The sequence below is a fragment of the Porites lutea genome, chromosome 2 (assembly GCF_958299795.1).
Source record: "Porites lutea chromosome 2, jaPorLute2.1, whole genome shotgun sequence".
Taxonomy (NCBI): Eukaryota; Metazoa; Cnidaria; class Anthozoa; order Scleractinia; family Poritidae; genus Porites; species Porites lutea.
The window spans coordinates 56,558,147-56,628,570 of record NC_133202.1 but is presented as its reverse complement, the minus strand read 5'-3'; the positions used below and the strand labels follow the sequence as shown (position 1 = coordinate 56,628,570).

The 70,424-nt window shown below is 38.0% G+C and overlaps 6 protein-coding genes across 7 annotated transcripts in view; 3 read left to right on the top strand and 3 right to left on the bottom strand.

The window, feature by feature from the left end:
* Positions 1–7,925, top strand: part of LOC140929145 (ATP-dependent DNA helicase DDX31-like) — a 26,745-nt gene extending 18,820 nt beyond the window's left edge. The window contains exons 15-26 of one of the 2 annotated variants that reach the window (XM_073379018.1): positions 1–76; positions 719–838; positions 1,604–1,700; positions 2,046–2,092; positions 3,124–3,183; positions 4,122–4,172; positions 4,492–4,593; positions 5,128–5,165; positions 5,650–5,728; positions 6,006–6,108; positions 6,531–6,699; positions 7,155–7,925. The exon at positions 1–76 is cut by the window's left edge and continues 34 nt beyond it. In XM_073379018.1, the coding sequence (XP_073235119.1) occupies positions 1–76; positions 719–838; positions 1,604–1,700; positions 2,046–2,092; positions 3,124–3,183; positions 4,122–4,172; positions 4,492–4,593; positions 5,128–5,165; positions 5,650–5,728; positions 6,006–6,108; positions 6,531–6,699; positions 7,155–7,263 (1,051 nt within the window). In that variant the 3' untranslated portion in view covers positions 7,264–7,925. Of the gene's footprint in view, positions 77–718; positions 839–1,603; positions 1,701–2,030; positions 2,093–3,123; positions 3,184–4,121; positions 4,173–4,491; positions 4,594–5,127; positions 5,166–5,649; positions 5,729–6,005; positions 6,109–6,530; positions 6,700–7,154 lie in introns of both variants that reach the window. The other variant, XM_073379017.1, reaches the window with a different exon arrangement.
* Positions 7,926–11,850: 3,925 nt separating this feature from the next.
* Positions 11,851–21,903, bottom strand: LOC140929144 (protein XRP2-like). The gene is made up of 10 exons (XM_073379015.1): positions 21,696–21,903; positions 20,774–20,891; positions 20,468–20,559; positions 19,779–19,835; positions 19,448–19,563; positions 17,710–17,813; positions 15,436–15,570; positions 14,678–14,752; positions 13,735–13,834; positions 11,851–13,447 (listed from the first exon to the last, which is right to left on the bottom strand). Exons 1-10 carry the CDS (start codon positions 21,767–21,769, stop codon positions 13,275–13,277), a joined length of 1,044 nt encoding a protein of 347 aa, XP_073235116.1. The 5' UTR covers positions 21,770–21,903; the 3' UTR covers positions 11,851–13,274.
* A 2,755-nt stretch (positions 21,904–24,658) lies between these two features.
* Positions 24,659–39,274, bottom strand: LOC140929143 (uncharacterized protein KIAA2013 homolog). The gene is made up of 15 exons (XM_073379014.1): positions 39,105–39,274; positions 36,425–36,534; positions 34,709–34,831; positions 34,137–34,274; positions 31,815–31,873; positions 31,127–31,219; positions 30,802–30,875; positions 30,267–30,410; positions 29,843–29,960; positions 29,417–29,488; positions 28,989–29,182; positions 28,389–28,501; positions 27,255–27,528; positions 26,975–27,099; positions 24,659–25,030 (listed from the first exon to the last, which is right to left on the bottom strand). Exons 1-15 carry the CDS (start codon positions 39,176–39,178, stop codon positions 24,864–24,866), a joined length of 1,878 nt encoding a protein of 625 aa, XP_073235115.1. The 5' UTR covers positions 39,179–39,274; the 3' UTR covers positions 24,659–24,863.
* Positions 39,275–39,405: 131 nt separating this feature from the next.
* Positions 39,406–49,652, top strand: LOC140929142 (putative GTP-binding protein 6). Its single transcript, XM_073379013.1, has 6 exons — positions 39,406–40,168; positions 42,826–43,067; positions 45,569–45,777; positions 45,880–46,025; positions 47,477–47,653; positions 48,692–49,652. Exons 1-6 carry the CDS (start codon positions 39,468–39,470, stop codon positions 48,813–48,815), a joined length of 1,599 nt encoding a protein of 532 aa, XP_073235114.1. The 5' UTR covers positions 39,406–39,467; the 3' UTR covers positions 48,816–49,652.
* A 2,473-nt stretch (positions 49,653–52,125) lies between these two features.
* Positions 52,126–53,532, bottom strand: LOC140927244 (uncharacterized). Its single transcript, XM_073376881.1, has one exon. It carries the CDS (start codon positions 53,444–53,446, stop codon positions 52,538–52,540), a length of 909 nt encoding a protein of 302 aa, XP_073232982.1. The 5' UTR covers positions 53,447–53,532; the 3' UTR covers positions 52,126–52,537.
* Positions 53,533–61,503: 7,971 nt separating this feature from the next.
* Positions 61,504–69,299, top strand: LOC140929140 (secreted frizzled-related protein 3-like). Its single transcript, XM_073379012.1, has 4 exons — positions 61,504–62,077; positions 66,618–66,698; positions 67,013–67,369; positions 68,243–69,299. The coding sequence occupies exons 1-4, from the start codon at positions 61,618–61,620 to the stop codon at positions 68,269–68,271; spliced, it is 927 nt and encodes a 308-aa protein (XP_073235113.1). The 5' UTR covers positions 61,504–61,617; the 3' UTR covers positions 68,272–69,299.
* The last annotated feature ends 1,125 nt before the right edge of the window (positions 69,300–70,424 follow it).

The window sequence follows — 70,424 nt, the reverse complement described above, 5'->3', positions numbered from 1 at the left end:
GCCACTATTTATTGACATCACAGCAGATCAGATCCTGACAGGCGACGACTGTAAAGCACAAACGGAGCCGGTACAGGTTAGCAAGTGCGGCTGTAAAATTTATGTAATTTATTTATTTTATTTATTTAATCACTTTCACCATGATTAAAATACTAAAAAAGACTAGGAGAAAAAAATACATTCGAAGAAGACACAAAAACGAGGGACGAAGGTGCGGGACACACAACAGAGCGAGGCTCCCAATTAAGTGTGCACTTAAATTTTTTTTTTGGCTTAAGTTTACTGGTTTCTGCGGATTGATAATAAAGACTTGCTACCGGAAAGGAAGAGAAGATGGAAAAAAATTACTCTCGTCATAAATGTATAGCCGTCGGCTCAAAATTAGAGATAATTTGAAATACAAAGAAACTACTCAGACTGTCTCCTCTCTATGATATTTTGTCCAGGGCCCAATTGCTCGAAGCATGGTTAACGTTCACCAGCGTTTAATACCTTGACAACGTATTGGTTTTGATACTGCTTAACCAATGGTTAAAGCTAACCATGCTTTTAGCAACTCAGCCCAGTTCTCTTATGTTTAAATTGTTGTATAATTATTTGCACTTCCTTAGGGATTTTCCTTATTCGCATTTCTTTTAGCACTCACTGCCTCTTGTTGTGCATTGCCGCCCAAGCCATCTAAATCACTCTTCCACTTTGCTGCTGATTGCTATTCTAGGTTTCAAGGGATGTAAGTTATACCACTCCACAGCAGTTGAAACAGTTCTTTATGATTGTCCCAAGCAAGTTACGTTTGGTCACATTGGCAGCATTTTTACTTTGGAAAAACCAGCCACAGGTAGTGAAATTAGGCGAATCTTTGTTTACACTTTTTGCCTCATAATCGCTAATAAAATAAAAAGTTAAACTCTGAATATTGAAAGAGCATAACAGTTTCAGTTATCTCTGAAAATTTGAACCCAAAACACCGAATGGTTTCGGAGAAATTCTCTTCTAAAAACTCGAAATTTTACAGACAATGTGTGGTTCATTAACTTTTATGCCACCTGGCAATTTCGCAGTTTTTGATGGATGATATTTCTTTCAATATTGCTTGCAAAGAGCTGAAAATTGCACAAATTGCTCAACTTAATCAGCTCTTTCAACTTTTGCATTTAGTTCATATAACAGCCATGGCTTTTCTGAGTTAAGTCGTATGGTAATGAGGAAAAAAGTAAACAATGACGTCAAAAAAGATTCGCCTATAGCCTAGTTCCACCCCTGGTACTGCCCTAGGGAGGAAGGGAGGTATCCTTCTTGTCGTGCACACATTTAAGTTGTAGATGAAAGGATAAAACCCTTGTATGTAACCCCGCTAGCCACCGGTGTGCCGGGGTTGACAACCTCAGCGGATCGTCATTTCTTTCTTTTTTTCTTAAATAACAAGCACCAGAGTGACTTGGACTCGCTGCTAACTGAATTTACTCACCTCTTCAAACGATCTTGGTCTTAGTTTCTTGAGGTGTGTATTTGCAGTGTTGCAACACTTTATGGAGGAGGGCCCAGGTGTTATAGCAAAGTAAGTGAATACATTCTGTCTTACGCAATGTTTATCTTTCTTTAGGTTTCACCGGCCGCCAAAGTGATAGTTTTTATGTCAAGTCGCGACTCTGTTGATTTCCACTTTGACTTATTCAAAGACTGTCTTTGTTCACATTCAAGTAAGTTTTTTCTTTCTCAGTTTGATCTTATGTTAGTATGCGACGCAAGTTTTTTTTAGGATGGATGTTAAGAGTTGCTGTGTGCTCATTTTTTTATAACGTTGATCTGTCTGTGGCTGGATGATGGGTGGAGGGAACAATAAAAAAAAAAGAAGAAGAAGAAGAAAAGGAAAAGGACTGGCAAGCATTTTGTTATGCTATGAGGAGTAACGCAGTGCAACTTTTGACGTCAGGTGGTGTGGGTACTTTCACCAATTTTCAATCCTATATTCTTACCCCACCCCCACCCCAAGACACCACAGTGTTTGTTTGTTTGTTTTTTAACTGCAGCTTATTGTTTCTCAGAGACACCACTGACCTTTCTTAAGCTTCATGGAAGTATGTCTCAGATGGTAAGCATCGACCGGCACTTCATTCCATTTGGTTCAGAAAACGAAAGATAGACTACTTTAAGGTGGCTCGACTGGATTTTTTGGGGTTGATACCTCCCCAGTTTGAGCATTAACTACGTCGGCATGAGTAAAGATATGGAAAAACGGTTACCACAGCTGTATTATATAAAGATGAAAATTTCTTATGATCTGGGTTTTATTGTAATCAGAGTCGCCATGGCAACGTAATGACGCCATTACGTTTTTCATTTATCTTTGTGTTTCTCTGTACCAGGAGTTTTTTGAAGAAATCGCTTAAGGGAGTATGTACCTGCCATACTAAATGCTAAATGTGCACGTGTATATGAAACTTGAAAAAAGTGCCAGTGAATAATGAGGACGCTCACTTGTAAACACAAAATCTGCCGCGTTCCCAAAACTTATCATTTTCTTAAAATATCAGCGAATTGTGTGGCTAGCATGCTATTTCACTGTTTTTATGATTCTTAAAACTGCATTTCAAAATATTTCGAAAACGCTGTCATAGAATTTGTTCAAACTTTGCTATAATGGAGGCAATTATGGCAGGTACATACTTCCTTAAGCGATTTCTTCAAAAAACTCCTGGTACAGAGAAACACAAAGATAAATGAAAAACGTAATGGCGTCATTACGTTGCCATGGCGACTCTGATTACAATAAAACCCAGATCATAAGAAATTTTCATCTTTATATAATACAGCTGTGGTAACCGTTTTTCCATATCTTTACTCATGCCGACGTAGTTGATGCTCAAACTGGGGAGGTATCAACCCCAAAAAATCCAGTCGAGCCACCTTAAGTACATAAACTTGTGATGTAAAATCATGAGATAAAAACTTCTGTGGTCATTGTGACGAAGTAGTACTTACACTTGACAAGAGGATCGAAGTCATGAGAAATGAAGTTTTCTCTGTGTTCTCGGCATATAGTACGTGAGAGGGTCAAAACAAAGCTTACAGGAAAATGGTAATTTAAGGTGAATATACCAATAACTTTCCTTCTCCTGATAGGAAAGGACAGCCATGTTCAAGAGCTTTAGTGACGCTGAAAGTGGCATTTTATTTTGTACGGTAAGTTATTATAAGCTTTTTTGTGTCTACTTACCATTCAATATTTTCTACCCGCTTGTCTTTCTTCTGGCCCCTCAGAGTCAATACCAATCCAAGCGTGCTAGTCCATGATTCAGCGATTTATTCTGTGCCTTATATATCTTATGTGGACCTTAAAGGTCAGAAGTGCTCCTTGTGCAACATTGTAAGACCTATTGCACTTGATAATATTGCTTACATATCCTCTCTGGGCCTGAAGTTAAATACAGCATTGCGTGGAATCTCATGCAGTATCCTTTGTTCACTCCTGAAGTCGATTAATGTGTTGCGGTACGCGGCATTATACGTGGTTCACGAGAAACTGTTTAACCCTTTCTGAAACTGATCCACTTCACACAGCCTTCAGGGGCACCCAACGACTGTTTTCTGTAAAATATCTGTGAGAAGCAAATATTGCCTAGAATTTTCTTTTCCTTTATGACGGCTAAAAACTTCTACATTTTCCGAAGTTTAATTTTTCACATTTTACTACCCAGGTTACACTCTTTTTCGTAGGAAAAGGAAACTTAAAATTTTCGTTTTCTAAAATGTGATGGAGACTGAGGAATCCGGAAAATTCTCACTTTCGTATAACGGTTAATTGCACCTAAAATTTTCGGGAAAATAATACTGAAGCCCTTGTAATTTCGAAAAGACTCAAGTTCCCCTAGGATGACCGAATAGACACAAATTATGTAACGCCGCTTACATTACATTTCTGGAGAATTTAAAGTACTCTGAATAGCCTAGAAAGTGTTTGAATTTTTCTTTGTATTCGGACCGGACGTGAAAGCCTTATGACATTTCAAACATATCGCGCGAGGTTGAACACAAGAACCGGAATATTAGTCCCAGTTTATTTGTAGTTTCTTAATGGCGCCTTTTTTTTCAGTAGATTATTTTAATATTTTATATTGCAGGATGTAGCTGCAAGAGGACTGGATTTACCTCATGTTAATTGGATAATCCAGGTAAACTAATCATCATCATTATTTTTCTTTCAAAAATATTCTTCGAAGTAGAAATATCCTGTTTCGCTACCGGTAGATTAAATATTTGGAATGCAAGTTTTCTTGCGTTTTTTACCCTTACAGGAGGCATAACTGTTTACAAACATTGTTTTTGTGATTTAAATTTGTAACGAGTGAAATTAAAGAATCTTTTGTTTTGAAGAACCAATGCGCTTTTGCTTGGCACATAAACGTCAGCTTGAGTACTGCTACAGTCCAGTTTTTTTAATAAGAGTGATTTACATCAAGTTGCCTCCACATTTTTTTGTATATAATGTAGTACAACACTCCAGGAAACCCAGCCGATTATGTTCACAGAGTTGGTCGCACAGCAAGAATCGGACTGAAGGGGAATGCCTTGCTCTTTTTATCTCCTGCTGAAGTAAGTTTAAATGAATCCTGTTCTTACCAATATGTCGGTTGCGTCTATATATGATAAACCCCAAAGCCAGAGAGAGCTGATCCTGTTTATCTTGTTCGGTGTATTTTGTCGATGAATAGCCACTAATTTTTCCAAATTTTCCACTTCCAGTTATTTGCCTTTTTGTTACACTGTTATCTTTGACTTTGTTGTCAATCCATAGTGTTATTGTCCTTGTGGAAAAATGTCGTGCTTGTCTTCCTCATAAATGCAAACGTAGAAGTTTCTTTTTTGGTACTGAATTGTGGGGTTGAGCCGGTACATTTAGCTGTCGGTAAGAGATTTTCAATGTACAGTCGACTCTCTCTTAACGGACACCTCTGTAAAACGAACACTTAGAGTTGGTCCCTGCCTTTCTTTACTCCCTTTATTTGACTCTCTATAAGACGGACACCTCTCTAAGACGGAGACTTAGACAAAGGTATCCGTGTTAGAGAGAGTTGACTGTACTCATTCCCTTTATTGTTTGCTTTTTTTCTTATGATTTGTCCTCAGGTGGGGTACTTAGAAACACTAAAGAAGCATGGAATCAGGTTTGTAAATAGCCTCTAGCAAGCCCTCCTTTTATGGCGAGCGAAGCAAGCCGCGAGGGGCGGCGGAAAGAAGAACTCTCCCTTTCTTTACACGCCCAGCCTCGCACTCGCGTCTCCTTTCGTGTGCTGCTCTCGCGTGACTTCTCGCGACTCCCCCAAATGAAGAGCTTGCTCGCAGGCTAGTTTCTAAATAAACAGCGTCTTTATCCGGAAGTTCTGTCAAGGGATGTCTGTGGCAGATGAATGGGCTCTTTTGTTCACATTTTAGCCCAGCGGTTTAACTAAATGACTTTTAGACTATTTGGCGGTAGCCTTGTCAATAAAAAACGCTCCTCTTTCCCCCGCTACAGTTTTTTCGCGCCTCCAGATGGAATGAACATCTTGTTCAGTTTAGTTTCGTTGTTTGCCTCTCTTAGCCCGCATTATTTCCAATTTGTGGTTTTCAATAATCACTCAACTTTATAATAACGATGTCTCATTGCAGCCCTGACGAGTTATTTGTTAACGAAGTGCTCAAAACCCTGGTTGTGTCTCACCATGTTTCGTCAGGGAGGAAAACCAAGGTAAGTAATTCAGTGACGTGAGTAGTATTTGGCTGGTGGCCACTATACCTCTTATGTATGTATCATATTGAACTGTATGACTTTAACCTATGAAATGTTTAAAAACCAGTTCATGTATTGATGAGAAATAGAGTTGAAGGCATGTATCATAACAAGCAGTTTAACACTGATACTTACAAGAACTGTTCCTCGTCGGTTTCCCATTCGCCACGTTATAGGCACAGTATAACTGGAGGTTTTAAACCACTCACGTTAACATCATTGTCTTGTTCTGTAGAATGTTTTGGACCACAACGCGCAGGAGTCAGCCACAAATTTGCAGAATTCTTTTGAGGATTACGTTCTTTCCGAGCCGCGTCATTTGAAAGCAGCAAAGACTGGTAGGTTTTTATGCCGCTTGTTTTGAAGTAAGGCCACGTTTGCGCGAGAGTTCTTGAATTGAGAAAGTTTGTTTTTTTCTCACTTTTTTAGGCCGGTGACACATACATCTACTTGTCCCCGATCTTACAATTTCAGTTGTAATTTTTTTTAAACGTGAAGAGGATAAAGAAAGCACCAATGGTTTGGCTACTTTTGTCTTTCTTTTCAGTATTTGTCGTCACTTTGCGGGATGCCTAAGATACCAACTCTGAACATTCAACGCTTCATTTGCCGCTCATAAATTTTATTCGGCAAAATTTATTCAGTCGTGGAAATCCGGCAATGCCGCAGTGTAGGAAAAATGATTCGATAATTGGTGATCAGAATTAAACCAGAGAAATGGAAGTTCCGACCTGTTGAATATTTCTGTTGACTTTTTCAGCATATCAGTCATTTGTACGAGCCTACGCAACTTATCCCAGCAATCTGAAGCACATTTTTCATATCAAGAACTTGCACTTGGGACATGTGGCCAAAAGTTTCGCTCTGAGGGAGGCCCCGAAAGAAATGTTCCAATCAACCAAGAAGCACAAGAACCAGAAAAGGAAAAGGTTAGGTTATAATTTAACTGGGAGGACAGTGATTATGAGAAGAGAATTATGTTGGTATAAATCTGTTTAGTATAGCTCTCACTGCGTGACAACCAGGCGAGACTTTCTGATGCGATGTTTTAAGAAGGACGAAAGCATTCTTTCTGAACTTGGTTCGGTGCATAAGAATTTATTTTGTGGCCGACAAGTTGAGCGAGTCATGTTACTTTAACTCGACGCCTCAGAAAGACGTGAAAGAGTGACTGTTAGACCACATGCTTGTTATCAAATTAGGCAAGCGGGTTGATATTGGTTTAATTTTTTATTTTTCTCTATATTTTTTTATTTATTATGATTGACAACAGTTCTTACTTTGATAATCCACTCAATTTCTTCCCTTTGTCATTAAGTGCCTTTTCACAAAACTTCTTTATGCTGCCTTATATGGCGATCAACTGTTTTATTTTGTGTCTTAGGGATCGTGATAAAAAGACAAGTGACAACAAGCTGATGCTTGAGTACTCATCAGATCGCAGTGACCTACAGGGTCCTTTGCCCAAGAAACGAAAGAAGAAAACAAAATAGATAGGGCTATAGCGCATTTTTTTAAACTAACTAGTGCATTGGCCTACTACAGTGGAAGCTGGACGGACGATGGAGCATCGCCAGGGTGCTCGAACGTGAGGGGTGCACTTCCTCACGTTCTGCGCCCATCGTGCGTTTCACGCGAGTCATATGTTCTCACTCTTCCTTTTACACACCACGCAAACCACTAACACATTGATTTTTCTGTTGTACGATACATAACCGATACAAACACGAGGGCGCAATTCTTACGCGCTATGCGCCCTCTCTGCTGTTCACGCGAGTAGAATTCCCCTCCTGTTGACTATTGTAAGAGCTCCAGGTTTTGGAAGATCATGATAGATGACTATAAAATAATTTGAGGTGTGCATCTGTGTTTCTAATAATTTGGGAAAATAATATTAAACTTGTACAGTTCTTATCTTGGTCAGATAATCAAATGGGCTTCCCTTTAAGATTTCTTAACACTCAATTGCTTGACTCGAATGCGTCAAAGAAGTTGACAAAAAAGCAATAGCGAACTTCACATTTGCAAGTTCCACCGAAACGAAACACGACTACTGTATGCGACTGAGAAATATGTTCAGATAAAACGTTATTTTGAAAGTTAGTAGGTTACAATGTAAAAGCAGAAACTCCATAAACTTAAGAAATTCTTTGCAGATTTTTGCATACTGTCACTTATAGCATGCCCTGCGAGCAGTGGTTTCTCCAAGTCGGACGCAACGCTACTGCGAGCCAAACTGCGAGCAACCGTCTGCTTCTTTGACATTCTCGACCCCAGTGCTTACGGGTTTGGGAATGCACGCGTAAGCTCTGGGAAACTCTGCACCAGAGTAGCCAAAATCTGGCTATTTGGGTCTCACAGCGCATGCTCTTTTATCCAACCAAAACGTTTTGCTTCTTTTATATCTACTTCATCGCGAAAATTTTGTGCTTCTTCGGAATTAGAGCTAAAGAAATTAACGGAGCCCTTGAAGAATTTTCAGGTATCCAAGGCTCTTGTGGTAGCTGCTGAGCAAATACCGTTAAACGTTTTTCTGTTTACTTTTCTCTTGCAAGTCTGTTTTTTTCCATATCAAAGGCTGAGCACTTAACCTCCTTTTGATACAGAGGCCCGGGGGAACTCGGAAGTGGCCTATTCAGTATTTATTGGGTTTATTCATTCCTACCTGCTACTAACTTTGTCAAATGTAGGCGAACCTAACTGGAGTTTAATTCCTAGAGACGAGAGGGTTAATGTGGTAGTCAACAAATTGTGAGATGCGTTCAGTCCGAGGGTGGCTGTTAGATGAAACTATGGGGCGTCCAGGATTTCCCTTTTTATGTATTTTAGGTAGTATGTAAAAACGTCATGACCCTTGAACCTCATGGCCTAAACCGCCGTGACGAATTATTGTAATCCATCTCTTTAGTATTTTTCCTTTCCAGTTTTTGTGTTGTACGTCATTTCCGCCTCTCCCTTTTAAACAATTTTTATTGCGACATTCTCCATTTATATAATATTGTGATTGCTACATAAGTTCAGTAACATCTGTAAACCTGAAGAGGCAATACACGTTGTTTTAAATCAGCTTTGCAGTAGTCTTTAGACTTCTCGTTCTTACAACTAGCTGCATTTTATACGTTCCCGTTACTGGCGCTATAATCATTAGGGACCTCACGAAACCACGACGACGACGGCAAAAGGAGCGTCAAAAAACAATAGGTTTAATAAGCGAAACAAAAACTCTGCACACGCATCACGCTTTTTTTTACATTTCTTTGCCTTCACTGCACAACTACGACGTGAAATGACCAAATTTTAGGTTTACTTGGGAACGGGAACGGCAAGGAGATAAATTCTACCATCTCTGTCCGAACTTGAGCGCGTTCCCCTGTCTTCAGCAGCAGCCAAAATCCCCTTCTTTTAAGTAACAGGACGAATTGGGATAATCGCGAAAAAGGTTAAAATGATGCGAAGTCTGTTTTTCAGCGACGTTTTCGGATCGTAAGGTCCCTACGGCCTATCGTCGGCGCGAACTGTCAATTCGAGTCAAATTCAGTTTATGAATTTCGAAAGCAGCTCTGTAGTCAGGTGATGCGTCATCTTTTAATAATCTATTTTCTACATTTCAGTGCTGGAGCTTGGCTGTTGCTCAAAAACACAACACCAGAAACTGAGGAAAAAGGATCTGTTTATAGTTGCAAAATAAAATTCTTATCAAGTTTTCTGTTTAGTAGAAGTAACTTAAAATAAGATTTACATTTTTCCAAAGCTTACAGTATTTATGCAGAGAATAGATAATTTAAATATGAAAAGGCGGTGTTATCTTAGTGCAAGGCAGCTGAACGAACTTTGCTAATGCAATAACTATTACTTACCATTCACAAGGTAGCACACTTAACCTAATTAACAGTACAAGATAACAAGGATAGAAGGTTGGATCCGGCTACTTTAAAACGAAAAGTGTTGTAAATGATAATCGCACAAGAAAGTACACTTTTTTTTAATAAACACTAAAACACCAAAAGCTTATTTGCACAGGCATTTTTCTATTCAGAATACCAGTTGTTGACCAAACACTTCGCGGCAATTCTAAATTATGAAAACACTTTATATAGAATTTGTCAAATTGATATGTCAAAATTCAAACTTTTATTTGCGTACTAGAGTAATCACTATTGATTTTCATGTAGGTAAAGCTTAAAATTTTTTGGGGGTATTAAAGAACTCCGTTTTTCTGGGTGTACTGTGGTAAAAGCTGCAGCTGAATTTCGACATGCAGCACAAATAGCATCATTTCGGCAGATTGTTGATTCGCAGGCTAGGCCCCTCAAAACTGTCTAGATTGACTTAACTAAATGGGTTGGCGTTCATTTTATTTTCTAAGCTGTCTTTATTTTAATTAGATTTTTAAAGCCAGAATCATTGTTTCTTCTGTGTGTTTATTTTCTACATTTAAACTGACAAACTGTAATTTTTGCCCTTTAAGATGAGTACTTTAAGAGGGGAATAATTTAGCTAGACGCTCGTTCATTTTCGGAAGCGTTTTATCGAGTTGTAGTATTCCTTGAAACGAAGTGTTTTTATAATAGGTAGAAAGAGATCAGGGAGAAAGAGAAATGATATAGAAAATTGTTCTGCTAGAAATGCCGCATCAGTTTCAACACTGTCCTTGTACGTGACATAAATGATAGTTAAAATGTACCAAGGTAAAATGCACAAGAACATTGGTACAGTCAGAAGTAAAACAAGTATCAGGTACTTTCTTGAAGTTCTTGAAGCCCGTTTTCTGTGAAGCTCTAGCTTTTCAGCGGATTGAGGAGTTTCTCGGTTCATTACTCTGTTATTGGTTTTAATATTCCAGTAAGTGATGCTAACCAAAATAAACATAACAAACATAGGGGCTGAAATAAACATATGGATATAAACGGTGTAAAATACAATTTTGTTTATTCCAGTAAGCTGCAAACAAGCAAATGTCAGGGCACAAGACTCTGATAGCAACAAAGTGATTAGCACTCTGTTTTTGGTCATAAAACGGCGATGAAAATGAGGTAATATAAACGCTGAGCTCCGCTCAATCGTCCTTAGGAGGGCCGCATCCACGTTTGACTGCGTGAATAGAAGAACTGTTACAGATAGATAACTTGGGTTGCTTGCAAAAAGGACAGTTGTCTTGGTCATTTGCCAACTCTGAAGAATCACTGTCATTCCAAAGCAAGGAAGAAAAAACACACAAGCCAAGAGATTGAGGTAGAAGGACGCGATGTTAATTTTGTCGATTACTTTGTTAAAGCGAAGAGGATTTCTTCTTGTCGCCATAACCAGGAGGATGTTTGTCAAAAAGATTGTTACCGCAAGAACAAGTGAAAAGCAGCCATTGCACATTAGTACAATCTCATCAAATTTCTTAATCGGGTGCTTCCCTGAAAAGGACTTGTTCATTTTTTGGTAGTTCGCTTTGCGCCTCACCAAAAAGCCTTGTTGACTGATTTAACTTCGCCTCAGTGTATGCTCACGTTTTCTTCGCTGTTTCGTGCAAAGGATGTGACATGAAGTGTGAAGTGTTAGAACTGATCATTCAGTGCGAAATGTTTACTTTTAAAAATCTTTTAAACCCTTAGCCAATGGTGTTGGCGAAAGGACAAGCAGCGTCATTATGATTAGAATAGCAATGTTTTTGCAGAAACAAAGAAAAGAAAATATTGTTTTTCAGTGTTTTGAAAGCGAATGCGATTCTTACGTTGACATTTTATATGGAAGTCGGTCTGTTTTTCGAATGGTTTTAAAATATTTTCAATTTTCAGTGTAGATCGTATTACGAGTTAGGTCGCTAAAGTGGGGAAAAAAGCCGATGACTCAATCATTTACAATTTGAATCATTGTAGGGGAAACCCTGTACATTTTAAACACTTACTTACAAGATGTTTGTGGTCACTGAAGTACAAAGAGCAAAGTAACATGGAAACAAAATGACCAACTTAACTGTCATTGATATTCATTCTCGCCTCAGGGTCTTGCGAGCAGGTGCAACGTAATTGAATATATTTACAGGATCGTATAACAGCTCCCCTTTTGGCCTCCCTGGACACTATGAGGACTGAACAAAGAAATATTTTTAAATATATTTTTGATGGGTACTAAAGAGATACGACAAAAACACAAACGAAAGCAGAAATAATTGCTACTTACCATCAGTTATGGATACTATAGCCAACCGCATTACAAAGTTTTGATATTTGAGAATACTAATTTACAAAATATAGCTCTTTTATGGCGGAAATTATTATAAACTAAGACGTGAAGATACTACATAATATGGCTGTTCCCGAGTACAAAATAAGGTAATAAATTATTAAGTTCCTTGATCCATACTTAAATTAACAGTTTATAGCAACAAAACTTAGCATTATAAACTAATACTAAACAAATTATAAGCTACGATTAACACTAATACTAATCATAAGAGAAAATATCCTGTGAGCAGTGATTTCTCCAAAGAAACTCGAAGAGCTAAGGCTATACTGCTGCCAAGAAAAACCCAAACGAAAAACCTGTAATGTATACTTCTACTTGTTATACTTGCAAAATATTTTCATATGAATAAATAAAAAAATTTCACCTTTTTAAACTTCACATTTTAAATTGTAACTTCAGTCATTTCAACAACCTTCTATCTATAGGAACGAAATCCAAGTCCATGTTTTCTCATTAAACCGGCGTTGACTCAGGGTTATACGGTTGAAATGTAGCTTTGGTTGCTAATATGGCTGCAACTTGATGAACGAAATAGAGCCCATCTCCATTCTTGTTCCAAACCAAGTTCTACACGTTGAATGGCCTATTTTCAGTGGTGATACTAAGTTTCAACATTCGCTGAAAAAATGGTACAACATTTGTCGATTTCACCAACAAATCAGTTTTAAACCGTGTGTTGGTGGCTCTGGTCGCCGCATGGTAGAGTCAACATTTGGCCTAAAAATTTTAATCAAGTCCGTTTGTCTAGAATGTCCTGCTTCAAAGAAATATCTAAGGGGTACTTTAGGTTATTACTACGGGAATGGCGCAATAGAATAAAAGAGGTAAAGACGCATGACAAAAGGCGGTTAAAACATAAAGCATCTGCGGGTACTGCCCACCTCCCGCTCAATACAAACACACACACGGGCGAATGAGGGAAATATTAGTCCATCGCAGGGAACTAAGTTCTCAGTACCCAAAACTGAGTAAAGAGAGACAGGGTGAAGTTTCTCGAAAAGAGTTACCATGTGATGGTATACTCAGAAATTCAACGGAGTAACCATCGAAATGAACCATTATGCTACCAAGAGATAGATACGACTGTGCCGCCAAATTCGGGCGGATCGCATTATCAAAAAAGAAAATAAGAAAGAAAAACAAGTCAAATAATTTCTATCTCAATGGGAGCTTTTGTTCCGTATATCCTCTTTGCCAAATGAGGGATTGCTCGAAGTGAAAAAGGGACATAACACTAAATAAGGGGATCCATCCGTCTGAGTGCTATCTAAGTCATGGACATGTCGACAAAGTTATAAAAGGCATCTATGTCTTGTGATGCTTTCATTGGATTGGGTGAGATATATATGGTGGAAAGTGAATCCCCGCAAAGCGATCGAACAGCTTCCGTAGTAATTCGTACACAATCACTGCTGTTGAACTCCAAACCAATAGCTGCACCTAGAGAAATAGTTATTAAAGAAAAACAATTTGAGACGGAGTCACAGGTAACACGAGAAATATAATCTGGACGTACATCGACCATCTAGTTTGCGTGACTATACTAGCTATATAATGCGTCCGGGCGGGACCGCCGCCGGGCTGCAACGCAGGCAACTACCATCTCGCTAAAAATAAAAAGTTTTCCTCGAATGTAGAACATCAATCAGCGTGTAACAAGGGTTAAAAGTAACTTTGGTGTTTAATCTAATGTTTTGTATAAATCCAATGGAACAATTAAAAAATACCTTGTTGGGCTGCAGCCGAGTAGTCTTCAGACTGAAATATCCTCGATACATCTTCAGGCTTCATGGTTATTTCTTTTGTTTGGACTAACACACATGATCTCTAGGGAAAGGCAAAGACGCGAAAAAATTTACGTAATATTAAGGTGTAAATATTTAACAATTCTTCGTCGAGCCCGAATGGGCTGTGAGTCAATAGCCCAAGAGACCGAAGGCCGAATGGGCTATTGACTCAGAGGACATTCGGGCTCGAGGAATAATTTTTAATTAGTAAATTCCAACTAGTTGGTCAAAAATATCGAGATAAAACAACCTTAGCTAGTTAAAGCTAGACTTTAATGCTTTTTTGCCGCCTAAAAGGCGGCGCTTTTCAGTACAAGTAGGCTATAACATATAGCCTAGAAGAAGCTCAACCAATCAGAACGCAGCATTCTTAATAGACCACTAGCTGGATTTTACTAATAAGTGAAATACGTTGCTCAAGTAAAACAAAGGTATTCGGAGGTACTGAAAAAAAAGGGAAATTTCTAGCTTTTGGGTTTTCATCATGGAATATACAAAAATAATACATGACTATTTCGTTTGTCTCACGATATAGTCACTTGACATGTAGACCGCGACGTTTCCATTTCTTACCGCTGGTGTTCTTTAGGCCCATGGGGTACAGTGACAACAGGTATGCTGTATATTTGATCAACGTAGTTGACAAAACTACATGTAATTTTTGTGTTTTACTCCCCACCCATGTAGCGCCGCGGCACAGTTTCTGACGAAACGAACACCTTCATTTATTTGTTGTTACGGTGATTTTACGGTTATTTCCCGAGACCCGCCACCTTAACCCTATGACAAACTCATACGCTTTTGTCAGCGAGGTTTTATTAAGAAAGATCATCCCGCGATACTCAGAACTGAGAATATTCGTTGAAACTTTAAAAAGCCTTACCCGTGTTTGCTCATGTAACAGTTGCTTTATAATTTTCCTGACATTATCCTTGTGAAAAAATACCACTAGACAGGACTAAAGAGAAACAACGAGAACGTAAAAAAAGAAAGAGAGAGGGAAAAAAAAAAGAAAGAAAGAAAGAATAAAAACTGAACAAAGTCATTACAGTCGTCATTATCAGAAAACCAGTACAAGATATACAGCCCCTCCCTCTCCATACAATGTATATAGCTGCTGGAGCATAAATGGCGGTTTTCCATTGCAGTATGGGAAAGCAAAGGGAAGGATTACTCCGCGGGCTCAGCTGGGTGTCATGGCACAGCAGTTAGTTCATTCTATTTACTAGATAAATTCCCATTTACTCTTTCTTACTTGCAAAAGTACTTAACATTAGCCAAGAAAAGTATTTGTAAATGTGACACAATTTCAGCTTTCAAAGCCATAGTGACAAAAAATTTGAAAAACTGTTTGGCTGGAATCCGTTTTAATCTTTTTTCAATTAATTTCCCTCAGCCCTGTGCCTTACAGTCGTACACATTTCCTTAATGTTTTAAATAACGATTATGCTTATGTTTCGCTTAATTTGGTGGCCAAAGTCCTAGTGGCCGAACTTGGTTACATTTTGTCACACAGCTCTTTTGATATGTTACAAATGTAGCCATCACCAGACACCAAGATGTTTTGATAATACACATGTAAAGATGTTTAGGTAATCAGGGGATTCCAAGCGGATAGTCGATTGATTATTCAGTACATACCTCGTCAAAGGGTTTTCTTCTTGTTCCCAAAGTCTTTGGTATCACACTGAAATGTTCATCTGATTTAATTTGTACATTGGAGAATTTCTCTGTGTCTGGTAATGGAATATGATCTTCAACTCGAGCTGATGTATCCTGTGAGATAAAATACATGTTGAGAACAAAAAATTAATTTCCTTGTCCCCTGTGGAACAAAACAAGAAAATAGCGCAACAGAATTGCATAATTACACATTAGGCCCGAATAACAGAACGATAAAATGTTAAAACAGAATGACAAAACATCATAACAAAACAACAAAATAGCACGGCAAAACAGGAAAACTGAATTTTGACCCTGATAACCCCCTATGGTCTTGTTACAAACTCCGAAATGGAGCAGACGTCTGTCGAGAGTTTGGATACTCCAGCGCTTATTGAGGAAAGCCATTCTCGCACAAAATCGATCGCTTCTTCGCGTTTAAGACCTTGTTTAACGTACATCAGCATCGCCCCTTTAAGGCGATCTTCCTGCCACGATGAAAACCTGTTATCTGCCATCTTCGAGCATCTTCAAGAAGCTTTCGAGAGAAAGCGTCGTAAACACAATACAAAATTTACGTGATGTACGCTAAACATGATGGTAGTGGCAGCGCTCGGCTGGGTCGAAAATTTTATTACTTCGGCGGAGCGCGAATTAAAGGATTCGCGACGCTCAGGAATGTCCCAAAGTTGCTTTTTTTGGGACAAGATTGGACACGCAAAGTCTGTAGGTATTTGGTTTTATTCGGCTATTTGACGAAATGAGAGCCGAATTAGTTCGAGATATCTCGAAGTCACTTCGATTTCTTTGATTTATTCTTCAGCTTATTCGGCTTGCCCAGGGTTTGAACCCACTTATCGGTGCGGCCCGTCAGATCAGAGGAGACTCTAAGTTGAGGGATTAGCCGATTGCGTGTCAAAGATTTTTGTGGTCAGTCTCTTTGCATGAAAAATAGCTATGAAATGATGCACTAGGTTCGGGAAAAGATTGGGCACGCAAGTTCGTGACTTTTCGGCTTGTTTCTTCGGAGGAGCGCGAAGTAAAGGATTCGCGACGCTCACGAATGTATCAAATTTGCTTCCGAATGTCCCGAAGTTGCTTCGGAATTAGTTCGAGATATCTTCGAGCTCTTATTTATTATTCTGACTAGAAATATTGACTGCAAAAGTACTTTACAAAAAACATTGAAGCAATTTGGGCTCGTAGCTTCAAAATACGAACGAAAATCGAGATACAAGAGCAATTTTCAGTGCGTCTCACTTCGCAGACGAGTTTGCTTGTGTCTTGTTATGTCGCGCGATATGTTTCTCCAAAGTGCGTTTCAGTTTGGCTTTTTACCGTCGAAACCTTCTTTTTCCTCTGAAATTTAGCTTGGAATTCGTGGAAAACCGAAATTTTGTTAGCCGATTAAATTCCCCGCCGATAGATCAAAGTTTCAGTTCTGTACCAAGGCCCGAAGTAACCATGTAATAATTTTCACGGGAACAGTACTGCCGTGTTTGTGTTTTTTTTTCTAAATCCAGCGGCCGAAATAATGCTAAATATGCCTTTCAATACACTTTTAAATGTTATGTTGGCGATGTTATAAATGAATTATCCTCAGTGTGGAGATTGAGCATTTTCAGCAAGTTTTGTACGGGAGTGTACTGATGTTAGTTAGTTACGTTGCTGGAGAAGGCGTGGAGTTAACTGTACATTAAGGAAAGTGTTGTTGTAGAGGAAATAAAGGAAGTGGAACTGAGATCTCGTCGTGCGCAATATATTTATGACAGAAATTATAATCGAATTGGGTATATAGCCACGCGGTCATGCACCAAGCAGACTTCCGGTGGAGAAGTTAAGACGTCTGTTACGCAAAAAGAGAAAAGTAAGGGTATTTGTATGGAAGGGTATGTAGGGAAAAATATCATTCCTTAATTCACAACCACGACGCCAAAGTGCACGCTCCCATAGCGTCTTACTTGATTTTAATTTCGATTTAATTTGATTTTACTTTGGTTTCATTTCGTTTTATTTTTGATTTTTTTAAAGTTAAAAAGAAAGTGGAAAATAACTACAGATAGAAATAAAAAATAATAATTCCTTCAAAATGTGGATTTCTCGATTAATTTCTCGATTGGCAGTTCTCGGCCACCATAGAGGAAGGAAATCAATTTTAACAAGAAAATGTCATTTTTACCCAAGAATTAATGAAAAAGTAGGTAATATTGTAATTTCATTATCATAATTCACCATTTATGTTTTCTTAAATACCTCTGGTAACAAGCTCCACGTGGTTTCCCCAGCGGCAGGTGTAAAGTCATAAAGTTTACTCCAATTATTATTAAATATGCTTAACCTTGCTGCATCGAACTGACCTGAAAAATAAATTCCTCTTTGGTTAGTTATAATTATTGTCTTTTCTGCCAGATCTGTCCAATCTGGTGGTGTGGTGGAGGAGGGAGAAGCGAAAGCTCCTTGTTAAAATTACCATACACTGTAAAATTATTCCAAAATTAGTACCTGGGTCAAAAGGAGGGTACAGTAGTGCTACTTTGGAAGGGGAGGGGGCACTTATTTGAAGGGAGTCAATTATCATGGTTTTTCAAATTTTTAACTTAAAATAAAATGCACACTGTAACAGTAAACTATAGAACATATTTGCATTTTGTATAAAAAGAAACACAAATCTATTTATGGTTGCTCTTAAAGTCCTGATCTTCTAAGGTCCTCTTAATCCTTCTCCATGTACACCATACATGTGTATTTGGTGATTTTTTCTTTCTTGAGGGAGGGTTGGTGGGGTACTTAATTGAACAGGGCACTTACTTTTAACCTCCAGAGGGGTGGTATTTTTTAGGGGTACATATTTGAAGGAGGACACTAATTTGAGCAGTTTAACGTACATTAAACAAAGTTTATTAAAGTTTCCAAGCAGTAATGAACAAAGAAATGATTTTTTTGGCCTACGCAGTATTTAATTATTATAAAGTTGAGCACAATGTATGTATTGTATAAAATGGTTGTCTGTCCTTTTCACTAAATGCATCACTTCTCAAATGTATGATTAATACAGAAGCTGGTAGGGCAGACCTTGAGAAAAAGTAGAACTGTCTGCTTACTACGAGTGTTTTCAGCATCAACTAATAATTTCACATATGAAATTTATATATACTAATTATTATTGCTATGGCAATGTTCTGTATATCTCAATATGGCATCCAGGTTTAAAAGATTCCTTGAGTGTTATAAAATGAAGTGGAAATGTCAAAGAATTTTCATGTGGAATTACATTGCAACCTCAGTTTAACATATTTTAATGAAATCTCATTATAGCAATCAAATTAATTGCCAGTCCCTTGGCCCTTCATCAAGGTTCCACTGTACAACCTAATTTCACTTGTCACCATTTATTTGATTACACACTATCTAACTGAAGACCAATGCTGCATGTAAATAAAATACTTATAATAATCAAATTCAATCAGGGGCACCCAACGAGAGCATAGTTCAAACTCACTTAAACATAGCATTGTTAAACGTATTTTAGTATTTAAATGGTAGATATGTGCATATTTTAATCCCCTAAAAATTTTTCATCTGTTTGGATTTCCTAGCTGAAAGTCTAGTGATCTGAAAATTATAGGGATCAAAAATTACCCTTTAGAAAATTTCAGCCAGAAAAAAGGCTCACGAAAATTCTAGGCAACCTTTTTAGGGTAAAAATCCGTTAAAAATGGTCAATTATACCATTTTTTAGATGATTCAAAATCCTAGGAGAGGTAGGCAAGCAAGAAATTTTACAACAAATGTTCTGAAAATTCTAGATCTCAAATCGCATTCCGAACAGATATTTTCCGAAAATTGACGTTGGGTGCCCCTGGGCAATGTACTTGTACACATCAAGGACAAGTAACATAAAAATAATAATTTGAATGTTGATGATAACTATCTAAAATCATGTCTGTATACTGGTACTTCAGCCAGTTCAACCCAATGGTAATTTTCTTACCTTCAAGTTCAGGGTAAAAATACTGATAGCAAGCAAATTTCATTCCACTTGATGACTCAATAATGGGTTGAGTAGCACAACATAAAAAGAAGTCCATCTTCTTACAATCACGAGTTCTAAGAAGTGGAACAGATTATAGTTTGTGATAGTGACTCATCAAAATATGGTGCTCCTTGGTGTAAATTTTACTCCTTTTTTATTTTTACAGGCAGCACCACAAAGAGATTCACTATATGTATTAGAACTGAATGAATGCATTACAACAGGATGCAGTGAAGAACACCAAAAAAATTTCATACATGCATTAGAAATGTCAATTAAGCAAACACACCTGAACTGCTGGCAGGCTACCACAACTTTGCAGTCTTTGCAATCCCTAAAAAACACACTGCAACAACAATAAAACATAACAATACGTTGTAAATAACTTTTGTAGTACACAAACTGGGCTTCTAATGAAGGCTGAACTTCAGACAAGAAGCAAAGAAGCAAAACTGAATTACATGCATGATTCCTTGTTTATGTCTAATAGAGGATACTGTGATGCTATGGGAAGCAGAATAGTTGGATGTGCCTCAGCTGTAATAATTAAAATACTAACAATTACACATACTTAGAAAATATTTGACTGGCGATGGTATGAATAATACATGTAGCTCTGATCATTAGTGACTGACGACAAACTTGATTACTCCTTATAATGCAAAAGAGAAAAGAGTTCTGTCACAGGTGAGAGCTGGGCATGTGCAGTGTAGACCTGCAGTATGTTTGGACATCATCACAGAAGGCTTCACTGGCGGCCACAATAAGTCAACTTACATGTAAGTAAGGGTTTACTGTAAGACACCTGAAGTGGAAACTGTGTGCAATGAGTGAAATGATATCAGTCAGACAAACCATTCCAATCAAGAAACATCCTACTCTCTTTTCAAACAGTAGTGCACACTGTACTTGCATTGATCAACCATATTACAGCATGGCCATTAAGGTTTAATAACTCAAAAGAATACACTAATTAACCTTCCTCCACATGGCCCAAGGACAATACGGCAGTTGATGCAATCATCAATTGTTACAGAGTCTGTGTGATCCAAGATAAAAATGTTGCAGCCCTGCAAAAACATGTACTAAACATTAATGTAATGTTTTTTCTAGGGTAAACGATGCTGGGTTTCCACGGTTATAGGAAGTGCGTTTACATAACATAACAGTTGTGTCAATAAGGAAAGAGATTTTGATACAAATTGTAGGGTGGAGGGGTAAAAAAGCGCTGTTACCTTTTTGGTAAGTATACATGTATTACAGTATTTTAAATTTTCAAAATACCTGGCAATTCTGGATAATAAATTGCTGTCCATTTATTTCTCCTGGCAGTTTTCCAACTGTTTCTCCTGTTACATTACTGATAGAGTAGTCTTTTGGATCCAATTTGGCTCTTTTGTCCCTGTAATTGATTTCATTTTATATACAAGTTTAACTGTCTGTCTCTTTTTTCCCTAATTAGTGTTTTGCATGCTTGCAAACCTCACAATGCAAATCGGTAGTGCTTTGTGAATTCAGATGAAATATGCGTAAAATTGTTTAAATTGTTGGCCAGTAGCACAATCTTGAGGCCTTAGCTGCTCTATTATTTTCACTGTCAACAACAACAGTCCTATTCAGGACTATGCTCACCCGGACGATCAAACTCAACCTACTTTCTATTATTTTTGTTATATACTTTTGAGCTTTTTCTGATCCACAGTACCAACACTCCTTCAGATGATGCTATGGGTCAATGAAAACTTGAAATATTAAAAAAACAAAAGAGAGTAGCTATAAAGGCCTCTCTTGACCCATCTACTTGGGTGAAGTGTTGGTTACTCAAGCTGACACCTTTTTCAACCCTAACCTAAATTTAGGTTAAACGTAAGTGAATTTTTAAACTTGCACTTAAAAGTGATGACGTTTGGAAATCAAACAGTCCATTTTTAAATTATGATAGCCTTTCTAAACATATGTGGGTCAACTTGTAGATTATCGACTCTCCAACCTTGGGTTGCCTGTGCTATCACCTGGTGACAGCAAGAACTGGAAAGATCGTAAGGAAATTTTTAAAACAGCTTTTGCGTGAATTTCCTTTGATCTTGTCAACTATCTTTCTCTCTTTTTTTAAATCACACTGTAAAAGATTTGTTTAAGGAAGTAGACGGTGAGAGCAAGCGTTTTCAGATTCCGATCGATAGATCAGGAGCTGAGGCAAGCTTACCAGCTGTAAGTTGGTTTTTCCTCGGTTTTCTCTCCGTTAGAATCCTTATCTTCCTTCGATCCTAAGCATCCCATGTTATGTACAGTGTTAAAGAACGTAATTTATAATCCTTAAGAGTTAAAGCCAGGGAGTTTTTTAAAAAAATCACATGTAAGTTTTACAATATGCACAAGCTAAGCAGTGCTTATGCTGACAGCAGATAAGAAGCTTGGGAACCACCCCGTGTTAACCCCGTGTTACCAAGGCGCTCGTGACGCTACTCGCAATTTTAGGCCACGCGAGGATACTCCCGTCACGTACGTGGGAGGCTAACTCGTTCATTGCGTTATTTACAAAAAACTACGCAAAGATTGTTGTTTTCCCAGTTCAAAGTTTGAAATATCACCAACATACTGTTAATTTACTTACTTTTTTGAAAGTGTGCTTAAAACTGATGTTACTGCCGGCGATATTTGTCTACAGAATTTCAGTAATTTACTTGAGCGCCCGGGGGGATACTCCCATACATTACCTATACGGGTATGTGCCGCCCAACGGGGTCGTGATTTTGAAGCTCCTGATTTAGAACGGGGTATCCATTTCAGAGGCGTTTTCTAGAACGGGGTATAAAAAATTGTGGATCACGGCTTTATCTTCTGCTTAAAATTATTGCTGATTATGAAGAAGCGCTTATTTGATGTATGAGTCGAACAAATAAAGAAATATCTTTTAAAAAAACAGGGCTATTTCAATTTACAAACTTTCTAGAACGGAGAATAAAAAATTGGCCTATTTCTAGAACGGGGTATAAAAAATTGGCCCATTTCTAGAACGAGGTATCAATTTTAGGAGAAATGTTTTTTAGAACGGGGTGCCAATTTGGAGTCAAGGGCGGCACATACCCACCCAAAAAATACCCAAGTGCCCCCCCCTCCCCCCCCCCGCCCCGGGCGTGAGCGCAAAATTTCGTTTTTTTCGTTATTTTGAGAAAAATAAATACATGACTGTTTATTTCAGAAACTCATTGCATCAATACGTTGTACATATAAGGCAACTGGGAAGCTAGTTTCGGTCCAATTTCAATAAAATGGGAATTTAAAGTATTTCCAGTACTATCTGCAGGGGTAGTATAATTTGTGTTGTCATATTCTATGTCTTTAAATGACGTTGTCCTTAGATTATTACTCGTAAATTGTTAATCCCTTTCCATGTCTGATTTATGTTTTCAGTTTGAATTTTCTCTGATGAAGTAATTTCTATAGTATTTCGTAATTAACTTTATTTCTAATACTTTTGTAGTCCAGCCATGCAGTTCTTTTCAGTATTGAACCTGTTAACTATCTTTTTAAGCTTTTCTCTTTCAAACATAAGTTTCTCTTCTCCCACACGAAATCAGAGTGACATAAAGCCCAGTCCACACGAATTCGGGTAAAAAAATACGGGTAACAATGTACTTTCGCAAAGAAATCTTTTTAATTGAGAGTTGTTTGAACCTTGATGTCAATGCGACGAGAAATGAACGCTCTTGGCACAGAAATAAGCAATCAATGCTAGAATTGGTGCAAGGTGGCATTCGAAGCAGCTTGTTGACTTGTTTATCTGCAATAGTTGATGTGGCTCCTATCTAAAACGTGAGTAAGCATAAAACAATAGTCGTAACTCCAATAATGCTATTACACCGTTAGCCTGTTCCAGGCGTTCAGATGGTGGAGTTTGGCGCAAATTCAGAAAGTGGGAAAACATAGTGAGAGAGGGAGAACAATTACATCATCGAAATTGTGTTTCTGGCAAAGACGCTAACGACTATTAGTAAAATCCAACTAGTGGTCTATTATCAATGCTGCGTTCTGATTGGTTGAGCTACTACTAGGCTATATGTTTGGCGGCAAAAAAGGATTAATGTCTAGCTTTAATTAGAAAAATTTTTTTATTCTCGATATTTTTGACCAACTAGTTGGATTTTACTAAAACAATTATTCCTCTCGCCCTCATGGCCTCTGAGTTAATAGCTCATTCGGCCTTCGGCCACATGGGCTATTTACTCAGAGCCCCTTCGGGCTCAAGGAATAATAGTTAATTATAATTTGGATTCCTTTAAAAGACGGCAGATAATATACAAGCACTGAAGGAAAACGTTTATATTTGGATTTAATCAGTAGGAACGGTAGGCCATGTCGGTGTTTGAAAGGCCAAATGTTCAAGATACTTGGCATACGTTCACACGGCAGGCACCTGCTGTTTTAAAACAGTTCGACCGGCGGACACTTTGTTCACATGGGACCGTTCAATATTTTCGCTCTGTTTACAAGGAACTTTCAACGGCTAGGCGTCTAAATTTTCTTACGGTAAAGGTGGCTCCGTATGAATGAAAAACCTAGACGGTTGGATTTTTTCAACTGTTAAAAAATTCGTCCGGTGCCATGTGAACAATAGCCTTATTATCACACCTTTCACATTTATTCATCAAGTTTAAAATTACCATCTTTCTTGATTTCAAAGCCAGAAAAGTGAACACAGACAGAGTTCTAGTCCTTCTATCATAACCCGTGACCAAGCCCCATTTTCTTCTTGCCTGGAAAAAGGTTCTCGCGCTCTCGGAAAGGTAAAATTTGATGCGGTCTTACATTAATATAGCCTAATGGCAGGTTTTGTGTATTCAAAACTTTTCATAGTGATTTCTGTAACAAAGGAAACTGTATAATTTTCTGTCCTTTTAAAAATGTGCAATGCAAAGTTGTAGCAAGGGTGGCCAGCCAAGGACAACCCAAACATTTGTGTTAATAACATGTCCCATGAGTTACGATCGTGGAGAATGATTACCTGTCGCAAAACAAAAGACACAAAACAGAGCACGAAGTGTGAGATGAGAGGAAAAACCATAAAAAAAGACAAACAAACAAACAAATAAACAAAAACAAAAGCACCCAAAATAGTTTACTCGCAAGCAGCCAAAAATATTCCCCTTTGATAGAAAAATCCCAAACTCTTTATTATTAACTCTTTATTAAAACTGGTACCTATTCAACTATTATTATAGAGAAAGAACTTTTACAGCATTAAATAAAATCGGTAATATTTGAATTTAGGAGTGAGGAGGGAGGATTTTGTCATAATTAAAAAAAAGGCATCAGCTATGCAAATATACCCAACTTTTAAATTTTCCTTATTTTTAAAATAAGCTCATTTTTGTCAGCTCATGTAAATCTTTGATCTCACAATGTCCTTTTCTTTAAAACACTCGGAATAGATTAGCTTGGCTAAGTACAGATGAAAACCAACAATTAAAAACGCAATCGTAACCCAGAACTTTGCTGGCAATCCGGAACGATGATGTACGTGACGATTCTTGAGAGATTCTGAGACAAAAAGCAAAAATTCTAGTTAAAGTAAGTCAATCAAAGCAACGATACGAATGGATATCAATAACAATTTTTGAGAGATTTAATGACTCATCTAATAGCCGAGCGAGGACCAAGCAAGTGAATGTTATATGTGATACTCGCACCTCTATTTTCAGCTTCAGAATTCCACAATTGACCCGGATTTGAACTCTGACCATTCGCACATCTCCCATAATACACCTTGTTTGTCACCTAAAACTTTGCATAACCTTTGTTCTTTTCTATTTCTCCTGGGTATTACAACCGTCGCAAAACGTGTAAAATTTGTTTTTGTTTTTTTTTGGGGGGGGGGGGGGGGGGAGCAAACAAGGTGTATTATGGGAGATGCGAAAATGGCGAATGACAAAAGTGCTTCAAGACCATCCAATTTTCCCTCTTTAAATCTCCATCAACTCCAGTCGCAAACCCTTCCCACATTCGGTCGCGCTTCAACGAGAGGGCAACGGGGTGAAAAGGGAGAGAGACAGAGCAATAGATAAACCCTTTCCCAAATTAGCTGGAAAGAGGAAAATCCTGTGGACTAAGCTGAAGTCAAGCTCGAAAAGAGAGCGATTGGAAAACAACGTCACAATGAAGTGTGAAGGTTGTGTATCGCGCAAGAAAGTTGCTATTCAGTGGGAAGCAAGAGAGGATAAAGGGGACAGAGAAGGCGTCCCCCATACACAGCCTATTCCATAGGTAATTCGTCTCGAGTTATTTTTAGAATCGGGATAAAGTTACCTCGCGCGCTGCGTGGATGTTTCGTGGAGGTTTCGCATGACTAAACGCCATGCAAAACATGTCGGGCGAAAGGCAATGAAAGCGTAAAGAGATCGAGACCATTTCTGAATATTGAAGCGAAATGAGTCGGCGCTCACCTGGGAAAAGGGAATCGCTCGACTCTTTGACAACCCGTGAATTCAGTTCACTCGAAGTTATCGTAAACTGAGTGCTTTAATAAAATGAGAAATTTCGCCGGTCTATTGAAACCGGTCGTTTTACAATAAAGCAAGTAGCAAGTAATATTCATGTACATGTAATTAGTTTTACAAATTTGAATTTTATTGTAGTTTTTTTAAGTTGTTAAGTGCTGTTGATCAGTGAATGTAAATAGCGCTCTAGAAGTGATTAAATTATTATTATTATTATTATAGGACGCCAAGTGTTATTTTTGTTGAATAATAAAAGACTAATAAAAGTGTAAATATCAAACCAGAAATTGCTCTCTTCAAACTGTAAATTATAAATGATCCTGAGAGAATATTCGCTGTGTTAAGGATTTCCCTGTTGTACTGTTAGCTCTATACAAGAGAGGAAAGGCGATTCTTTTTTAATTTCCGTTTCGCTGACACAGCTTTAGCAGAAATCTCTCTTTAGTCGTTTTTGTCGACAAAACGAATAGAAATATTGCTCTCCGCGTCCTCCGCCATTTTTTCTGCCTCAATTTCGTGAAGGACGCGTGGCTCTGAGCGTGGGTTATCCACGCGGAACACATTCGCGCTATGTGATTGGCTGTTGTCTAATCCCCCTTGAGATCTGTGGTCTTAAAAATAACTTGAGACGAATTACCTATGGAATAGGGTGTGTATGGAGGTGGTGGGAAGCGAGGCAAGGAGAGGAGGATATACACTGCTATAACGGAACCCCTGTGTTTATACTTGGCTAACAAGGCTACCTTTAAATACAGGGGATTATATAATCATTTTCAACAAGAGACTATTGGCCAATTATTTAAACAAAATAAAGATAGTTTTAAAAAAAACCAAGTTCTTCACCAGAATCTATATCCAGGCCAACTAAGTAACACTGAAAGGTGAACAAATAATAGAGAAAACATTCCTTTGCTTCAACAGAGAAAAAATACTGGCTCACAGACCAGGAACTTCCGTTAATTGAGGACACAGTAACAGCCGGCTTTACCTTCGTGGGCATCCTTTATGAAGACATGTTTTCTGAGCTCTAACAGCTCCGATTTGTTATGCGATATGTACAACAGCGGTGTAACAGGCTTGGTCATGCGCACTGGAAAAGTTACTTCAGTTTCTCTGAAAATAATGTAAAGGTATGTGTATCATCTAAGGATTGGAAAAACAACTTAATGCAGAGAACCAAGATACCTTGATTCGCTATGCGAAATGTACTCCGCATATACGTTTTAATCACAAGCATAATTAGAACATACAATAAAAGCGCTTAGTACCCGACTTCCACGGGATCATACTGACAGCCGGCCTCGCATGCGTAAAGTGGAGTCTTGCCTCCTTTAACAGGCTTGACTATCAACTTCTCTGCGTGCCCATTATCCTCGTTGACAGTGACCGAGAGAAAAATATCCATATCCTCATATAGGTGAATACGGCGGAAGGTTATAGTGGTGTGAAGTGAGGCCGGATTAGCAGCGAATTCAAAATGTCCCGCGGAGAACTGCAGACCACCAAAGCTAAGTGTCATGGCTTGGACGATACCAGTCGCACCTTGGGAGAATATAATGAAACACTGTCACACGATCAGCCTATAGTGTGCGCGTTTTCCCTTTTCAGTACAGACATTTAGAGTTTGCCCTTCGTCGTTGCTTACTTGGTTTAGCAAAAACTCTTTCCCCAAAACGCCAATGTATGTTAAAACTCGCAATTGAATGTGTTCCAGTGAACTTTTACTCACGGGGACACTTGACTATCATCAACATGGTGCCATTGACTATCATCAACCGATGGTGCAATAGACCAATTTCGATATATTAAAATGCATACTTGGCTCCGAGGATTTGGGGGATAAATGTATATATCAAAATGTATTGTTCATGGATGAGCTCAAGATTATTTCACTTATTCTATTCCCCCAAGCCTCGCAGCCAAGTATAAATCCAAAAAAAAAGTTTAAGAGTCTTTATTTTAAGTCGGTAGCTCGAAATTGTCATGTGAGTAACAAACCTAAGGACGACAGTGCGGTCATTTTACCTCCCTCCTCTCTATCAATGCTCCGTTTAACGGGTACACGGAAAAGGAAAGAAGTCAAAAGAAATAATTCAGTTGTCGTCACACCTGAGAATCGAACTCTGGACCTCCCGCACAGAGGGACGCGCACTAACCAACTGCGCTAATCCTTGGTCTATTACATTGTACCAAGCTAAGAAAGCTTACCAGGAAAAATAGAAGCTTACAGGAATAAAAATTTACACAACGCAGTAATTTTTTGTTTCTTTGTATCACTGCACAGCCCACGCAGTAGTTGACGAACCTAGAGAGAGGTGTTTGCCCTGAGAATTCATACAAGTGGCCGTTTAATAGGGTTACGTGAACTGTTAACTGACAGATCCATTAGCAAATTTACCAACCTGCTCTGACAAGCGCACTGCAGCCATTTTGTTCCAAAAGCCTTTCCCATAGTGCCGCCATCTTGGTAATTCCAGCCTCAGTACGGGGCATGGGCCAGAGTGAGGCTGAGTGCCTACAAGCAATAAACACCGCCGAAATCATACGCTTTATCCAACCGCAGACTTTATAATAGGAATGTCTGATATAAAAAGAATGGACGTATCTGTACAGCTTGTAAGCAGTTTTTCTCCATGTAGCTGATTTGAACGTGCAGTACGACCATGAGGTCCGGAGTAAGAATAATAGAATGAAGCGGAGTTATCGCTGTCTAACAATTCCCTTAAGATTATGTTACTTATTTGAAAAGGAGCTGCAATGTACATGTAAATGTACCAGCTATGTAGATTGGTTCAGAAGACCTACACGTATGACCTTTACTCGCCATTATCCACGTAATCAACACCCTCGAACAACTCTCTTAGAAAAGAATTGCTGGCAGCAGTACACATTTTACCTTGCGTACAGTGAACAAGATAATTATCGGTATTTGGCCATTTATTCGGGCACTTGACTCTTCATAGAAAAGTTACACAGATTGCAAGTAGATTCAGCATACTTACATAGTTGGTGGCCCACCAAAGCAGTGATCTGGAATATGCAGCAGTTTTTCCATTTCCTGTTTTTGTGTCTGGCTGCTGCTGGAGGCTGGGGTAGGGAATGATGACAATACGTAATACAAGGTGGAATTCACTTCCAAACCAGAGGGCGTGTCTGCATCATGATGAGGATCCACAAATAAGCCAGTCTTCAACAACTGTGCAATGGTAAAAACATGACCCCAGTAGAATATCAGGCTTTTAACTCCAAAAGTAATACAGCGTAGGAAAACGAACAGGAATTCAACGAGTTGTTTTAATTAATTAAGTATTACTTCAAAGCAGTGCTTCATGAAAGGGAAAAATAAACTATGTCAAGGCAAGTTTTACTAAATGTTACTCCTACATTCATAACTTAGAACGCTATGAACAGAATAGAAAAGTACATGTACCTCGGTCCAGGCCTGTGCGTGAGATGTCCTCAAAGATTCAGGTTTATCCAGTGAAACAAGAGCCTTGAGTTCCTGACACAGAAACAGAAAAACACCGCAAAAAATATCATGTCTCCTTGACACAAGCATTCAAGCTGCAATATTTCTACATCTAGAAATAATTAAAATTTGTTTATCGTTTTTTATGTCACTGCCTTTGTGTTTTGATTTAGGCTTTTTCCGTTGATTCATTTTTCTGTTACTAACTACATGGTTGGAAGGTCAGCTTTTCAGTCTCGGTGCCATGATGGTCCTCCTTGTAAAGTCCGATGTCCAAATAATTATTTTCTACTGGAATTTCCAATGTCACATCAACGTGTTATATCCCCTTCAACAGCCGCTATTACAGACTCACTGTAGAGGAAAGAGATGAGTGAAGTTCACTACCTTTTTTGCTTCTTCCTGAAGTTGTTCAATCTCCTTGACTCTTTTGACAGGTTTGGCTGCCTCACGTCCAAACACACTAGATGTGCGGACAACTGTCAAGTGCCTCAAAATACCAGAGCTGTCATAAAGGACAACAAAATAAATAAGACAGGTTTAGCTCTGCTGTGAGTGAAGGAGTTGATCTCTCGTTTCTTGGATGATAATATTGTACTGACCTCACTCTACAACAACTGTCAGGATGATTATTGTCAGATACATGTATAGCTATTCTGAAGACGAGGATTAGTTCAGTAAGTGGTAGAACCAAGGCCATCTGGAGAGTACCAGCCTAGGCTACAGACCGAGGGTTTTAAATAACTGAGGAAGCAAGTGCTACCTTTGCAAACTCAAATGGCTAGACCTGAATAATTTAATCAACCCACACCTCTGAGCTTGAACAGTCATCTCCGAAGGAACTCTGGAAGTTGCTACTGTCACATTGATGTCAGGCTCTGATGTGTCCACATGAGGAATCTTTCCATGGGATACAGTATAATGGGCTTTAGATGGATCCATGGTTCTTTCAAAACTGCAGCAAAAAGGAGGCATATAATCAGATTACAATATTTGACAAGTTCTGAAATGAAAACAATACAAGGATATGTAGAGTGTAGCAACCCCAGAAAGTTCAGTCTGCTGTTTTAAAGGTAAGGTTTAAAAAGTCTAAGGGACTGTAAGGTACAATGCTTAAATCAACAATAAAAATGTAGCTATACCAAGTAATGTTTGACAACAAGAGTGGATGCAAAGGTATAACCTAAGATAATATGACAAAACATACATGTACTAGACTGTGTCACTTGAGTTTTAATGAATTAAAAAAAGTGGGGCCACTGTAGCTGTATATCCACCCCCCACCAGCCAAAAAAGTGCATTACCTTAATAAAACATATGACAGAAAAGAAAGAAAGAAAAGTGACCTTAAACTTTTGGTTGTGGAGCCTTTCCAAGAGTTTGCTCCTTCATGTTTAAGTAAAACTTGGATTCCAGCATGCTGGAAAGGAAAGTATACAGCTCTTGTGAGTATCAGCATTAGAAGAAAGAACAAACCTACAGAACCTTAACATAAACCTGTAAAACTTCTTATAAGGACTAAAATAATCAAGACTTGTTTAGAAGGACATACAGCAGCATGATCTGAATCTGGTTAACTAACAGCTGACTATTAAACAATTTAACCAGACTTCTCAATCTTGTAATAGGCACATGACACTTGTAATAAGGAACAGAAGTCTGTGTACAAACCCCATGATTAATGACAACAACTTCCTGTACCAAGACAGATGGCTGACTGCGATGGGCATACATAATATTCTCAATTATAACACAGCCATGACTCTGTTAAAAAAGAAAACACTAACATCAAACTTAAAAAGGTACAGTAGGCAAACTGGTAGAACAATACCAATAAAAGCAGGCCCAGTGCCCAGTTAGATGTAATACTCAAGAGAAGGGGTCGATTTGATACAAGTATAAATTTAAAACAGAACTTCATTGAAAACTGAAATCTTAAAAGCCAAATAAAGATGGAACTACATGCACTTGCTTGGACCACAGTACTTCATATCTTCTATTAATTTATCTATTTCATTACCAATTATTATTAAACCAATTCTCCACGCCTGGTTCAGCTGAGAATAATGGCTGTGAATGGGTGTTGATTCAGACGCCAAACTTCACCTGGGCTGAACCAAATGCATAAATGATTTCTTACTTGGACTTTTATGCCACTTCAATTTTTTCCCTTTTGAATTTAGTTCTTCTGTAATGAGAGAGGGCTATGATTCAACTTGCCTGAATGAATAAATTTATCTGGGTTGGCCTAAATTTGAATCCAATTTGGCTCACGTGAACTACAGCATCTGAACATGCACTATGTTATTTAATTGAATGATACAATATATTATACTGTACATACATAGATCATACTTACAAATGAATAAGTCTGGAATTGATGTACCATTCCTTGTTTGAAATCAATAACACTTGCCTCTATTAAAAACAATGAAAGAAACAAACAATACTTTTTTTCTCAATCAGGTCAAACTAACCAACTTGTAATGTCATTTTGATCGATTAACTGACTGTAGCCTGCATAGCAGGAGTTCGAAAGGGAAGGGGAAAGGAATTAGGGCACAAGACCACGCGCGAGGGAGGAGGGAGGAGGGGAACACCTGCAAGGAAGCCATTGTTTTCACCATCTTGCCTACTAATTAAAAAAATAACAAAAATAACGCAACTGTGAATGACTAGCTGTCAAATAACTCTGGCCGCGAAGCACGTACTCTAGTTGTATTTCTCGCACTGTTTTTCTTTTGTTTTCCTAAAACAAGAAATCTAAAGTAAAGGTACTATGAAAAAAGTTCAAATGCGGTCGTCCATCGAAGGAATCTTCCTTGAAAGTTGCAACGACGTGTGTTGAGTTAAGTTGTTGCTGAAGGAATCGGGCTGGAAAACTATTTAATAAGAAATGTAGCAGCTCTTCACAACTTTCAATGCAATGTTTGTCTGAGAAAAATTAAAACACTTTGCCATCACGCACTCTTTGAATTTCTATCAGGACAAATTGGATTCAGCAAAGCACACAAAAGAACGCTGGTGGCAGGGAAAGAAGAGCTGAACTTCGAAGAACTGCAAGAAGGCAACAATTTATTATTAAAGTCAGTTCCTGATTTTTAACCGGCAAGAAGAAGTCTTCGTCCAAAAATCGCCCAAAATTATAGATTGCTTCATCTTCAATTATCTTGCCGTTGATAACGTGGGTCAAACAGCAGATAACACATGATTTTTCCTTTATTTCTTCTGGCGAGTAAAACCGAGAAGCCGTTGGGAGATGATACTTTTCAGAACCAATCAGTAAAACACATCTGCTGACAGGCCTTTTCCTTCATATGGTTCTTAAACTGTCTTTTTCTATTCTCTTTTTAAGCTGAAATTGATGCATTCTAAGGATGAATTTCCATAGAGAAATCTCATCACGCTTCACTAATGACAAATGTTTAGTTACTCAAATGGCGTGATGTTGATTTCAACCAATTGGAAAAAGGTATTAAGTCGAAGATTGACATTTAATGAATTCTGACCAATCACTATTCTAAAGCTCAGAATCTGAGCGTAAAAAATGGAGAAAACAATAGCGTCCATGCAGGCGTTCCTTTCCTTTCTTCCTCGTGCGCCCAAGTTCCCCCACCCCCTTCCCCTTTTAACGCCTGCCATGCAGGCTAAACTGACTGTTGTCAACTCAGCGTGTGGATTGATAGACTGTAAAACATCCCATATTTTTGCAAAGGTCAAGAATGCACACTTAGGCAGTATGAGGCTTAAAAACTGGCAATTTGCTCCTTTGTAAAGCTATTTTGGGAAAAAAGACCCAACTGTTTTGCAGTCTAACTGACTAACTGAGTAAATGTCTGGTTGCCTGGTTGATTAACAACATACTGATGCAAATGGCTTTAGGGCCCAAGGAGCAGTTTTTCAAGTGTGGGAGCTGTTGGATTCAAGTGAGTAGGAAAGCAGGGTTGGGGCAGGGGTAATAAGAGGATGACCTCTATGCCTGTTCATGTACAGCTGTACATGTACCTGTCATAAGAAGGATATGATTGACATATTTCTTCTTGCAAAGAACAAATTGAATGTAGAGTGTTTTCCACTTTTGAGCAAAAAAAATTCCTTTTGCTTTTCCAACTTCCCAGCATGCTAATTCACTTCAAGCACCTCTACATGTATATCAGTATGGGTAGTACATGTAGTCTGGAGGTGGGATTGCATGGGAAGAGTTGGCTATGTTTTTATCTTCCATTTACAGTATCTACCTCATTAAAGAAACCTTTTTATTCACCAAAACCACAAGATAATGGTTGTCTAGAATATGGATAACTTAATCATTACATGTATATATCTAGATATTGATCCAAAACTGATACAAGAGGAAATAACACACAAATAACACTTTTTTTGCTTCCAATCATACAAGTACTTTCCACTAGTTAACTGCATAACTAATAATAATTTGCTATTATTAAAAGTGATATTTTAAAGGTCAATAAATTCCATCAGTCCTGAGATCAGAACAGACCAACAATTGAATTACTTCTACGTATATCATCCTGTGAGGTCTGTTATCCAAACACTGACCCCACTAGCAGAGGCTACTTAATTCATACATGTATGTCACACACCAGTACTGTTGTAACCGTTCCATTTGGTTTAATCAGTGCCATTTAATGATAACAATAAGGTCTAAAATCAGTCTTACCTATTGGTTTCCTTAAATTAGCAGGTCTGGCAGTCACAAGGGGAGAAAATGGGAGTTTTAACCAGTTCATACTGGGCTGTCTCAAGGCCAAATGAAGGTAAGCATTGTCTGATGCTACTACTCCAATATTTCCATTCCCTGTATGAAAGGTAAAAAAACTTCAAGTACACTATTGCCACAGACTATTGTGAATTTTGAGTGGGAAATGATAGTGAAATATCAGTTCAAATAAAATTCAGATTTATTTGGGCCTTCATGTACACTTCTTCAATAGCAATAAAATTGCTCATTTTGGCAAACCTATAGCCATTACAGTGAAACTGCTTTCTGTGGATGCAGATGGTTTGCTTGATGACCTGATGATATTTTGTCAGAACATAAAAACTTTGCCAGTTGGATATGCAATTTTATGCTTGTACATATGCCTTCAGTTTTTACATGTTATTTCTGTACAACAAACGTAGTTGTCCTCTAGAAACATTCCTATTGCAGTAAACACATCATAGATTATACAGTGCTTTCCATCATAGCATCCATAGGAGCAGATACATGTGTTTTACATATTAGCTTACCTACAAAAGCCAAAAACGGACTTTCCAGTTTTTCCAGGGGATTGTGAGTGGTCATCACATCATCATCTGCAACTCCTTGTTTCCATTTTGACAGAACATCACTTAAGCACACCTTATCATATGCTAAAAAATGCAGGAAGTAAGGTCTCTACAATAAGTGACAACAGCAGCAACAGAAAAGTTTTGGAAGGGGAAGGGGAGGAAAAGCTTCAATTTTACATGTACCTTTTAAGAAATCTTATAAGAAATCTGGGCCCTGCTGCCCTATTAAGATGCGGTAAAATGTGATAACTAGTTTAGATTACAACATTTGACAGGAGTTTGTTTTTAAAAGGATGTACAGAATGCTGCTAATTTCTCTCTGCCTGTGTTACGAAAAAACCTTCTATTGTGAATTATTAAGCTGAACAACTCAAGACCTCAAGGAGAAAGATTGCCAATACCAGAGAAGAACTGAATAACACCATCCTACAGCAGCTATGGAAGAAAATGAGCCCTGAGCAATTTATTGAGGGCAAACAACCTGGCAAAGATGAAGGGTGCCCCTAGTTGGTAAACAATTAAGAAAAATTTGACCTGAACAAAAGGAAATTCTCCAATACCCTCAGCCTTAGGTATTGCTGGACGCTGATGTACCTCCCATCAACATGTCCTTCAAGGTTGATCATGCAATGTCCTCTATGAAAGGTGGATTTGTCCATAGGAGGCATTATGAAGTGCAAGACTACTGTCTTTGCAGCCTTTCTCAAGGACATATGCCATGAAGTTGAGGTTGAGACCTTGACAGAGCTTCAGACCTTGACAGGAGAAGGTTTAACCAGCAGTGCCAACTCCTATGATGAAGCCCATTTGGATATCAGTGAGGCAGTTTTTTGGCAAAGGGGACAATGTGCATTTTTCAATGTCACGGTTTTTAACCCTTTCACAAAGAGCCACCTAAACCAGAATTTGACATGACTTTCTCAAGCAAGGAATAAAAGTGACACTAGCTACAACCAGCAAATTATTGAAGTCCACATGGCTCCTTCAGCCCTCTTGTGTTCTCACCATAAGGAGGAAATGGCAGAGAAGACGAATGATTTCTCACTGAACTAGCCCTGAAGCTATCTGAGAAAAAGCAAAAGGACAGTGTAGTATAGAATCGTAATTCACTGGCTGAGAGCAAAACTACATGTATCTTTTAATTTATTAAGATCAGCAGTTTGGCTCCAGAACAAGTAAACATGAGTTGAGCACTGACATTAGCGGGGCAGAAATCACAAATGGTTGTATACTGTGATGTCTTATGGGATAATGTTTTTAATAAAGTTTTATTATTTTAGTTATGCAAAATCTTATTAAGTTACCAAAAGATCTTTTTGATATCAAACTTAACCTCTTTACCCCCTATATTGGAAGACTTCTGGTGACGAAGAGAGCTAGAGATTACCTGTCTTTGTTTGTTACAACTAAACAGCCCCTTTTATGGTTTCGTTTTCTTATCACAATAATATTTAAAATGTGTAGTACAAAAAAACCAACCTGTGCCATGATGGGGCTTTGGAATTTCAACAGAGGAGAGAGGTTTTGATGGCCAATAATATTTAAGGAAAGTATGAAGCTAAACTAGAATTTCCAAGGGGAGGGGAATCACACCAAAACATCCCAAGTAAACATTATGGATATTTTAAGCAACAATAATAATAATACAAAATGGATCTAGCTCTTGCTATTTACCAGGAGAATCAGGCAGCTGTCCAGGCCTATGGTGAGGCATAAATCTTGACAGGATCCATATAAACAATACAGTAAATAATGCGATAGCAATTAAAGTGTTTCTACGTGATCTGAAAAGCCAAGAAGAAAAAAATGGCAATTGTCAGTTATGAATATTCTTTAATTATCATGTATTTGAAACCAAACTGCAAACCACAAGTTTAATTTACAGCATCTACTGTAACACTATGACTTGTCCTTACATTCACCATACCCCCCACTGTGGTACAAGGGGGGGGGGGGATGGAACCTCTCCTCCCCAGAGTTTTTTATGTGTTGCAGTATTTTGAAACGATTTTACTTTTAGTGGAAAGCCTTTGATCTTCTTAACAAGCTGAGGTACATTTTAGGGGTGGTGGCACTGCTGGAGTCCTGTGATGTCACCAACAATGGTCGCCATCTCGGCTGCCATCTTGGATTTTACCAAGAATTAGAAATCACTCAGGTTAATACATGCACCATAAGAAAATAAAAAATGGTACTTTTTTGTGCTTTGCATGATTTAAGCCACAAGATTTACTTTTAGTGTTGAAACAAGTTGAACAAATATGTATTTTCACCCAAAATTGGCTTGACCACCTCCTACTTAAGACATCATACAAGGCTGGTGTCTAAGAAAAATTTTTGGGAGCCCTTTGAGCTGCTAAAATAAAAAGTTAGGAGTTCGAGCCGCATTTCTAGGAGCCCAACTATAAAAGATCAGTAACTTTATTAACCCTTTGGTGACGGCCAGCAAGTAGTGAAAAAACTGCATTTTTCACCAATTATTCCTTTTCTTTGGACTGGTTTTTAGCTAATTAGCATAGAAAGGGCTAAAAATGAGTTTTGCTAGAAAAAAGGCATATTTTTCCGACTAATCTGATGTAATTAAACATCTTATTTGTTTTTCATGCTAGCACAAAAGCAAAAATTTGGTCCTTTTTTTGCGAATCTATTTCGATCTTTCTCCTAGTAACTCTGACAGGATTCACTGGAACGATCTATCTTTGAAGAAGATGTTGTTTATCAATTTATACCCTGAAAGTAGAGGCCCCTCAATCTTCCTAGATTACTCGGGAAGGCTTAAGGAGAGTTGTGTCACAAGACAAAACCCGAACAATACTCGAGCCACGAACAAATCAAATTTAGAGACGCAAAAACCAAGTCTTGAGTTTTGAGAAACCAGCATTTTTTATATTTGCCACTTGAAAGGATTTTGAGAAATGATTTATTTCTCGAGAAAGATATAAACAAAGACCACACGCACCGACCAACAGCACTTGCGTGTTAAGTTTTTAGGCGATAAAAAAGGACCAAAGAAAGGTTTTTATCTGGAAGTTTAGAGAATTAACTCAGTTTTTTTGGATCAAGTCTATCTTTTGAACTATCAACTTTGAACTGTTTATATATTATTTGTGAAGGTTTGTATTTACGTTCATCGCACACGACTGCGTAAATCAAAAAAAGGTTGAAATATGATCTTAAATAGCTGCTTTCAAAAACTGAAATGTTTTTGCCAGTTTTTTGAAAGTTACCACAAAACATACAGCAAAAAATAGGGAGGCCTACATTGTAGATAATGCTGAATAAAATAATAATAAAAGAAACCTCTGAGTGTATCATTCATGTTTATAGCAAGATAGAAAACACTACAAACTTGCAAAATTTAATAGCATACTGAAACCAACGATGTCACGTGTAATTTGAAACCAGCTTACTTTTCCACAGATCACGACTTTTTATCAGTTTTTACTTCATGCAGTAGCAACCTCCCATTTCTAATGCTGAAGGAAAAGTCATGATTTCATTATCGAAGTATTTTTAAGAAGACCATTAAATTCATCCGACGCTAATTTCAGACAACAAACTTCAACTGCTCTGCAGCTGAAGTCACAGAAGCAAATTTCAAGACATAGTGCTGTGTGTTTACCATTTATCGGCGGAGATATTTTTTGCCTATGGTCAACTATCAAACATTTTCCATTGTCGTTTCAAAGCACAGAATGAGCAGCTGGAATTTTGTTGTTTGTTCACTGGACGTTAGCCCATTCGCGCTCCCTGTTTGATATTTTGGTCGCCCGAGAGTAAATCGTAGGGGCCTCTGGTGTTCGTGCTCCCGTTAGGCAGCCGTCTTGTCTTATCTCGTAACCAGAGCAGCTGACCATCACTAAACTTGTCTCAAAATGTGCACAAGGGATGAATCAACAGCTACTGAAAACGTCAGGTACTGATGTTTCATCCTCTAGGAAAAACCCCTCATGTACGTCCGAGGGTTAATATATATGTTGTAGTTAATTTTTTATCTCAGGTAATTTTTATTTTTTTTTTGTTTTTGGGTATGTTAATGTATGCTAATGAAGTTTAAACAAAAGAAAAATAAAAATTACCTGAGATAAAAAATTAACTACAACATATACCTATAAAGTAAAGAGGACACGTATGTTGTCCCTCATTCATTCATTGAACAACACAGGAGATAAAACCCCTCTTTAATAAGTCAGCTACAGCTACCTGATTTGTATTCCCTCACTTTTGCATTTGTTTTTTTAAGGATAAAAGAGACTTAAAAGTATCTTAATTTCGGTGTCAGACACATCAATTTCAACTTCGTGTTCGTACTGCTTTATTTTAGGCGTGAGCTGACATTATAATGATAACTTACCTCACAAGTGTTAGAAAAGCAAATCGTGTTTTTATCCATGTTACCAAATTTCCAATGTTTGATACTACCCACATAAATAAAGCCTCAAGTTCATGAATTTGTAGACAACTGACTAACACTGTTTTGAATCCAGCAATCACGCCATATTGGAAAATGTGACTGCATTCGTCTACGTCAGAGTTCATTGCAAAAAAATTATGCGCACACGCTGCGCACCAGAAAAAACTGCTGATCAGTTTGATTGTCGTTCCTACATTTGTACCCAGTTTTCTTTCCTGGTTCATGTCTTTGATAACGCCTTGCACATATAGACGGATTGAAATGTTTTGAAACCTGTATTGTACTGTATGTGCCTGCAAAATCATGAATACTTTGAGATTAGCTTGTCTCGGTAAAAGCCATTTCATTGTTTGTGAAAAAGGAACAGGATTTTTCCGTTCGCTTACCACAGCCCTATGTCAGAGAAATCTCGGGTTGAGCTCAGAAGTCATGTCGTCAGCTGTTATTACTACTAGGTGCTTCTCGAAGAAAAGTCACGCTTCATCTTCACACGATTTGGAGGACGAACACCCAGAAAGCAAGGAAATTTTGCGCAAACTTCGAGCCCGTCATCATTACCATGGCAATGAGAAAGACGCTAAGAAAGGCCATGAAGTATTTATACTAGAGCCTGATTTCAAATGGGGTCGTCACCGCTTTCGAAATGTTACCAGTGAACATAGATTGGACGAAGCCTGTGGGTTAGTTGATGCGATTGAAAACTGGATAGTCGCCGGCAAAAGTGTGGAACCTGTCCGAAAGCCAGACGGTAAAACGTTCTTCGGGAAAGGGAAGGTTGAGGAGTTAACCGAGCAGTTTCAAGAAATGAGAAATTCAGCTTCTTCATTCGACAGCGTGTTTATTGACGTTGCTAAGCTGAGTCCTCGGCAACATAAAGAGCTGGAAGACCTTTGGGAAGTTAAGGTATTCGACAGATTTGGCGTAGTGCTGCAGATATTCAAAGAAAGAGCAAAAACTGCAGAAGCTAAGATTCAAGTTGAATTAGCTGAAATACCTTACATTAGGTAAAGGACTATATCCAGTTCATTTACATTAAATTTATATAAAGGAAAACCCTCTTAATGCGTCAGTCAATTGAAACGCCGGCCCCCTGACCCCCGCGGCATAACATGAGATAGAGGGGATTTAACATGGCCAATGTAGGGATTTAACACACATTTAACAACATGTTGACCCTTGGGGGCGGTGGAATTAACAAGATGCCTGTTCCACCTGGGTCATGAGCGGGGATTTAACAGGCACGCATTTGGGAAGCGGGGACAGCTACGGGGATTTAACATGAAGTACCAAAAGAAATGAGCAGATAAAAACTTTCCAAAATGATTTTTGTGGATGAAACAGGCATGAACCTACTAATTTATTTGTGTTGTTAAAATGAACAGTGAACAACAAGCTAAGGGGAAGCTTAGTCACGTGGTATAAATTGGCATTTGTCGTAAGCTGCAAATGTGATTCTATCTCTCTCTAATATCTTGGACCAAAGTCGAACGAGAGTATTTTTCAAATTCAGCTGGAGATTTTGACTATTCAGGGAACAATATAAAGTATTGGCTGGGACCAAAAAAAGCAGTTACGGAGTACAAAAACTTTGAAGTCCAGTTTGTGAAATCAGAAGTTGAAAACTGTCACTGTTACATTTCACTTCATAAGACGTGGGTGACCACCATGGAAACTGATGAAATCACTCCATTGCAGTTTACTATTTTTATTAATATCTTAGCAAAAAACATAGACTTGGTAATTCATGGTTAAAAGTTTCATGCAGTTTTGACAAATTTTAACAAGTTGATATTTTTACGTGTTCTTTGTCCTTTCAAACGAACTGTATACTTTTTTACTTCAGAAAAAGTGATAAGCAGTGTTCTGATTAAGTAACAGGTGTTTTTATAGGTACATGGAAAATGTAAGTGCATGCAAGTATAGGGAGGTATAAACGCAGTAACTTTTCAAATAAAGGCAACAACAATTGGGACATGCACATCACCATGTGAACATCGTGCGGCTCTGATTTGCTGTGCACCTCCCATGAAGGAAGGTGGCCAGTGTATACCCAGATACCATTTTCAAAATAACCACAATTAGTTCCATGGCACTGTTACAAAACAAGTCACTGTTTCAGGCCTTAAGGGTGGATTTCCTGACCCTGGTCTTTCCCTAGTGGTCCTTGGCCTGATGTGTGCACACCATGATCAAATTTGAATGTAAGCCATAAAAAGATGTCCAATTTCACTGCAGTTGTAAGTGTAGTTGAAAATATAGTTGAATTTGGGAACAAGTACAGTTTAGACCAGCAAATACTGTAAATTTGAACTGAATCGTGTTTATTGTTTATAAAATAATAATGTTTATTATTTGGTATTGCGCAAATTAACATATAAACGATCAAATGCGCATTTGAAAGGTCGCTTTGTGGTCAACTAATAATGCCTTGCTATACGGGGCTTTTAACAAACTGTTTGGTCCGGTGAGCCTGGAAATTAGTGGTGTTTTAACACGCGGCCAACGTTAAATTCCCTCCCAAGTTGTGGAGGTTGAGGGGCCGGAGTTTCAATTGACTGAGGCATAAATTAAGATTTCTTATCTTAAGAGAAAAATTCAAACAAATCCGTTGTTAAGGACTTCTTTCTAGTACTTCAAGCGGTCTCCCCTTAAGAAAAAGAAATGGTTTATGTATGAGAGAGAAAAATTCCTTAAAGTTTATGTATGTGACGTGAATTTCTTTTTGTAGTTTCTTGTTCTACCATATGTGTAAAATATGTATCTGAAATTTAAACTTGTCTATAATCTTGCACAACCATTATTCGTCTTCAAAACATGCAGATTTTTGCCTTCAAAAGTGTTCACCCTATTTGTGTGGCCTAATTGACAAGTATGATGTAGACTGATTTGCAAAAATGTAGAATAATTTAATGAGATGTGGCAAATAGGAAGGATTGTCATCTTCGAAGACTCCTCAGTCATCTTCAGAACTTCATTGACTTCACTATACCTTCTTTACAGTCAGTTACACGGCTTAATTCCTTAAAGCAATGACCAGAATCGGAGGAGAAGGCTAAGTAAACTACGTATAACTGACGTCACATGACATCATCAGTCTTTCTTTGATCTTTTACTCTTTCCCAGTTTTTGGTTCATTTCATTTGGGAAAAAGCAGTTTTTGGATGGCCAAAATTCAAGAAAAGTTGTTTTGGGACATCACAGTAAAATATTGTCATGCCACAAGCATGAGACAAACAGAAAAGAATTGTGAGTTAGCAAAGGGATTTTAACCAATCAGGTGACCCAAACACTGGGTTTGTGCTCCATTCAACTGTACTTCAGAGAGAGTCTTGGATTGCAAGGTCATTTTTGACTACTGAGTTTCATATGTGACATGTGTCCAGCATACTGGTAGGGTCATCAATGTCAAAGGCTGCTGAATTTTAAACAGAAAGATGTCATAAATAATAATAAATATAGTCTTTGTCTCATAAGCATCATTGGACAAGGATAAAATTCACGAGTTCCTCAAGGTTTTAGTCCATGTACACTTTAACTTCACAATAAAGAAATAAGGTTATGATAGCTACACTGTATGTGTACAAGAGGTGGGCACTTAAAGCATTGCAATCTTAGTAATCTTAGAGCTTTTATATTTATTTTATTTTAATTTTAATTTCAGATCCAGACTGGTACATGCAGGAGGAGAAGTGAATAGTAATTATGATCAGCAAAGGGGTGGAACACATGCTATTGGTGGAGCAGGGGAAACTGATCTCGAGAAAGAGAAAAGGATATTGTTTGAGCGAGAACAGAAGCTGAAAAAGAAGTTACAGTCTATCAAGAAACATCGTGACCATGTTAGACATGAACGACATAAGAGGCATGTTCCAATAATAGCAGTTGTAGGATATACTAATGCAGGTAAAGATCCGCAATACTGTTCAGTGTTGATGCAGCTACATTAGTACAGATTACATGCATAGTTTAGTAAATACACTGAGTTTGTAGTGCTTCAGACTAAGCTGGACATTTGTAACTGGACACAGGATTTCGCACTCTAACGCTTTGCAGGTTAAAACGAGTAAAAATAAGCAGATTGTTTAGGGATAGTAAACGGGAAATTAGAGCATTTAAAAGGTTTCCTTATCCGATTAAACGGATAACCAAAAGCGTTAAACGATAGAGCAATTTATCAACTGCATCATTTGTAAATACGCACTTCAGGCTTTGCGCTGCAAAGTATTGGTAATTAAACTATCTATCTATCTGGTTCCAGTTCCTCGAAAGATGGTTAAGTTTAACCCAGGATTAAGACAAATTTCAAGCACGGTTTTCTCGTCTAAGAACATGCAACTCGAGGTTACAAAATACTGTTGAGCCTTTAATACGAGATAGAGTAATGATAACAGAAATGCAAAGGAATATAAAATACAAAAACGAAACAAAATTTTGATCCTGGATTAACGCTAATCGGCCTTTCAGGAACGGGGCCCTGTCTGTCTGTCTGTCTGTCTGTCTGTCTGTCTGTCTGTCTGTCTGTCTGTCTGTCTGTCTGTCTATCTATCTATCTATCTATCTATCTATCTGTATACGCTGTTTAAAACAATACCCCACTCTTTCAAATGATCAATATTTAAATTTTAAAGTCACACAGAAGCGTTTTCACCCTAACAAATTTTTATAACCACTTTTATCGCTTCAAGTTTGTGAACCGGGAAGGAAATGCTAGCTCATCTTTTCTTTATTTTAGCCCACTCCTTCCCCGTTCTAATTAACCTCAGTTTAATAGTATATTTTAATAGTACAGTGACGGTAAACGCGGGTTTCAAATTACTCATTTCACGGACTGGGTATAAATGAAGTGATGTTGGTCGCCTTAAAGTTGCATCATTTGGCTTCATCCTTGGGTAACGAGCTTTTAACAACCCTTGCAAAATGGGTACAAAAAAGAGCATGGAATATGCATATGTCACGTTCACTTCAAAACCTCTTACTTTTCGTAAAAGTCAACTTTTAACAAAAGCGAATTACATTCGTCTCTATAAAGGGCAATGCACTCAGAAAGTCATAAGTCTTAGTGAAGTTAAATTATTTTATTCAAAGTCGTTTTCACAGGAGAGACTTCAACTGCACTCGCGAAAGTCACAAAGAAGCGAATGAGAACTGAGCGTTTTCAATCATATGCCCAGAATCTAAGGTATTGGTTGGAACAAAAGACAGCCTTTAAAAAAGAAAAAGGGCAAGGGTGACGCAGTGTCAAGAGCACTTGCCTCCCGCCAATGTGGCCCGGGCTTGAGTCCTGTCGTCGATGCCATATCTGGGTTAAATTTGTTCACGGCTCTCTACCCTGCTCCTGAGAGGTTTTTCTCTACCCTACTCCTGAGAGGTTTTTCTCTACCCTACTCCTGAGAGGTTTTTCTCTACCCTGCTCCTGAGAGGTTTTTCTCTACCCTACTCCTGAGAGGTTTTTCTCTACCCTGCTCCTGAGAGGTTTTTCTCTACCCTACTCCTGAGAGGTTTTTCTCCGAGTAGTCCGGTTCTCCCTGTTCTTTAAAAACCCTGAACATTTCCTAATTCAAATTCGATCTGGAAAGCACAGACACGTTCTTAAGAACTCCTCAGTGCTCCGTGGGCAACCAAGTTACAATTTACAATTTTAAAACTCAAAGAATTGTCTTGGTACAACAACATGGCCGCCGTTTCATTGTTTTGGAACACCAATATGGCCGCCTTGACGTCATGTGAAAACTCTCTATACACTTTTCTTATTTCCCAGCTTTTTAAGTACCTTTTGCTTTCAAAGCCCAACTTTCAATACGTTGAATAAACAGTTGATTGTGGCTGCTGTAAGGATGACGTATTACGAATTCTTACACCAAAAGCGCAAACTTAAGTTGTTTCATCACGGCGGTGAGCGAGAAAGAGTGCGGATCGTTAGTCGATTTTATTGCTCGAGAGACCAGTCAAGTGACAAGCGAATATCACATTTTTCTCCGACTCGAAACTCTGGTCTTGAAACTCTTAAGTCTTGTTTTAACGTTTAAACCAACTTGTTAAAAGGCTGTTAAAGGGGTGCAAGTTGTCCTTAAACGGGTAAGCCCACCATTTAAACGTTTTGCCCAAAACGTTTAACGGATGCGTTTTTTAGACAAATAGATGAACCGTTTAAATGGTTTGTTTAAAACGTTAAACGGATTCAAGTTTCTTGTAAACGGATGAGGAAAGTGTTTGGACGATCAATGATCCGTTTTAAGTGGATGGTAAACAGTTAGTAAACGGATTTTGCCGTTAAACGGTTAAGCATTAGCTAAGCATTTAATGTACGAAATCCTGACTGTGCCCGGTCACACCTATTTCGTGAAACCTCTGGTCTTGCCTGGCACTTGCATGTACAGATTTCTTTGATTTTTAAACTGTTGCAGGTAAAACAACACTGATTAAAGCCTTGACTGGTGAAGCAAAGATGTACCCTGAAAACAAGCTCTTTGCAACTCTTGATGTCACAGGACATCCAGGAAAACTTCCATCTGGGATGACTGTGCTGTATTTAGACACTGTGGGATTTGTTTCAGACTTGCCACCTGAACTGGTTGAGTCATTTTCAGCAACACTGGAGGATATTGCCGACTCTGTAGGTGTCTCCTATTTATCAGTCCTTGTAAAACTGCACCAGTAAGCGAAGAAAACATATTTTTTTCACAAAACATGATATCTATATTGCCTTTGTTTTCAGGATTTAGTTGTCCATGTTCGTGACATCAGCCATCCTGAATGTGATTCTCAGTTAGAAGATGTATTAACAATCCTGGAAAAACAGCTGAGCCTGAAAGCACCCTTAATGGAGAACATGATAGAAGCACTTAATAAGGCTGATCTTTGGTATGCTCTGCGGTAACTAGCGAGACAAGTTCCTCACTGAAAGACGAAAGTCAACTTATCTGCGTTCAACTCTACACAGACATTTTTTTACAGCTGATTCAATAAAGGTTGCTTTGGGCATTGGGAATTGAAGATTGGTATTGGGCATTTGGGCATACCAAACAATGCAACAATTAGCCTGAGTGACCACCAAACAATAGCTTCTTATTGCCCAATTCCCAATGCCCAAAGCAACCTTCATTGAATCAGCTATATACACAGACTGTTTTTAGTATGGCTAGTTTGAGTAGAACCCTGTGTAAAAAGGCAGCATCAACGAAAACTCACATATTTAAGCAATAGAAAACGTTTTCCGTTGTTGCATAGGCTGATATAAACACGAGAGGGGTTGGGAGAATTCGAGACAGTTATGCGAACCCGAGACGAAGTCGAGGGTTTGCATGACTGTCGATTTGGAACTGATTAAAAGAGAAATTCTTACCAGTTGCAAAGTCTTGTCCACGAAGGTTCCACGAAGTCTTGCACGCGTAATCAGTTCTTGTTTTGCAAAAAGACGCTTTCCAAAATACGGACTTTTCTCGCTTAAAATGTCAGCTTGAGCGAAAAAAAATTGACACACTTTCTTTGTAACGATTTTCCAAGTTTCAGCCGACGAAGGAATGGGTAAATAAAGTAAACTTGTCAAGTTTTGAACTTGAAAACTTTTTCAAATTCGTGCTTGCGTGATTAGCGCGCGAAAAGCAAAACATCTTAACGCCACAACTATGTTTACATACTCTCATGCAAACACTCCCAGAGCGCGCGTACTATCTTAGTTATTTTATAATAATTATGTTATATTACCCCTGTGAACAATAGCAGAGCCAGCCTCACCTCATGTAGTCAAGTGTACTGTAAGATTCCTAGTTACAGCACCCCCCCTCCTCCCACCCACTCACTTGAACTCTGTCTAAAGAGTTCCTTTATCTTTTCAACCAAAAAAGCATCGGCTGTGTCCATAGTAGCATTTTTTTATTATTGTTTTCGACCGTCCACTCAAAGCCATACATTGTATATAATAAATGCATTTTGGTCCCCAGACTGCTTTCGGACGTTTTATCTCCAACTTCTCCGTTATTTCTGTTTATATACTTATGTACATGTATGTATATGCCAAACCGAGTCATGCATGAGTAGCTATGGAGTAAGCGTTTCTGAATATAGTCAAACACCACTACACAGACACCCGAGTACAAAGGACACCCCGTCATTAAAAGAAAACACACTGTCATGGATGGCATCTTGTACAAAGTGTCATCAGGTCAGAAGGGCACTCTCATCTCTCTTTTTTCCTTGTAATTACATGTAGGCAAACTTTCTTTCGCACAATGTAAAAGAGGTTAAAATTTAATAGTTTCTCTTTTTTTGCTACTAGCTAAGGGTAATGCTATTTTTTTGTTTCTTCATTTTAGTGATGAAGAACCTTTACACATGCAATATGGAGCGCAGAGTAATAACCGTACACAAATCTCAGCTTCGAAGAAAACTGGACTCAACAAGCTGCGTGGCTTGATTGAAGAAGGTATCATTGCATCCACGGGGAAAGAGATAAAAAGACTTGTGATTCCTCCTGATGGACCACAGCTCAGGTGAGTTATATGAAGGCTACTCAACGAATTATTATGTCACATACAGCTGTAAGTGATGCCCTTGTCGCCAAATTCACAGCTAATCAAATCAAGTGATGGTTGATATGGCATTTTTAAAAATGAGTTTTGCATGAAATGTAAAGACCCATGAGGGTAAGGTTTTTGTAAAATTGTAGTAAAGGTAAATTGGAAGTTCGCCGTTGAGAAACGTGATCGAAAATCCTGTTGTGGTAAAGATTTCGTTCTGCATCTTTGTTCGAATATGAAATGTTTTGGCTAATTATTCGGTCTGAACTTTTATTTCAATCTCACAAATAAGCTTTTGATTAAAGTACTGATCAACGTTGTCAAAGTTGTTGCACCAGAAGCCAGTTGCAAGAAAATGGAGTAGATCATGACTGTAGTTGTGTTGGGCGCTGAGTTGGTAATTGGAGTCCAGCATTCATATATTATAAATGTGATTTCTTTAATGGACTTTTTAGACTGGCCTGCCCAAGATACTTATCTGTCAATTGAATTTCTGTATACCGAATAATACACACTGGTACCTGCTATTTCTGTTATTAAAATCAACTGTAAGCAGTTCGCGTACTTGGATGTTTATAGCGGAGCTCCTGCTGTTGCAGAAAGAACAAGAGTCGGCGACTATTTGTGGATCGTATTTTTTAAACGATTTTTACACCAGAGAAAAAAGAAAAGAAAGAAACTCACATAATCTAAATGCACTTGCCTATAGTGATCTGTTCCACCGCTTAGGAATCTTGGCAGGGTACTCATGGGCTTTAAATTAGAATCCGATTCTATTATAAGTTAAAGCGCCTTTAACCAGGACGTTGCATGTATTTACTGTCATGTTATCCAGCTCCAGTTTCAAACGTTATTGCAAGATATTTTAGAAGAATATTTGTCCATAGAATGTAAATCGTAAACGCAGGAAAGATTAACTAGTTAACAGAGCTTCCTGTGTTAAACCGATTGTCAGCTGGCCTGTCTGTGGTACGTAATAAACATACCTTTTTGTTTGTTTGCTGGATTTAGCTGGCTGTACCACGAGGCCACTGTTCAGGAAACATCAGCCAATGAAGAAGGGGATATCGTAGCGACGGTGATCATGGATGAAGCCACCAGAAAAAAATACTTAGTAAAATTCGGCAAATTTTAGTTAACAGACACGGGAAGAGCAAGGACTACCGTATATAAATATTAGCAAATAAAAGCGTCCCAGGGTAGGCCTCGACTGTAAACTACATGATTCATAACTCAAACTTCCGAAACTGTATAGTCAAATGTATTCATTGTGTCAGTTTGAACGTTTTCCTAGGTAGTGTAACAGTTAAGGTAAAATGAAGCTATTTTAAGCAAAAATAGATTCTAGTCCTTTATTGCAGCATTTATTTCATACCTCCAGTCTTTAGTATCGACTTATTCCATACATTAGAATAATTATTTGCTATCAAAGGAGAAAATTTTTGAAACTTTAAAAGAGTTAGTTTCTCTTGGAAGTGCATTTTGTGCCAAGTAGTCTTACCACTGAATTTAATTTTATGGTGGCGCTGGCGATGCTTGAGGAGGAGTAGAGACTCCCATGAGTGATGGAGGCGGTGGGGAACGAGGATTTCAGCCTCAAGGCATTGGTGTTGGAGGCGGGGGAATTGAAAATTCTGGGAGCGGTGTCGTGGAAAAGTAGGTCCTCTCTGTAGTGGTGGTTAAGGCGGAGTAAATCCTCCTGGAAATCACATTGCTGAAAAACTGTAGCGGTGGTGGTGCACGTGCTACCTCTAGCAGTGGCAGCGGAAGAGTTTTACCCCCTAGGAATGGTGGTAAGGGTGGAGGGGTAGAATCAGCCTGTGATAGTGATAGAGATGGAAGGGTGGAAGCCCCTGGTGGTGTTGGTAGGGGTAGAGAAACCGAACCAACAGGGAGTGGTGGTAATGTTAGTGGACTGGGAGTTGACAAATTAATAGGCTGTCTCCCCCCATCCCCTCCCCCCCCCCCCCCAATCCGCCCACTCAATTTGGCGTGAAAAATGAAACTGAAACTCTGAAACTCTGGCAAGTGAAAGGCTTTGTCGAAACCATAACTACTTTAAAATAGGTTTGCTTTGATTCACAATAATTTTTTGGCCACGCTGGGGCGCGCTGAGTATTTTGCACCCCCACGGCCAATTTGCACGTCTTGAAAATTGAAAGTTATGCATCTTTTGCGGCGCTGTAAAATGTTTGGTTTGCACTATCTGCCAGTGAAGTTTATATCTATTTTTAGGTAAACACCTTTAGTTTTTCCTGAAAGTGATAGTTATCTGCTAAATTTGTCTGAAAAGACGAAATCAACCAAAATATGACCCCAAGTAATTGCCTTGGAGCGAAAAGCCAAAAATGACCGTCGTTTATAAGCTGATTTCTGACGTTTGGGACCTTGTTGAAAGCTCTAGACATTTATATAAACTTAAAATACCTAATTGTCCAACCTGTTTTCAGGTGAAAAGGTGTAATTTTCTCTCGTCGTTTTCAGACAAACATATGTAATTTTCACTTCATTTTGAAATATCGAATCGTTTTTTATCATTTTCGCACCTAAGTAAATTTTCTGTCAACAACAACAACAAGACTTTATTTAGACAGGGTGAAAACCAGAATTACACAATTTTCATCCGGGCCCTGCTAAATTAAAAAAGAAAAGAAATAATTACAATTATTATACTTCTAATCTAATACTTATGAAGGATAAAATACATGCCAATAAAAATATATTTATTTATATAAATGATATAAATATTATAATATCTGATCAATAAGGGAATCACCAGAATACAAGAGAGGCGCCTGGACATAAGAATGACTAATTATGGACATCAGGTATGAGTCTCCGGTTGTCTCCGGTATAAAGAATCAGACTTCATCTCAGGACCATTGTGTTTCTACGCCTTCAATCTAAATTTATACGTGATTTTCTCCTCGCATTTTCGCACCAAAATACGCGGTAATGTTTTTCAATCAGTTTCCCCTATTTTATGACCAAAATGTCTTATGCCGCCATTCATTTTATACCAAAATGCAGAATTTTCCATACCCATCATTTGACCAAAATAATGTGTTATTTTCTTCCGACGTTTTTCTCAAAAAAATATACATTTGGTTCACTTAAATTTCCTGAGTAAAGGATAGAGGAAATTGCATAATTTTTAATGGTCTAAAAAGGAGGGAAAAGAAAAGGAAAATTAGACCAAAATGTGCTATTAAAAACTATGCCATTTTCTTTATCCTTTTTAAACTAAAGTAAGTAATTTTCGCTCAATTTTCTGACCCAGGCACTTTACGTTATTTTCCCTCCTACTTTGTAGACTTAAAATGTATATAGAAAGGCACTTTTTAGGAAAAAGGGGAATATTAAGGCGCGCACCACTGAATGGGTGTGGGAGAAAGGAATACACCGGAATGCCGACCTCCCCTCAGTTTAAACCATTGTCTAAAGTGGTAGACGAAATATAATATATAACGTTTATAACTTTCCTTTTTCTATATTGAGAGTAAAATATGTTACTTTCTCTTTCTGATTTCTCTCAAGTCCAGTTTTCGGTTAGAGACAAATGTTTTACCCTGCTCTTTTTTCCCTTTGTACCTTCTAATCCATAATAGAATTTAATATTGTCCCTTCACTTGCAGCCGACTAGAATTCGTACTTGTCTTGTCTCATTTTCAGACTAAATATGGTTTCCCCTAACCACTTATACATTTTGATTTAATCCACAAGTCGAATTTTAGTAGATAGGCTTCCCGCTGTAGAAATTCTAATGAAGTTATTTATGGAAACTCGCTCATTTTCAAACCAGCAGGAACCGTCGCACTAAATCGATCGTTGAAATATTTCTGACCCCCACAGGCTTATTGAGCAGTGGGAACAAGGATCCGCGACAATCTGTTTGTCGGTCGAAGGTCTTAACAAACGGGCCGGGTGCTGTTTCAACGAGGGATTCAAAACAAACGTTCTTTCAAGAAATTTGATAACTTGGCACCGTACAGACCGTACAGAGATTCAAAGATGACGTTTTGAGTACACCTTTTGAACCTTTTTCCAGTAAATAATTTATCTTATCAAATTCTCTGATAAAAAACGGGAACATACAAAATTCGAACTTATTAAACTTATTTTAGTTTATGCAGCATCTCTGTGACGCATGACGCAATAACATTCAGTGTAAATCTTGTAAAGCTGGTTGGTTTCCCGCTGACCATTCTCTATAAACAAGATCATTTTGTAGGTACGCTTCGTTGGTCGCCAATGGTAGTAGTTCCAGGGGTCTTGGACTCTCATAGCGTGTATTGAACTTTTTCCTTGGTTTATGAGCGCATAGTTGTTTTAGCAAGCTGTTTTGTTATCATAACTTCTGTTTTATGCTGCTCATCAGGTCAAAAACCACGACAAATAACAAATAACATATACCAAAAATGATATTATATTTACAGCTTTGATATTTGTCTCAAACTTATGAGAGTTCAACTAAGAAACATAGGGTCTAGATTAACTAATTATACCAAAATTAGCGTTGAAATTAGCTTATGATTATGATGTTAATCCGAAAATATTGCATGGAAATTTTGAATGGCGAAACTGTAATAACTTCAGCGGCTCGCTTTGAGCTTAACTTCCTGTTGCATTAGATTCTTGTCGCTTACAAACACTTGCGCTGGATATTCACGCTGTGATGGCCTCTTCTCTGTGCTCATCGGTCATGAGATTAGCTGTGAATTGCCGTCAGTTGTCTGTGAACCTGTTGCGTCTTCAAGGCCCTGAGCACAATTTAATAACCCAACATTCAATACTGAAATTGGTCTGTAAATCGTTATGACGGAACAATCAGATTTTAAAGGTGTGTTCTTGTCAGCTTCACTTAGAATATATCCAAGTTTCCGAGTTTGCATTGTTGAGATCAGAAAAATTCGGAGCTCTGTTGATTTCAGTTCCATTCAGTTTTCCGTGATAAACATTGTTCTTCTCGTCCGCCAAATTTGTTTCACTTACTGCAAAGCGCTGTAAGACATCTCGAGAAAATGACGAATTAAAGCTTATTTTACGAACCCTCTTTGAGGGTGCATTCTCTTGTAGGTCACTGTTTAGTGGCAGCGATGTTTTTCTTGTGGCCTTTGGTTTGACGGGGAATTCAAGTGATTGTTCGTTGTCTGTGCCCTTCGCAAAGCTTGCTGTTAAGTTTAACTTCTCATCTAAGTATGCGCTGAAGCTTTGCGCCAAAAACTGCTGACTTGCGCGTAAAACTTCCTCCGTCATTGCCCCTTGGATTGGATGCCGCCATTCCTGACTATCGTCACTAACAGACGGCCAGCTGTTCAGACTAGAGGTCGAGCTATTCATGTAACGAAAGAGCAAATGTTCTTTACCAGCTCTTAGAATAGCTGACGCCAAAAGAAAAACGATGCCTTCTCCTGTAGCAACATCTATTGCAAGCTTGCCATCAAGAGACAAAGAAGTGACGTCAATACAAGAGTTGACGAGAAAGTTGACAACATCCAGGTGCCCTCCGAACGCAGCGTAATGTAGGCACGTCCAGCCGCGGTCATCTCGCATTTCTAACTCGGCCCCGTTCTCCACTAATAGCCTTACAACTTCTAACTGTCCAGAAAAACAGCTTTTATGGAGCACTGTTACCCCGTCGTCATCCTGTTCATTGACTTTCGACCGGTAATACTTCAGAGCAAATTTAAGCTGTGCAAGGTCATTCCCTTCTATCGCTTGTTTAAATAAATCTGCCACGCTCTTCCTTTTGGGAGGTTGTGTCATCTTAAAAGCTCTATATTACTGCAAGTGTTAGATAAGTGCGCTCATCCAGGAGAGTTATCACTTTCATCTTGCCAATGTACTTCAAACTGACAAGATATGAACACAAAGAGTACAAAGTGACGTAGATAATAAATTCCTGCTTTAAACGCTTCAACAATCCCTTTATTATGAAAATATGGAGTGTCCATGAGGATAATGCACTCCGACTTAAAATGGCATTGTCAAGGAAACTCCTATTTAATTTAAACGTATAGTTTATTTGTTAAAATGTTCCACTTAACAAGGAACTTAAAAATAAGGCTTTTGTTTTTATAATTCTTGCTTTTTGAGTTTCCTAAAAAGAGTTTTACGAGGCCATAAATCCAAAAGAAATAATTAGAAGTAATTTTAAGTACCTTTACTTGGGTCCGCTGTCTTAATTAACAAAATTGACCTTTGAAAGCTTCTTTGCGTTTCGGGAGTCTTAAAATTGTTTGAACTAAGGATATGTAAATCACTATAGCCGTTTTGATTACTGAAGTAATTAGCGTTTTAGTAAATAAACGGCGGTTTAGCACCAGCGTGCGACAAACCACAAAAGAAATAACTAACGCGTTAATGAAGCAGTTTTGATTATTTATATTACTCTGCTCTACACCTTATTATCTGAGCATGAGCAACGCAGTGAGTTCCATCTCTCCTGGCTCTCGGCTTGCCTGCATCCATGGGTTTTGGCGGAATTGTATTCGTCACTTGTCGCGTCGTGCATTTCATGAACAACATTTTAAAAAGTCAATCGTACTGATTTACAAGCCGACTTGTTTACTGGCTAGAATCAATTGTTTTATAAGATCAACCATTCACAAAATTCCTTACGGATTCATTCTTAATGGGAGCAAGACTTACACTATTGCTTGTCAAAGCTTTGATATTTCGTGACAAAAAGGAATTCCTATTGAAAAGTATGTTGCAACTTGTTACCTTTTTTAAGATAGAAGGTTTGTAACTACAGCACGACAGGGTTCCCGCTGTTTCTATTCTTTGCCTTTACTTTGTTTATTGGGTGTGTCACAGATGAGGGTACATATGTCTTTTGTTTCAGGTTCGGTTATTAGCGTGCTTGGTTTTCGGAAAGCCACTACTTCTGTAGGATCGGAAATCAGTGTTATCACGAAATGTGATTGACTCAGTGGGAATGGCGACAGTCTGCCTGATATTATGCCAAGACCGCCGGCTTATTAAACCAAGACGCTGTATTTGCTGTGCTTTCAAATCTGTATCACTGGATTCAACTCACGCAATGTCATTTGTAATGATTTCAAGTCAGCTTACTGGATATACCACGACTGACATCAATCTGATGACTGTTGTGGCAATGGTTCAAATTATAAGGAGGTTAAACAGCCTTCTGGTAATTTACCATCAGGAACAAAGAAAGGTTTTGATCTAATAAGTAAAGTCCATGAAATAAACTTTTGTAGAGAATTTATAATGTATAGTTTTTAATAGAGGTTAAGTTCGTCAAATCGACAAAATCTAGCTTCCTTTCAGTTAGCCATCGATACCTTCTTTTCTCCACTTTATCTTCATTTTCTTTCTTTATGACAGGAAAAAATGTATGAATATCATAATGTCAACTCAACCCTTTTTTAAAATTATTAAAAAATTTTTTTTACGAAGGCCCTTTGAAATAACGGTCTTGGAAAGAACTTTAAAAAGGCAAAAATGTAGACGAGAGTATAGACTTCATGAAGATGCATTTGCCAGATGTAGAGGAAATTTCATTTTGGCCTTCTACAACTAGCAGTTTTGCAACGAACTAGCATACTGGACTAAAAAGATATACGGACATTCGTGGCACTGATATAAGTCATAAGACCTTAGAATAAAATAATTTTAAGTTCTACTATCTGAAAATGGTAGCTACATAACTGGAGCCTCTCGGCGGGAGAGTATTCGCTCACAAGTTCATAACTTTTGATTAAAAGATCAAAACCCAAGCAAAAATCCACGCACGTGAAAAATACTAAAAACTTTTTCATTTAAATTAATTTCAGATATTTTAAATTAATTTCAGATATTAGTTACAGCAAAAATGTAGAACGACGTCGCGATTCAATTCAGGCAACATTTCTGATAAAATATTGCATTAGTTCCCAAATCAATTCAATTAATTGCTGTGGTGCTAAGAGTTTGATATTATCTAAAGTATATTCAGGGACCATGAAAAGTTATTTTAAGCCATGAAAATAAAAATAGAAAACAGCCGGCGGTAAATAATACTCAGTGGCTTTTCAACCGATCAATAATTTCATTCAAAACTTCATTATTGTTGCATTTGCGAGAAAATTTCTTTCGTCTTGCGTCTTTTTCAATTGCCAAGACTTTCGCAAGTAAAATATAATACCCTTGCTCAAGAGTTTTCTTTCTTCTACTCGAGGAATCTGGTGCTTGACTGACTTGATTCACCCTAGTTTAGTAATGAAACAAAACGATGTTGAAGTACTAATCTATCCGATCCAGGAGAAAACTAGCACTGAGAAAACGAATGGTCAATTTTAGACACTTGATTTGAGCCACTTAAAGCTTGCAGTACTTGCACACTAACTTCAATAGCAACGATCCGCTGCAACGCAAGAGATATATGGTTACTTTAAAAGCATAGGGCGTGAACACAGCACGAAATGGCAACTTTACTGTTCGATAAAGCTGGCGTCATACTACCGTAAAGACACGCTATATGCACCTTTACGCATCTTTCCGAATTTGTATGGGTTAACTTTACAGAAGTTTACGTAGACGCGTAAGTCATGATAAGCGTCCAACTTTACGGAGCTTTATTGTTCAGTAAAGCTGGAGTAAAGAAGTAATTTATACTGACTTACGTGGCGTAAAGATTTTCTTTATAACGCTTATGGTAAGCTTTGTGAGCTCTACTCCCCGTAAAACTGAATTTTATACCAGGAGTTTATGGCCTGGAGTACAAAGTCACGTATATGGACGTGATTTATGCTTCACTGGGTATAGTTCGGAATCAAAAGAAAAGTTGAATTCAACATGGTCTTACCCCCTACGGTAAACAGGTTTCGTTTCTTTTACAGCTTCTGCTGTTCCTTTCCGTAAAAAAGAAAACTTCAAGCTACCCTTTAGATAACGTTTTCCTTCTTCTACCCTTTCAATAAATTTTTCTACTTTACACTGGAGTGGTCTATATGTCCTATATAGTGTTCGGCAAATAAGTTGATTAACTAGAAATTAAGTCCTATGGCGACACAGGAAGAAAGAATAAGCTATCCACCATACAGTTTCCCTTTAATTTTTTATTGTAACATTTTTTTAATCTCGATGTGCAAATGAAAAACTGCAAAAGTTCATAGCATTGTAAACAAACAACTATGGCTAAGAGAAAATCCTAAATATAATTAAAGCACGACATTTCGAAATATCGTGACTGTTCAGTCTGAAACACATAAATTGTTACACCTGAATGGTTATATCCTGATTGGCTGTTTAAAAATGTTGAGATACCGACCATGGAAAAAAGATCAAAATGTGCTATGAGAACGTTCCCCAGTTGAGGAGGCGTAGCTGTGACGTCTGTAGGGAGAAAATCACCTGTTCTGTCACTGAGGTGTCTCCGAGCGGCTACGGCACTTATGTAATATTCAATAATTATATATATCCAATCTTATGTTTACATCTAAGTTATGCGAAAGAGTGTTAGCCCCCTTAGTTGCCAGTCATCTGAGCGAGAACAGTCTACTCGAGCCTTTCCAGTCGGCCTATAAATTAAAGTAGCTCACAGCACGGAGTCTGCTTTATTTAGGGTTAAAAATGATATCCTGAGCACGATTGATGATAACAAGAGCGTGGTCCTGTTGATGATGCTCGACTTGTCTGCCAAGTCTGATACAGTAGACCATCAGATTCTCCTCCGGAGGCTGCTCAACCGCTTTGGGATTGTCACCTTGTCATTTTGGCTTGTCAGTGGTTCACATCGTACCTAGCAGAAAGAAAACACAGTTTGTATCCATTGTCAGTGAACGATCAGCCAGTTGTCTTTTGACTTGCGGTGTTCCTCAGGATTCCTTGCTTAGACCGCTACTGCACACTATGTACAAGGCGCCCCTTGGGGGCATAATGCGTCATCAAGGAGTCTCCTCCATCAATATGCTGACGACACACAAATGTACTGCAAGTGTGTTTAAGACCTTAGATGCTGGCGACCTTGACGAAACCAAACTCTACCTGGAGGCTTTCTTCAGTAGTGTGAATGCCTGGATGCTGCACAACAACTTGCAGTTAAACGATGACAAGACAAATATCCGCATCGTCCTGCTCCCCCCCTGGACTGTCTGCAAGTAGCTAGCGCTAAACTTATTAGTGTTATGTCTGTCTAGGACGTCCTTTGATTGATAGTTCCGCCAAAGTAAGCTAGTTAAACGTTTAAAAGTTCATTTGGGGTCTTGACGATTGCGCTCCGGATGAGTTGATTAGCCACCATTCTAGACAGCTTCATGTACAATTTGCTGATTCGTTAAGTTCTGAGCCCTGGGGTGCTTTAGACCTGAGGTGAAATACCGCAAACTCCGAAAATTAGCCCCTGGGCTTATCTCCAAAGGCCCTTTTTGGAGGGGCTTATAATCGGAGGGAAATTTGCGTTTCAAAATCGGCTAGGCTTATACTGGAAGGGAAATATGCGTCTCAAAATCAATTGGGCTAGCTTATACTTGGAAGGAAATTTATGGCAGCAATTTGCAGCAAGTTTTACTGAAACTCGCCTTGAGGATGTAGATCTTTCTAAACCTCCCCCCTGCAAGTACTATGTCTATATGGACCTAGGAAATCCAAGCCAAGACTGAAGAGTGAACTACGCAAACAGCACTGAATATACCGTGACACTTTTTGACTGCAGTCATTTGGCACACGTGATAGTTCTTTGGCAAATGCAAAAATTTATGTGTTAACTATACAGTTGTTCTTTTGTTTTATTTTGAATTTAAGGGCAATTTACGAGTACAAGTCCCCGGGGGCTTGTATTTGAGGGGCGATTTATCGGACGGTTTTTTGAGTTACGAGTTTGGGGGGGGGGGGGTTATATTTGGAGGGGCTTGTTTTTGGAATTGTACGGCATGTTTGAGTGGAATTTGATAGTTGTAGCTTGGTTAAGCTTGACTAAAAGTAAATCTCTTTGAAATTTACCCCCAAGTTAAATGGATAACTCGGAAAACTATTTAAAAATCTCGAATTCTTATTGACTTGGAGACAATACCTTGGTAGGTGTGTTCTGACATGATTAAGGACGACAATTGATGATTATAAGCTGGGCAAATATGCTTTGGAGTCTGCGAAAATCTCTGGTATTTTATGAATGAGGTTCTGCTTGGCAAGCTAAAGTGCTTGTTATATTTCCTCTGTCTTCAGATTGCCATCACACTTAGACTATACACACATCCCACATCGCATTTTTAAGTCGATCACTCAGCGCAAAGCTAGCAGCAGCTTCTAAAAACCTATGAAAGAGTACAAACTCCGTCGTAAGTTTTCACTGAAACATTTTCGGCTAAGTTAGAAAAAGAGCACTCAGTATAGACCTCTTCATGGTTGATTGTGTCACCTTCTTAACAGTCTTAAAACACCTGTACGTTATGACTAAACACTGACTAAATTATCAGGGTTAAAATTGAAAATTCACAAATTTATACCAGTTTTTGCGGCCTGGAGCCGAAAAGAGCGTACACACTATATTCTAGTATAATTCTCAATGTCCTGTCTGTTTTAAAAGGGAGAAAAGGTTGAAATTAATTTACCGAATGCCTTACAACTTTTTACATTTCAAACATCACTTTTACCTTTACATAAACAAACAAAACCTTGGCCTCTTAACTCTATCAAACGCGTTTTCACTTTTTATTTGCCAAGAAATTATCACGACTACTATATGTACGTCTCGCTCTGCTGACTGCAGACAGTTCAGCTGCTATCAATTTCCCAAGGTATCAAGCGTCAACGTCCGGTCGGTGAAAAAAGAAAGAAAGAAAGAAAGAGAGAAAAAAAGAAAAGAAAATGGGTCCGTAGAAAAAATGGGCCCATGGCTATATCTGATTATGCTAACATCTAGCGCTGAATAAAATACTTCTGCGAATCTGATAAAAGTATCCTTCCGCTAAGTAAAGTTTGTAGATTTCTGATCGTCTTACATCATTCAGAGAGAAAAAGACATGGTTGGCTTTTTGAGCTCTTTACCCTGCAAAAAAAAAAACAAAACAAAAAAAAACAAAACAAAAATATAATATATATATATATATATATAGTAGTAGCAAGAAAAATAATAATAATAATCGTTTTTACTCACTAATTTCTGTGGAGTTCTGTTTAAACCTGTCGTATCATTAAGCACTGAATCGGCCAAATCCTTCATTCTTTTTGCAATACCAGTGGTATTTTTGCTTGATATCTTAAGGAAATACTAACGGAAAAGATGGCCTTCACCACTTGTATTACGATTTTCTTATGAGATAAAATGCCTTCGATTATATATCTTTTATTATTTATTTTCCTTTAGTTTTTGTACAATATGGAGTTTGAAAGCCTTCTGAAATTGGAGAACATCAGGAAACGTTTTTATTTTTTTGTCACTTAACTACGGAGAAATCATTGTGGAATTAAACCTCATCTGTGTTTGTCCAGTTTTATCCTGAGTTATTAGCTAATTATATTGAGGTTCCAAATAAATAAGAAGCTTGTGATTAAGTGTCTGATGAACAAAGTTTTTCACTCCCGGAAACGAAATTCCAAAAATGCAGTGGGTGATAAAAAAAACAGTAGTCATTCTTTTAAGGACGTGGTTTGAAACGAATCTACTGTATTTTAATGACAAATGCTCAAGATACCGGAAACTGACTTCTTAGTAGTGTAGTTAGTGCATTTACGTTCAATGCCAAAAGGTTGTCTTCTTTTCCCACTTTCCTATAGGTTATTAAAACAATTATTTTTGTGTTTTAAATTGCTTTAGGGAGCACTGCAAACTTCCAAGGAACTGACAAACTTCTCGTGTAAGAACAAAAGATAAATCTATATCAAAATAGCTTAAAGAGTTGATTATATTATTTTGAATCCGCGTGCATAAATCTTCTTTTCCGCTGGATTATTTTCTCAGCCGGTCTTAATTCATTACAAACACATCCTAAAAAAGCTATCATTTAAAAGGTTTTTGCATTGCGACATGAATGCTTCGAATTTTAAGTAAAACATCCGGAAATCCTGCTCTACTTAAGATGAAGTATAAATATAATTTTATCTCAGCTGCTACTTCATTTGCAAGTGAGTGTCAGGAAACGTCGAAACCCGTGCCCTCGCCGCTTCTATTTCCCGCCATTTAAAAGTCCACGACTATTACAAGACAGATTCTTTGATGTTGCCGCTGAACTAGAATAAATAGATGAAGCTGATGAGAGTTTGATGATTTGATGAACTGATATCTTCAACTGACTCTCAGATTATAAAGGTTCAATACTTGAATCACTCTTCCGAATAACCCGGCACTGATAGCTCTTTCACTTAGTTCCTACGACACTCAACGACGCTTCCGTGTGGTCATTGGTATTTCACAAATTCAGTCAAATTGATCGGCAACTAAATTAGACGTACTGAATTGTGTAAGTCCGTTTACATTATAAATTTTAATTCAAGTTAGCGGTTTCGTAAAAGACCCAATTAGTCAATAACAAGCGTTTTATTGCTTTGTTCTCTAGAGCTTGCAAGGTCAAACCATATACTTGTAACATATGGTGGCGCCTAGCTTCTTACAACATCTCTGAGCCTAAGATCAGCACACTCATGATTAGAGCTCCATTTTATAGTAAGTAAAAAACGAGTCTCAGAGAGATACGAGCATAACGGGTTGGTGAACGTCCGAAAGTCTGAAAAAGCAGGCCATCTAACAGGGGGCTTACATGACTATGTATTTACTGAAGCCGGTTTCGCGCATCTAGGCGGCGTTCTTTCCTATATATAGGTCTCGATCATTTTGAATAAACATTCATTTGCGCCTGCTCTATATAAGGTAATGCAGGCTCTTGGACAATATTACTGAAGGGCTTTAGTTTAAGAGCACGTCGACTAAGAAATAGAGGTCAGTACAGAGGGCAAGCCAAGTAACATTCATTTGCTTTCTGCTTTAAGCACTTGAGATGCATTCCCTGAAGACTTTAACAACCTTGTTTTGTTTTATCACTGCGATCCTTGGTGTCTTGAAAACGGTGGCCAGTAGTCGTAGCTGTGAGCCTATTAAGGTCCCTCTCTGCAGACGATACCTGCCCTATAACATGACAATGTTCCCAAACGCACTGGAGCAATTGTCACAGAAACACGCCCGTCAGAAAATCGATCTTTTTCGCGCCATCGTTGCTATAAATTGTTCACCGGAGGCAGGCTTTTTCCTGTGTTCGTACCACTTGCCAATATGTGCTCCATCGTTCAAATCCAGACCAATTAGACCGTGTAGATCAGTCTGCGAGAAAGTCATGTCCGACTGCATGGCAACGATTAGAAAGTATAAAGGAAAATGGCCAGAAGATGTTGTGTGCAAGGACCTCCCTTCCTATGACAGTGATGTATGTGTGACCCAAGACTCTTTCGTCAACTCGCCTGGTAAGTTAAGTAATATACTAGATTCATTCTTTTCTCTATTTTACAACTTATCTAGAAGTAGTATCTAATATCTAGAACTAGTAGTCTAAAAAGATAGAATATTCTTGTACCGAACAAATGATCGTATATATGGTCACTTAGATAAGGTTTCAATAGCTGCACTTTGATTTTGAATGTTAACTAATAATATATAATGACCTTGTGATCGGTTACAGCAATCGGGATTTTTAAAGCACTGACTTAATGTAACGGCTTTTGTGGTGTAGAAAACCGGAATTATTCAGAAGAAAGCTGGGAGCAGTGTAGAATTCGATGGTAGTGAAGGTGATGCACTATTTTGAATTCAGTCACAAATCGCTAGTCATAACTTTATCATCATTGGAACGCTCTAAAGTTTATTCGACATTCATGATCTTACATTATAACGCGTAATATATTTTTTAATGTTTAGGTATTTCCTGAACGTATTATGAACCATAGAAAGAAAGTCTGTCGTGCTAAAGTTGTTTTAAGTTGCCTTGGCCCTGATAAGGAGATAACAAAACAGCTTTCTGATTAAATGACGCACGCGCGCATAATCTTATGTACAGAGTTAAAGCTTCACAGGAAATTAAAACGTTTAAACCCGCCCTTCGTGATTCGATCAGGAAATACAGAAGGTATCTGAATTTGTGAACAAAATTTCCATCCTTGTGTTTTCACACCTTCACACCAGACGATCATTTCCTTGTCCATTTTACAATTCAAGTGTGCCAAATTGTTCATTTGATTCACTAAGAGATAACTTCTTTACAAGAGTCCGACAGCAAGTTCAGAGGCCACAGACTTGGCAATATAATGAAAACAATAAAAAAACAAAGAAAAATTACCGCTCAAAAGTTTTTACTTGAGTTAGGTAACTTTTAAGTATTTCCCCCATAAAACATCTTCCCAAAAGTAATGTACAAGAAAATTCGTGCTGATTGTTGCTTTGTAGAAAATACAATCATACAATTGTTTGACACTTTCTCTTGTAATTTGCTTTAGATTCTAATACACAGTTGATGTTTTGTCTTCCACTATTGATAAGAATTCTTGACAATATGTTTTTAGCCCCACTCTGCCTCAGGTTGTTATTAAGAAAAAAGCAAATTTGCTTAACAGCATATAATGAAGGCGGGGGTCGATTTTCTGGCCAATTTCCGCTGTTTGCAGTACGGAAAAGGTGAACGATGTTTCTAAGCGTTTGTCTGTTTTTCTTTTGTTCGCTGCAGCCGAAGAATAGTGTTTAAGGGTGATTTGAAGCAGATCTAATGTAATACAAAGCTTTTATCCTCCTTAGGAGAGTTTGGGTTTTCCTTTGAAGCGTTAATAGTCAAGTCAATCAAGTGAACCTACAGCGAAAGAAAGCTTTTACGTCACGCGCACCGCCTGGCACTGTCGTCAGAGGAGCCGAGTATCCCAGATAGCTAAATTAGCTGAGTTTAATTAATTTAAAAGCCTTGTCGGAACATCCCGTCTATTGAACAACTATTTCAGCGATTATTTCTCCTCTGGACGTTTTCTATCCGTGATATTAAATGACCCAAGAGGATTTTTTTTTTTACCAAAACGTGTTAAATGTTTTCAACAAGTCTATTGAACGTTTGCTGACAAAAAATGCAATTTCGCTGTCAACACTTTTCTTGTTTAATCTACGTCTTAACGATTTATCTACCTGTAAAGTGGATTATGCGGCGATAAAATGCACGGATTTAAGGTTACAACACGAATAAAAATTGAATGATGTTTCTAACCTCAATCTCGGTTTTGCTTAACACAAAAAATCTGCTTTTAGTTCCGGTTTAAATTGTTTCGATTTCTATTTTTCAGGTTTATTAGTTTTTGCTTTCTCGTTGCCAAAGCAAAGCAAATTGTAATTAAATTCGTGCCTTAATTTTCGTGCCCCTCAGATTGTCTAGTATTGACCTCCATTACGATATTGAAATGTTGTTTACTTAGTTAAAGAAACTTATGGAAAGCACTTGATCCAAAATTTAGAATATTACCATAAAGCTATTATTGTCGTTATTAAAACACTGTGCTACGGCATTCCTGGAATTCTTGTAACCGTTTATGTTTTCTCGCCTTATGATGGCTCTCGTGTCGTGAGAGGATTTAAAACAATGTTACAATAAAACAGTTTATAATTGTTACATACAGATTCATTTGGCAGGAATCATTGTGTAAAAACAGGGCTCATAGCATGAGTATTAACATCTATCAACAATGTGAGGGGAAAAAGGAAAAACATATTTCTTTTATAACGGCATAAAAATATTTAGAGCCTGAATTTATGCTTCCTTGGAAGGAATACAAGAGAGGATTCCTTGGGTAAACAACAACATAATAAACATATTAACATTCTTTAAGGCTTTGAGTTGGATTTGTCACGCGATTGTTTAAGTATTTCGGATCACGCAATTTGTTTCCTTTTATTAGCTTTGTTTTTCTACTTCAATCAGTGACTAGTTCAGTTGCAAAGCCGAATTCATGGCCTATTAACTACTGACTTGTCTACCACATTATTTAACTCTTTGCCTCAAAACAAGCGGATTTTGACACCTGACCAACTGAGGTCTGATTGCGTGTTTATTCGCGTGATCAGTAATTTAAGTCCGAAGAAGTTTCCTATTAAAGAGAATAAAAGTATGGATTTGTGGTAAAAATATCAAATTTCTGCTTTTTAAATTAAAGTGAATATAAATTTCAGCCTACGTATTTCCTAGTGTTGGGCGCGGGAACCGTTATTGGTTTGTTTTTGTGTTGTGGTGTGGGTATTGTTTCTTATCTTTTCAATCTTTGTATTATTTCATTTGGTGATTGCACCTGTTCACTGCACCAAGAGACTACCGATGTCAGTGTTGGAAAAAGTCGCTTAAATAGCTTCCTCATTGAGTAGCTGCTCTATAAAATTGCTATTGATGACAAACGGTAACATACTTTTCGCTGATTACTTTTTTAGAGTTAAGGACCCCTTGAAAGGTGTTGCATGAACTTAAAATTAAGATCAGAATTAAGCAAAGAAGCACACATGATATGATGAGCACCTTACGTATGCGCACATCCGTATCAGCTTAGCAGTGGCCGCTGCGGACATCTGTGTCGTCCATGTTAAAACGCATCACCATGACAGAGTCATGGAGAAAGGGTCTTGCAACCACAGACCATGCCGTTTACTGCCTTTTAATGTTTACCCCCCGCCCCGCCCCGCCCCCCATTCCTCTAAGTAATACATAGGATCTCCTTAAGTCAATGTATTCTGCTTTGAGCCAATTGTCGATGTGTATATATGTTATCCTCCTTAGCCCCAAAACTTAAGCTTGCTTTTAGCAAAACTTTTTTCGTGTTTTTAATGACCGATCTGAAGTGAGGCTGTATAGTGGAGCAGATGAGGTCGACATGCAGTAGTTTATGAAGGCAGTCACTGCATGATGCTATTAAGCCATAAGATATGAAAGATCTGTGAGTCAGTTCACGCGGTTCGTGTCTCACTTTTGTAGACTTGTAAGAGTTTTTGAAAAGTCAAAACCAGTTATCCTAACCCCCTACGGATAAAATAGAGAATTTGGCGTCTTTTGTTATTTTTTTCTGTTCTGTTTTGTTTTGTTTTGTTCCTTCAGTCTTATAAGTAACAAGATAATACGTAACAGGATAGAGCGAAAAGAAGTTTACATGGTCTTTTCAATCTGCTTTTCTACTTAACAAACACTGCTTCTATTTCATTGGTTATGTCGCAAATTTAAAATCAGTGCGCTTAAACAGAACTTGCTATTAATATAATTATTAAAGTTTGTACTATGTTTGCATCCTCACAGAAGCGTACTACTCTCCAGCTTTTCAGAATCATTCCCTAGAGCCATTACCGCTACTCCTGGCCTAACTCACCCAGAGCCGATAAGCGTTAAACCCGCAGGATTAAATTTAAATCCATCACTGACGATTCTGTCTACTCTCTCACAGATTGTTGACTGAACTCACCCTCATTTTGTGTTAACATAACTGGGTCTCTAATTAAAAGCTCAATCATATGCTAAGCGCTCAAATTAAGTTTTTCTTGAAAGAAAAGTTTGATTAACATCTCGCTCAACTGTATTAAAAATTATTGACCATTTTCCAAGAAACCCGGGTCTGGTGCCCATTAACGAAAGTTCTGTTGTTAAAATCATTTTAACATTTTAAATGTGGCCGATAATATGGTAAAACTATCAGTTAAGATACCAAAATTAACTGGTTTGTTAGCTTAAGGAACCGCGCCTGATTTCTTACGATTTTGATTTGAATATTTGATTTCGGCCCCGAAAGGTTATCGGGACTTACGAGAAACGGGCCCGTGATCTCTATGCATCATGGTTGTTTTACACGTACAACACAATTATTTCATTTAAATTATTTCAAAGCACTGGCAATAAGCGCATGAGCAAAACTAATCAATCACTGCGCTTTTGCACGTTGGTTGTTCATGTAAACCAACCTTAACAACGTCAACGTTACTCACATTAGATTTTCATGAAATTTGCAGCACCCCCGACACAGTCATCATGCAGTTGTACTAAACAGCGTCTTAACTTCCAGTTTTATCAACAGACTCGTTACACGTTTGGTAAGTTATCCTCCCTTTGAAATTTTAAAAACAAAACTTCAAAGACCGAAGCGACTTCCTTGTAGCAATTTGTAAACCTTTTTATGTGCTCTACCTGGCTTGATTGTTAATTGATGGGTTAACTATTAGAAACGTCAGTGAGGGTTGAAATTTGATATTGATAGTTGTCCTTTCTCTCGAAGCCAAAATTAATATTGCATTAGCTAAACTAACCAATAAAAAATAAAAAAAAGGTTATAGAAATTCCACTTGCAACTGCTTTAATATATCCCATTATGCTAACTTCTCCTAAAATGTTACCTATTTGTCTACAGTACTGAAAATGCGCATTAAATCAATTAGCAAGAATGGAAGTGAACGCATCATTAAAGGAAGAGTACACCGCGTACTACAGAAAGGGTTGGTTGATTTGAGGAAAGGAGATACAGTATATTTGCGCAGCAATACCACTTGTGACTGTCCTCAGATTTCCCGGATGAACGCGGATTACTTGGTGGCTGGTCATGAAGATGTGCGAGAAAAAAGACTCTACTTACTTCCGGCAACCGGCGTAGTGGAAACCTGGGAGCGAGCTTGGGTTTCTAAATTCAGAAAGTGGGAGCGGCGTTTTGCTGCCAAGCGTCTTCTTGGAAAAAAACGTAACAGAAAAAACAGGAAACGTCAAAGGAAAGGTAGAAAATGTAGAAACAATTCTTTTTTAGTCTATCAAAGCCGGTTCTGTGAGAACCTGTATAACGTGAAAAGGCCAGAAGGAACTCGGGCAGAGTTTTTTGTGAACTTAATATGCTCGCCCGCTCGACAAACTAGGGCAGTAGACTGTTAGTATTCATCATAAATTATTATATAGTAATCGAGAACAGATACCAGCCACCGAAGTGGCTCATTAAGTGTCAAAACGCTTCGACTTTTGTATTACTACTTCTTTAATTTTATCCCAATGAGAGACAGAGAATATGAGATGCCAAAACTGTTAAAAATACTTCTTATAAATGAAAAGGGCATAAAACTTCTTATCTTTGTGAAGAAAGAATTCAAGGAAAACTTAGTCAATGGTACAAATTGACGTTTGAGGTTTGCCGTCAAAGTGATTCTGAGTCTCTCCACTGAATTAATAACAAATCGAGCGAAACGTTACCTCTGCAAAGGGCAAAAGTTCCCATCATTGGTAATTGCAAGTTGAGGTTCATTTTGAAAATGAGGCGGACGGGGCTAACATTAAACTGAATGAAATTCAAACTGAGACATTTTCCCTTTATATTACGTATAGTTTAGCAGGAGGATTGTCGATTTTGATTATTAATGTTTTCTCAAAATAAAATGAACACTGCTATGCTGGAACATACCGTGTGACCAAAATCACGTGTTTAAGGCTCTTTTGTATCTATTGTACATTATTTTTTTCAGCATAAAGCTAAATCAAAATTAAAGTAAAAGAAATGACATCAAGCAGGGGCAGATAGCAAAAGGAAAGTTAGAGAATATGTCAGTGTAATGTATTACTCAGTGAACTAATGAAATTTCTTTTTTTTCTTTTTTACCACCAGCGTTTTTATCACCTGAACTTGGTAACTGATGCGTAGTTATCAACCCAAACGGGTCCGGCTACAAAGAAAATTTATTCAGTGGTTGGATTAGAAATGGAAACTAAAGGAACACCATCTTTTAAGGTCGAGACATATTTTTACTTTTCACTTTGAAATGGCAAATGTGACTGTTCATTCTCCATAAGGTAGAATATGAAGTCAAAGACAAAGCTAAACGAGAAGTAATTACTTGAAATATAGGGAAGAAGGAAATCTCCATCGAAAATATTAGAACATTGTTGTCTTCATCTATTCTGTGACAAATGTTATAGTGCATTTGGATCGTTCAGTTTTCAGTTAAAGCTACTCACGATGAAGCACTAAAACTGAATATCCCAGGGCAATTCTGAATTATTAACAAACGAGAAGAAATTGAAGTGGAGTTACACGTAACTAGCAGTTAATATTAGCAAGGCACTGTTGATCATTCTTAAACTAATGTTTTATTTTAGATAGGAAAAATCAGAAGTAATAATAAGGATAATTAATTTCAAGTTATTGATTTTTAACAGTAATTCCTTCCAAAAGATTTTGGGATGATTATTTTAGGTAAAATATATTATAATAATGAACAAAATATATTTTGTGTTTCCACAATATCATGTACAGAATCCGTATATATTATACGATATTTTACGAAGACGAGGCTATACTATAGCCGTATTGTGATAGCAGCATTCTTAACCAGCATACCGTGGTTTTCAATAGCCCACCTTCGATATTTTTAAATTCTACGACATATCTACGAGGCTTCAGAGCGCAAATTTGCAAATTTTTCAAGACTCCATTGTCTAGCAATTCCCAGGAGAGACTTGAGCACAAAGAAAACAAAACCAAATATAGAAATTTACCAGAAAGCCTCGGAATCATCTTAGAATTTTAATATATCGAACGTGGGCTATTGAGTGTAGAACGTTAGCCTGTTTTTTTGGTTTGTTAAGTGCAGTTTACCTAACAGGTATTACCGACCACCTTCTCATCCAATCAGAAGTAATAAAACCGAAATTTATCGTTTCCACCTACGCCTTATGATTGATTTTTAGTACTGTCTACAAGTATTTTTAGTGGTCAGCGGGACATCCTGGTTTAGGTTAACGATACTCAGTCGATTCCCGGCCTGATTACATCTCACTATTGCTATATAAATGAAGTTTTCTGTACTGTCAGCTGCTTTGATTAGCACCCACTTCGCGCATCTGCTAAAAGAGAGCTTGCTTGAGTACGAAGAATTTAAACTTTTCGTCCCATTTCCAAATTTAAAATTCTTCTCAAAAGCGATTGAGAAGGTTGCAGCTAGGCAGGATAATGACTACCTTGGAGATCTTGCATGAGACTAAACTGCTGAAACTGATTTGGTTTAAGAACACGGCGATATCCTGTGTGCGCTGGACAAAAAACACGGTGATCCTGCTACTATTAGATCTCTTAAAAGCTTTTGAAACAGTTGACCACTACATTCTTCTCTCTCGTTTAAAGACTCGATTTGGTTTCGAAGACAAAGTTTTAGCATGGTTCACGTTATATCTGGGCGTAGTCAGTTTGTCAAAGTTAAAAGTAGCCAATCATTGATGAGGGATCTACATTATGGAGTACTTCAAGGATCTTTGCTGCGCCCCAACTTTGACTTCAACTTCAACTTTATTTGATAAAAATATTGATTACAATAGACTGGCCCGCAAAATAGCAATTGCTAATCTAGGCGGACCAGTTAAAAGAAAAATAAAGTGAAAGTAAAGGAAAGGAAGGAAACTATTTTAAGTTTCAATGAATAATATTTCTATCATAGTTTTAATTAATTACATTACATTAGGTTATTTGAGTATGCAGCTAGGAAATCGAACACAACTTCTATACTGCTAACTTTGTGTCCAGGACTGATATAAACTCTTCATTCCTATTCATTTTATTTGTGACTTTGTTCCTATCACGGTTAAGAGTGTTGAGATTCACTAAATTCGTATTTTTCTAATACACTTTGGTACAGGGGTGGTAGCATTCGATCATGCCTGTCATTTTACAGTGTTTGGCTATTCGTGAGCAGCCACACAGTACGTGAGGTACTGCTTCTTGGTCATTCGAACATACTCGGCAACCGTAAAGCGGTCAAGTCAAATTCCTCTTATCACTGGGAAATGTGTAGGAA

What these genes read in the sequence shown, in the direction of transcription:
- LOC140929143 (XM_073379014.1), bottom strand. Translation starts at nt 39,178, where the DNA reads ATGTGGGTAGTATCAAACATTGGAAATTTGGTAACATGGATAAAAACA. An exon ending in AATTCCAGACTTATTCATTT is followed by an intron (nt 31,220 to 31,814) that starts GTAAGTATGATC and finishes CTTTTTTAACAG; the next exon opens with AGTCATGGCTGTGTTATAAT. An exon ending in ACGCACAGGCCTGGACCGAG is followed by an intron (nt 29,183 to 29,416) that starts GTACATGTACTT and finishes ACCATTGCACAG; the next exon opens with TTGTTGAAGACTGGCTTATT.
- LOC140927244 (XM_073376881.1), bottom strand. Translation starts at nt 53,446, where the DNA reads ATGACACAACCTCCCAAAAGGAAGAGCGTGGCAGATTTATTTAAACAA.
- LOC140929144 (XM_073379015.1), bottom strand. Translation starts at nt 21,769, where the DNA reads ATGGGATGCTTAGGATCGAAGGAAGATAAGGATTCTAACGGAGAGAAA. An exon ending in TTTTTACCCTGAACTTGAAG is followed by an intron (nt 17,814 to 19,447) that starts GTAAGAAAATTA and finishes TTTATTTTTCAG; the next exon opens with GTCAGTTCGATGCAGCAAGG. An exon ending in CTCGGCTGCAGCCCAACAAG is followed by an intron (nt 13,448 to 13,734) that starts GTATTTTTTAAT and finishes CTATTTCTCTAG; the next exon opens with GTGCAGCTATTGGTTTGGAG.
- LOC140929140 (XM_073379012.1), top strand. Translation starts at nt 61,618, where the DNA reads ATGCATTCCCTGAAGACTTTAACAACCTTGTTTTGTTTTATCACTGCG. An exon ending in CTCTTTCGTCAACTCGCCTG is followed by an intron (nt 62,078 to 66,617) that starts GTAAGTTAAGTA and finishes TGAAATTTGCAG; the next exon opens with CACCCCCGACACAGTCATCA. An exon ending in ACAGACTCGTTACACGTTTG is followed by an intron (nt 66,699 to 67,012) that starts GTAAGTTATCCT and finishes ATTTGTCTACAG; the next exon opens with TACTGAAAATGCGCATTAAA.
- LOC140929142 (XM_073379013.1), top strand. Translation starts at nt 39,468, where the DNA reads ATGAATACTTTGAGATTAGCTTGTCTCGGTAAAAGCCATTTCATTGTT. An exon ending in TGGAGGATATTGCCGACTCT is followed by an intron (nt 45,778 to 45,879) that starts GTAGGTGTCTCC and finishes CTTTGTTTTCAG; the next exon opens with GATTTAGTTGTCCATGTTCG. An exon ending in CCTGATGGACCACAGCTCAG is followed by an intron (nt 47,654 to 48,691) that starts GTGAGTTATATG and finishes TGCTGGATTTAG; the next exon opens with CTGGCTGTACCACGAGGCCA.